The sequence below is a fragment of the Lepidochelys kempii genome, chromosome 8, assembly GCF_965140265.1.
Source record: "Lepidochelys kempii isolate rLepKem1 chromosome 8, rLepKem1.hap2, whole genome shotgun sequence".
NCBI lineage: Eukaryota > Metazoa > Chordata > Testudines > Cheloniidae > Lepidochelys > Lepidochelys kempii.
The window spans coordinates 101,991,510-102,052,457 of NC_133263.1; the positions used below are offsets into that span (position 1 = coordinate 101,991,510).

Below are 60,948 nucleotides of genomic sequence, written 5' to 3' on the forward strand. Positions count from 1 at the left end.
TCTTTAAAACAGCTTCTCTAACCAGCTTTTCTGTTTAGTTGCTTATGAACTCCCCTTCTCAAGATGCATCTCAGCATGGCCACATGTTGACCTTCTTTTGGTGGTGTTATTTGTCATGCTTGATTTAAAGGTGGCTAACTTGCGTCGCAGTGAAGTTACATGGCAGCGCTGGGAAACAGAACCCAGGCATCCTGGGCACCTCCTGCTGGACAGCACTTCCTCATTAATATACAGAGGAACAATATATGACTATTTAAGTTACTTTGTACACTGCCCTCACCTTTCTAACATGATTTCTTTTTTAGCTTCTGACCTGGGTGCTCTGGAAAGTATAAGCAGTAAAATCCTTAGGTACTGCTGGCATGAAGCAAGAAGGTTTTCTGCATACTGAGCCCCTCTCTGCCCTATAGCTCTGTCAATCCAACCCATTCCTGACCTACAACAGCCTTACTATGCCAGCGCTACAAACCTGCTATGTCTTCTACAGCCCTGCCGGCGGAGGACGATCTGAATCTGCACGACCTCTGATCTTTCAGTTCTGGGCTCAGCCACTCAGCTCTGCCAATGCACCTTGATCCTGATATTTTAATCCTGGGCCCAAGGGTGGTTGTTTCTGCTTCAAATCAGTGCACAAACTGACCGGTTAGATACCCTACCCTCTCCTCCCACTCAAAGGGCCCAGGTTGTATGTAACTAGTCCTGCCACTAGTTAGTTAGAATTCGGATCTTGCCAGTCAATTTTATATACACTTCCCTTAAGCAGTAACAGCTGGCTCTCCAAACAGACAGCGTATGTACCCGCTATGAAATAACCAAGATGTAAATCAGGTACAGCTCAACTAAAGTCACTGGGACTAAATGACTGGTACAAATGCGAGCAGATTCCGGCATGATATTTGCAGCTCTTATGCACCTTTCAGCCTCCGTCATGACCCACAATCTAATCAAAGCCTTCAATTATCTGCTGTGACACATGGCGGGCTTTGGGACTGATCTAAAGCCCGTTGAAATCAGTGGAAAGATTCCCATTAGCTTCAGTGGGCTTCAGAGCAAGCCACTTTTCACATGCTGTCCTGCCTCCTCAGACAGGGTAGTTGATAGCATCTGGTGCTATGAATGTAGGAGTCTTTGAGAGCCAGTATGACCATTCTGGAGCATAGGAATTTAATGCTTCTAGAAATACGTTCAAATGCAGGGCACTGGAGCAGAAATGAAAACCGTTAACACCCAAAACCAGCGGTTATGTTATAACGACTAGCACACAAGGTAGTGTCAACTCTCTTCAGCGTGCCAAATCTGCGTTCTCCTCAAGGAAGCGGGAAAGGGGATCTGGAAATACAGAGAAACGTTGTATGAAGTTGCCTTTGGGGCCACACTGTATCTTGTTAGTGACTTGCTATCGCAGAGGTTCTGGGCAGCGATGGGCAAGCCCCGCCTGGGATCAGGAAACGTACATGGAGACTTGAAATGACTCCCCTTTGCTGTACCTCTGGTTTGCAAATCAGCGGTCTGCATTTCCGATTTCATACCTGCCCTCCAAAGCAAAACCGCAGGCTTGTGGAGAGAAACACGGCTTCCCACTGCTCTTCGTATGCGACCAGACACCATGCTATCACTGGCATGGACGTACTATAGGGAGGAGAGCCACATAAGTCCCTATTGTTAATTACATTATTTTGCTAGCACCGAGAGACTCCAACAGGCTCTGTTGTGCTAGGTTCTGTACAAACACATGGTAAGAAACAGCCCCTGCCCTGAAAAGCGTCTAATAGAAAAGACACACAATGGGTGAGAGGGGAAATAGCAGGGGGAAGGGAAATGACTAGCCCAGTGCAGCTCATTGCCACAGCCAGGAGTAGAAACAGGACTCCTGACTCGCTCTCCGCTGTCCTATCCACTAGACAACACTGCCTTCCTGATAAAGAGAGGAGACTGGCTAGATTTGTGCTGCAAATATTACGTGAGGCGCATAATACAATGTGGCTGACTAGATTTTTAGTTTTTTTATAATTTCAGCGGGAAACATTGATGTTTATTTTTAAGCGGTTTTTTTAGATTTTTATTCACAGTTGCGTGAGATTATGGTGGGGGTGGGAGGTGTTGGACAATAATTATTTAATGCCGGTAGGCATTGAGAGTTACAAAGTTAAAGTTTTTCAGCCGTTCAACCACAAATTGTCAACATTGCAGGTCAAATATACACAGTAAATGTCCTTAAATCAAACTGTAATAAGTTCTCAAGTAGCATTTTTCTTTCTTTGCCTCTCTGTACATTTCAGTTCTTATCGCTAGAAATAATTTTGGGGGGTTACTTTTTGGGGTGCACAGTGAAATCGATGTTTACTGATAAAAATCGAATCCTTCCAAATGTAAACACAACCTTTAGGGTTTTCAGTTTTAAGCAGAAACTTTTAAGCCATGCAGTCAGTGTGGACTTCTGCTTATAAACCGACGCGATATGGCCCAGTACTATTGCAAGGTCAGGCTTGACAAAGCCCTGGCTGGGATGATTTAGTTGGGGACTGGTCCTGCTTTGAGCAGGGGGTTGGGACAAGATGATCTCCTGAGGTCCCTGCCAACCCTGATCTTCTATGATTCTACACGCATACCAACGGTGCATAAGAAAGGGAGCCAAAGACTGAAAATACTAATAATAGAAAATACTAACCCAATGCATGGTAACTAACAACAGAGTGTACTGTATAATAGCCACCGTGTTATCGCCCCTTATCTATGTGCTGTCGGGCCTCCAGTCATGTCTCTCACACTAAAGAAATTCAAAAGAACTTGGAACCACTATTGAGGTTTTCGTAAAACAAATTGAACATGCACAAAAATAGCAACTCTAGTAACCTGGCACAGAGCCTGGGCTATTGTTTTACCAGCTATAAATGATCCCAGCTGGCAGTTTCACTCCTGATTTTGTGTGTGCACATACAGGAAAACGCTCATTCTCTGGTCTTGATCTTCATGCCCTAAGACGTCTGAGCTGTTATTGTCTTTATAGGTCAGACTATGTCAAACCGCTGGGGATAGGAACCTGGTATGACTGCTGGTTTTAATTGGATTCTGACGGCTGCAATAGGAATAGCATTGGGAAGTGGCAATTTGCTTGGGAGCTACCATTGTTTTCAGTGTCTGACTACATTACAGCAGTGCCCAGAATAGAGCCGCACTGCCATTGGCTAAGGTGGCCTGACACGTCCCATGATGAGATGCAGTTTTCAGTAGCTTATAACTTGGCCAAACTTTAATTGTTTGGGCTCAGGTTTCCCATGCAAGGTGTCTGCCTCAGCATAGGTGTCAACTTCCCCTCTAGCTGGGGGGTGGGGGGGTGCTCGACCCTCCCCCCGTCCGCCCCAGGCCCTGCCCCCACTCCACCCCTTCCCCCAAGCCCCTGCCCCGCCTCGCCACTTCCCGCCCCACCACCACGCCACTCCTCCCCCCAAGCCTCTGCCCCCACTCCACCCCTGCGCCGCCTCTTCCCGCCCCCTCCCCTGAGTGCCCCCCATCCCCGCTCCTCCCCCTCCCTCCCAGCACCTCCTGCGCCCCACGAAACAGCAGTTTGCAGGAGGCGGTGGGAGGGAGGGGGAGGAGTTGATCAGTGGGGCTGCCGGCAGGTTGGAAGCACGGGCGCTTGGGGGGAGAGGGGAGAGCTTGGTGGGTGCTAAGCACCCACTTAGCTCCAGGGCTGGAGTACCCCAAGGAGTTGGCGCCTATGTGCCTCAGGATGACTTTTTAAATGATGTTTGAAGTTTCAGCTGAATTGGTTCTGCCATTTCTGAGAATGAGATTAGGGCAAAATATAAATTGTTTTGCCCATGTAAAAAAATGTTTTAGAACCATTTCCTTGAGAAACTCTAGTACCTTCATTCTTTGGAGCGGGAACTTAACTTGGGTAGGGAAGGAGAGGGGTGTAGGCCTTGCTGGAGCCCTAGGCATAACTAACAGTGGGAACCAAAGGCTGTGAACCAGAGGAGGCCTGGCCTTGGCAAAGTAACACCACACTAGGTATTGGCTAGCCAAGTAAGCACATTCCCGACCGGAGAGGATGGTACAAGAACACCCAGAGTTCTCAAGTAACTCCATAAACACATTCCTAAGAGATGGTAGAGAAACACACCGCCCCCTTGGAAGATAAGGATGGGGTGACAGGACAATGGAGGAGGACGTTTTGTTCAAACTAGCAGGTACAAGGTGTAGGGTGGTAACTAATCACGTCCGGAGCGTAGTACCGAACTTGTTTGTATCCATGTATAAAAGGAGAAGTCATAGGAGAGGCAGCTTTGGCCAGCCGAGGGGGCAGTGTCCTGGTGCGTGGACTGAGCGGGTACCATTGTCGCGGGCACACGTGTGTTTGTGCACCTAGAGAGCGCTAGCAGCCTGCTTTATCGACAGTTAACCTGGCCGAGCACCTTCGCCCCTGAACCGAGCCAGAGGTCTGTCTTGTGAATAACTTCGGGGTCTGCTGAATGCAAACGCTCGCCCTGTCGGCTGGTGTCGCTGACCTTGGCGGGCCAAGAACTGTAACAATGCTGGAGCAGCAACCACATACCTCAGCGCTTAGCAACAGGGGGTAGAGAGGAGTCAGGGATGTGCTTTTTGCTGTCTCTGTGGAAATCAACCCACATGTGGCCCATTTCTAAGCTTCTGGCCAAATCTCAATTGGCACATGCTCAGTAGAGGTCTGTTAGAGTTTGGCAGCTAAATTCCCTGGCTCCTGCCCCACTCTGCCCCCTCCCAACTCGCCACGTGCATCCCTCCTCTTCTCCCCCCTCCCCGCCACTTGCTGTATGTGTTCCTCCTTTCCTCCACCCCCTCCTCCCTGCTCGGTCCCTCCACCGCCACTCGCCGGGTGTGGCCCTCCGCTTCTCCCCCCTCCTCCCTGCTCGGGCTCTCCACCCCACACAGCCACTTGCTGTCTGCATCCCTCCTCCCCTCTCGAGTGGTGGTGGGGAGAAGGGGAGGGATGTGGTGAGCAGTGGGTGGGGGCTGAGCGGGAAGGAGAGGACGAACCAGTGAGCAGCGGCAGGGACCTCTGGAGAGGGGGGTGGAGTGCTGGAGAGGCGCAGCCAGGCAGCGGCGGGCGGAGATCGCTGAGCTTTTATATGCGCCAGGCAGCTTCCCAGCTTCATCAGTAATCTCCCTGGGGAGTCCTCCTCAGCCACCCGGCAACCTGCATGGTGCATGATAAATAAGCAAAAACTTCTGGCAGAGGCTCACTCCCAGCAGGGAGGGGAAAAGGAGAGGCCACCACGGCCCAGGCGTCTGGTGGCCAGATCAGTGGTGGCTGCCTCCCCAGGCCTATTCTGCCCTCTGCCCATGAGTTCTGCAACCCTAACTGGTAACCCTAACCCTAACCCAATTGTTAGATTGTGTTACACAGGAGGCCAGGCTAGATGATCACAATAATCCCTTCTGGCCTTAGACTCTATGACTGCGAATTGCATTTGGCACCTGGACTAATCCCAGTGATGTCCACGAGACTAGTGTGGAATGGGGTGGGGTTCAACGTGAGTGAAAGTATCGCGACTTCCAGCTGTTGGATCATATTATTTATATCTTTCTCTGCTAGACTGAAGAGCCCGTTATTATATATTTGTTCCCCAAGACTGCAATCAAGTCACAGTCTTTAAGTACCTAGACGGGGAACAATTATTTGATAACGGGCTCTTCAGTCTAGTGGATTGTTTGTTTACTTTGTGTGTATCATTCGCCTTCGACAATAAGAGGACTCAGGTTTGTCTCACACACAGTGCTCCAGCTTTTGATTTCACAACACAGCTATTTTTCTATACTGACTTAACAAATCTGAAAACGTGCCTCTTGCTTTTAGGTTTTAGAGAACACTTCTTTTACCTGGAAATACTTGGCCAATTGACAGTGACTGTGTAACACCTATGTCAGAGACGTCTAAGTCAGGAATAGCGGGGGGAAATTGAGAAAGGGAAACGTAAGGCCAAAGATGAAGAAAAACAACCTGACTGTGAGATGCATTTGGCAGAGGACTAGTCTCCCAGGGAGAAATGATGGAGGCCTCATTGCTTGGAACTTTTCAAACCAGATTGGACACAGGACTCACAGATATACGGTAGGCAGTGGGCTAGAGTGACTCGAAGAGGCCTTTTCCATCTGTGATTCTGTGATAAATCCGTGGCCACCTAGAGCTTCAAGGTTATTGCTGGGCTGCACAATGGGGCAGTTTTGAAATTCCTGGCAATGGTGGGAATAGAACTCAGACGTCTGCTCTGACAGCGCAGGCCCCGTCACTTAAAGGAGCCTTATGACAGGTTTCAGAGTAACAGCCGTGTTAGTCTGTATTCGCAAAAAGAAAAGGAGTACTTGTGGCACCTTAGAGACTAACCAATTTATTTGAGCATGAGCTTTCGTGAGCTGGGGCTTATGACAAACGTGTATGGAGGTTCAGAGCAGCAGCCGTGTTAGTCTGTATCCGCCAAAAGAACAGGAGTACTTGTGGCACCTTAGAGACTAACCAATTTATTTGAGCATGAGCTTCCGTGAGCTACAGCTCACTTCATCGGACGCATAAAGTGGAAAATGCAGTGAGGGTGTTTTATACACACAGACCATGAAAAAATGGGTGTTCCACTGTTCCTCAGACTTTCTTGTTAAACCCTGGATTTGTGCTGGAAATGGCCCACCTTGATTATCATACACATTATAAGGAGAGTGATCACTTTAGATAAGCTATTACCAGCAGGAGAGTGGGGTGAGGGGAGAGAAAACCTTTTAAAGTGATAAACACCCATTTTTTCATGGTCTGTGTGTATAAAACACCCTCACTGCATTTTCCACTTTATGCGTCCGATGAAGTGAGCTGTAGCTCACGAAAGCTTATGCTCAAATAAATTGGTTAGTCTCTAAGGTGCCACAAGTCCTCCTGTTCTTTTATCGATGGAGTTCTGTGTCTTTCCACTAGATAGTGCTTTACAATAATTAGCCCAGTGCACAGATCTAGTGGGCGTTATTTCTGTAATCAGCAGCTATATAGCCTCCACGCCAAACATTTCCTCTGGAAATAATTGCGTTTAGAGCCATGTGCTGTTTGTTCTCATGCCTCATAACGAGGGTTGGTCAATAAACAGGAAGTATTTTTTGCAAAAAATTTGAAAAGAAAGAAAACATTTTCATTTTGTTCAGCGTTGTTCATGGCATTTTTTTTGGTTTTTCAATAACATTAAATGAATTTTTTTCTTTGTGCCCCCCTTTCCCTTTCTCCTGCTCTTTTAACATTCCGCCCTCCCCTGAGGGGAAGATAATAAAGAAAAAAAGAAGAAAAATAACCCCCAAAACACACACCACCCCCTGCCCCCAGGTTTTTGGTAGTCTAAATTTTTCAGTTTTAGCTTCATTTGAAAAAAATGTTGATGAACAAAAATTGTTGTCATTACACAAATTGAATCTATTTCCCCAGGTTAAGTATCCTCACACCTTCTTGTCAACCGTCTAAATGGGCCATCTTGATTATCACCACAAAAGTTTTTTTCTCCTGCTGATAATAGCTCATCTGAATTAATTAGCCTCTTACAGTTTGTATGGCAACTTCCACCTTCTCTGTATGTGTATCTATATATCGTCTTACTACATATTCCATTCTATGCATCCAGTGAAGTGGGCTGTAGCTCACGAAAGCTTATGCTCTAATAAATTTGTCAGTCTCTAAGGTGCCACAAGTCCTCCTTTTCTTTTTGCGGTTACAGACTAACACGGCTGCTACTCTGAAACCAAAAATCGCTGTGTGAGTGACGAGAATTTTTCCACCAGCTCTAATTACGCTTGTGCCCAGAAAGGCCTGTCTTCGTTTTGAACATCTGGATTTCAGCCCTTTACGATCAATCACATGTTGATCTGAACACAGAAATCTAAGGAAAAGAAATCCCGGGAGCCTTGATATTGCTTTACAGTTAGGACCTGTCGGTAGCAATGGTGCCCTTTATGATGGACGTTGTGCCTTGAAGAAGTAGAGCCCGGTTTGGCACTGACACTCCATTTCGTTCCACACCGTTGCTCCGTGAGACCCTGAATCAGTTGACTCTTCCACATGGCCTGGGGGACTTGTCTGTCAATTGTCAGAGGGATTTCATTAATATCGCATCATTTGCGAACCCCAGTATGAGAACCTGGTATTTTCCAATTGGAAAGAATGGGCATAGGGCAGTGCCTTGTTCTTGGCGGTGGTGTTCAATTGTTGTGTATTTTTTAATTAGCAGATCTCTCCATCCTGGAGACCTGCTCTTCTCTTCGATCCCAGGCAAAAGCGTCTCTCAGGGGTCTCAGACTTCTGTCCTTGAAATCTATTCACACCGCCCGTGTAAAGGGCATGGCTGTTCCCAGAGACCATATGACACAATGACATTTCTCGGCTTTATTCAGCTCTTTCTCTTCCTGCCTCCCCTGGGGGTGCCCGGCTGTTAGCCCCCCCGGCCCTACAACACTCTCACGGCTCACTACGTGTGACAGTCCCACTCAGCGAGCAAGAACCTTCGACATTTCAGAGGCACGCAGCCGCTGCTTCCTGATAATGGTTCCTTCTGTACCAGCATACCTTTAAAAATCACTTCCCCCTGGGTTAATCTGAAATCCATTCAGCATTTCTGGCTTCCTCCTCACTGCCTCATTACAATGGGAGGCCCATAGTGATTATGTGAAGCAGAGATGTATGTGCTCAGATTCATCCCCCCCCCCCGCCCTTTAGTACCTGCATCTGCTTGCTTGGTCTATGGCCAAAAAAGTGACTTAAGTTCTTGTGTTTTTGTTAGATTTTTTTTTTTTTAACCAAGCAAACCCTCCTGCCTCTTGCAAAGCTACAGCCAAGCGGCTAGGCCAAAATCCTGGGCCTCTGTTATGGTAATTGCATGGTTGCTGTCTCCACGAAGCAGATGTAGACTGGTTAATAATAAGACTGTTTAACAGCCACAGAGGAGGAGAGTGACTCTTTTGTGAGGCACTTGCCGGGGTTGGAGGACACTTGTAAGGAAACAACTGGAGCTTGTTGAATAGAAGTGCAGGTTATCAGATGGGTTTCGCTTGTGTCCGATGGGTCTGTTTTTTGGGGGCTAGGGGGTGGGTTTTGTTTTCCCTGCTGCTGAATTAGGGAAGTGCCTTGGCTGTAGCAATTGGTGGGAATAACGGCTCCTGTCCCACAGTGGGTGTTTGCCTTTCAGGAAGGGCCTGGTGTGTGTGTGTGTGGGGGGGGGGGGCGGGGGCTGAGAAAAGCAAGGCAGTCTTTTAATATTACTGATGGTGCAGGTTGGAAGTAGGTCCCCTGCTGGGGAGTCTGGCTCCTGCAGCTGAATCCTTGATGGAGCTCAGAAGCTCTGGGGCTGTTAGGAGCTGGGGTTTGGTCCAACCTGTTACAAATGGAGAGAGTGTTGGTGACACTGCGAGCGGGGGTGTGGATTTCAAATCCCCTCCAAAGTGAATGGGTGCTTCTGATTCACAGGGAGAGGGACACAGAGGGCAGGCCAGGGATGGGGAGGGAGTGTGGTCAGATCACATTGCGCTGCAGCTATTCTCTGCTTCCAGGGCTTGGTGGGGACCAAGAGAAGAGGCTGCTCCAACTGAGGCCAGTGGCCAAGCAGGGCCCTGCCCAGCCCCAGAATATGGGGCGTGTAAAAGTGACTTAAAGCCCAAGGGACAGAATACCAAAGAATCAGAGCAAGGGGATTCAAGCAAACCGTTTTGTTTGGTCACCTTCTGAATGAAGGGTATAGGCTGGGACTCCTGTCTCAGCCCGGAGCCAAAGACCTGGTCTCGCGGGAGCATGGCTCTCCTGAGATCTAATCCTGGCTCTGACACCCACACCCTCTGTGGACTTCAGCAAGTCACTTAACCCATGTGTGTTTCCGTTCCTCTAGCTGTACAAGGAGGAGAAGAATACTTAGTTGCCTGCCCATGTCTCTGGGCGGTAGGAAGGATTAACCAATTAGTTTTACAAAATGCTTAGAAGATGAACAATGCTGCATGGTCAAAATCCATCGCTCAGCCGTGGTGGAGTTGCATTCGCTTATGAACGGTGCTGTGTTATTTTCATCCATGCTTTTCCTTCACTCGTCCACAGGGTGTTGCTAATGAGCAATGAAAGGCAATCAGCCCAATCTGAGCCTGAACATGCCGGTTCAAAGTCACCCCAGATGTGTGTGTGATGTCATTGACTGCTGGGGGGTGCTTAGACCTTCCTCTGAAGCATCTAGTCCTGGTGACAATCTATCTATCTATCTATCTATCTAATCAGCCATCGTGATCCTTTCTGTAAGCCAAGGGTTAAACAATCACTCCAGCAGTTTAAGTAATTCTGCCAACAAAAGATTCAGATACATAAATATATTCCTTCTCCAATTCAGGTAGCTCTCCAGGCTTCATTGGGGTCTCCTAGGACTCCAGGGTCAGTAGCCACCCTATTTAATCAGCCCATATGATCAGTCCCATTCGTCCCTCCCAAGTTGCAGAAAGGCCCTTTGAAACCTTTGTCTCTTTAATGAATTATCTGTGTGTTGCCATTGATGATTTAACCAGCCAGCCTATTCTGCACTACAGTTCTCAGGTTAATAATATGCAGTGCTGGCTACAGTTGAGAGCTTTAAAAAAAAACAAACAAAAAAGCTGAAACCCTGAAAAAGCAAAGCACTGTAAATAATTACAACTGTCAATTTCCCTTTGCCAAACCTCCATTGTCCTCAGTGGTTTCATTTGTAGATCTCAGTCACTGAGTGTCCCATTTAAAACGATGTGGTTTATACACACACAATGCACTGGAATGGAAGGGTTCCCAGTGAAATCCACAGCAAAACTCCCATCGGTGTGAATGGGAGCAGGAGCAGATCCAGGCTAGGCACTTCGGCAAAGTCAGCAAGAGTTGGGATGGCTCAGGATTTGGCTTCAAAAAACCTGATCCAAAGCTGATTGAAGTCAATGGGGCTCTTACGATTGACTTCAGTCTTCTTTGGTTCAGGTCTATAAATACTGGTTCAGGAAAACACTCAAATGCCCTTCTGGATTGGGAGCCCTAGTTGAGAAAGTCACTTCTGCTGGGTTCTGTTGAAGGTGGATTTCCCCCAAGAGGTTTGCTACCTGTGTCAGTCTGAATGCTTCCCTTAATAACATCAGATGGGCACCAGCTTGCATATTGCTCCAAAATTGACAATAATAATAAATATGCAAGCAAACACATCCAGCTCACCTCCTCCCAACTCATGGGTTACGGAGTTTTCCAGGAGGATGCAGTTGTTAATAAATCACAGGCATGTCAATATGGCCCACCACTGAGACCGGCGAGGCAACCTAATCTACAAGCGCATTAGGATGTGGGAAAACAATCATCCAAGAAGGAAACACATTATCTGGCCTTGTCACTTTACAAAGTAATTTAAATTAATTTTTCCCTAGAGTGGTTAGGGACCACTGCTGCTTGCCCTTGCCTATTCTCTCTGGCTAATGAAGCTTTACCAGCTACTGCTAGTGAATTTCTATTAAGACCTCATCTTAGAGGTTACGGGGCAAAATCATTTCTGCTCCTGGGAAAGATGTCTATGAATTTGTAATTGTAAGTCCATGTTTGATAGGGATTAGCATCTGAAAGGGATAGTGTGTGTGCGGGGGGTGGGGGGGGGCAGAACATTATTTCAATTAGTAGAAGAAAAGCAACTTAATGTTTGGTTATAGTTTATGCTTTTAATTTTCTTCTATTCAGGCACCTAGGATAATTATTTTCATAGGACATTTCTCTCCGCTGCCACTGCCTTGCAGCCCTCTTAAAGTACACAAGATGAGATGGGGTGTTTTCATTCTTCCGAGTTTCCTCCCACGTGATAGCCATAACTTCACAATTTAGGGGGGAAAGTTGGTTCCTCTCCAACTCTATCTTCTCTGGGCTGACCTGACCTGTCGTTTGTGCGGGTGATAGTAGCTATGATGCTGTTGTTCATAAAGGGGCACTGAACTATGAACTAGTTGCTTTATTCTTATTTATTTAGACAGGAAGCTGCTCTTGTTCTTAAGCCACTGGACATGGGTCTAGGTTCAATTCCTGGGTCGTCCAGAGACTCCCTGGGGGACCTTGTGGAAGTCACTCCATTTCTCTGTTCCTCATCTGAAAAACGGGGCTGAAGACAGTGCTTCCTTCTCGGCAGATGGTAAGATCATTGAGACTAGCCTGTCTCTGATTATGTGGAGATCCAGTGCTTAGCACAATGGGAGCCTGATCTCAGGCCTCTAGGCACTACCGTAATACTAAAACTATAATAATTAAAAGTGATTAATAATAAGATCACCATATTTTTGGAGGTGTAATTTCGTCTCAGCCTGTGAATAGCTTCTACATCAAGGCTAAGTCAGCCACATACAACAAAACTAGCTTTGTGTTGAGCGTCATTGGCCTCTACATAAGACGAGTGCTTAATTTCACATCAGGCAAATGTGATCGCACTTGCCCTCAAATCTGCCAATTTCAAACTACACAACGAAGGCCAAAGCAGATTATCGGCACTCCAACGGGGCTCAGTCCATGGGCCTAACTTGTAGCCCAATTGCTTTCTCTGCTCAGTCGGGTCAGCTATTCCTTGGCAACTGTGCAATCAGCATTCATGTCTGGAGACTCACCGTGACAAAGGCCAGTTATTATTTCAGGATGATCATGAAATCCATTTAGGGTCATGCCTAGTGAAAAGAAGGAAGAAAACTCTTCTGCCACCAATGCTGTCAGCTGAGATGATCATTGTTATGGGGTTTCCAGTCCTTCCAGCTTCCTGGCTTATCAGTGGATGCAGCTGGAGGCTTCAAACACCCTCCCAGCTTGCTGCTGATTTTATGGGGCAAAGATTAGAGATGGTGATCGGATAGTAAATTATACATTCCATTTGATACCGGTGGGCAATAGGGAATATCTAGATAAAATTAATCTTTCCCCTCTTTTTAAGTATCACATATTGGAATACTCACTATCTCCCACCACAGTATTACAGTAACACTTTTCCTTGAATTCCTAGTCATGTAACATCCTTCTGTGCGCTGAACAGAGAGCAGAAGGAAAATAATGAATGAAAGGTCTCAACGACTGCACGCAGGCAGGACTGATGTTACATGACTAGAATCCCTGGAATTATTCAGAGTTTCATAGATTAAGGCAAGACGGGACCACTGGTAGTCTGAGCGTCTCCATCACATCGGCCAGAGAATTTCACCCAGGATGGGGCAGAATAGGATAGGCTGGCTCTTTTGTGAGAGATGAAGTTTTCACTTCCTTGTCCTGGCCAAGTTGCCGTTTGGCTGATCACATTTTGCCTGGCTGAAATTCCCTCTGCAGCTTCTACTGGACTCGGTGTTCTTCGCTTCCACTCCAAATCTGCTGTACAGGGTTGCTGTGTGCTGCCAGGCCGCTGTTGTATTCATCTCAAGAGTGGGACAGAACAAATCATTTGCCTTGAGTCACGCAGTCAATGAATGCAGGACGCTCCTGCGGCTTGTGAAGGATCAGTCAGCAGGGGGTGACTTCCTAAGATTTATTCAAGAAGTGGTTGCAGGTTTCCCCCAGGCAGCGCTGCTCAAGAGCTAGATGCATTTCTGATGGACGAGTCTGTCTGTCTGCAGTGTTGTGGTTGTGTTGGTCCCCGAATATTAGAGAGACAAGGTGGGTGATATCTTTTATTCGATTGGACCAACTTCTGCTGGTGACAGATACAAACTTTCAAGCTACATAGAGCTCTCCTTCTGGTCTGGGAAAGGTACTCCCAGCATCACAGCTAAATACAAGTGGAACAGATTATTTAGCACAGGTAGTGAGCAGCACATATTCCAAGGAACCATTCAGGCCTGTTAACACCTCTGCAGTCACAGGACAAATAAGGGGAGGGGGGGTTAGTGAGTTACAGATTGTTGTAATAAGCCATAAATCCAGGGTCTCTGTTCAGTCCATGATGTTTAGTGTCTTGCAGACCTATGAATTTAAGCTCCCAGTCTCACCTTTTTGAAGGAATTGTGCAGGTTTCCTTTGAGGACGAGGACTGAGAGGTCAGCTATAGAGCGATCGCTTTGTGACAAGTGCTCACCCACAGGTGACAGGGTGTCTTTGTCTTTTATCATTTTTCAGTGTGAGTTCACTGGCGAGCCTAGCGGTTGTCTGGTTTCACCCATGTATTGTTATTGGGGCATTTAGTGCACTGGAGGAGGTACCCCCCATGTTGGGATAGTCATGTGTAGGACCCCTGGCTCTTGAAAGGTGTGTTGGGGTGGAAGTTGATCATTGTAGCAGTAGCGATCTGGGGGGAGGGATAGCTCAGTGGTTTGAGCATTGGCCTGCTAAACCCAGGGCTGTGAGTTCAATCCTTGAGGGTGCCATTTAGGGGATCTGGGGCAAAAATTGGTTATTGGTCCTGTTTTGAGCAGGGGGTTGGACTAGATGACCTCCTGAGGTCCCTTCCAACCCTGATAGTCTATGATATCTCTGCAGGTTTTGCATCTGTTGTTCTGGCAGGGTCAAGTGCCACTCTTGAGTAGGTGTGTCCTGGTCTGTCGGGAGCTTGCTTTTTAGCTTGAAAGTTTGCCTCTCTCATCAACACAAGTTGGTCCACTAAAAGATATTACCTCATCCACTCTGTCTGTATAGCCATTACGCTTGGGAGTAGCCCCACTGGAGAATTCTTGTAAGTACTGCCCCAGGGTTGTATAAGTCTGCGGCTATGGATGATTATTGTGCTGAATCCAGAGTAGTTTTGTTCCATCTCTATTCAGGCCTGGCCCGTTGCAATGGGTGGGAGTTTCGTCTGCTAAGGACTGAATAAGAACTCTAGGCTTTAGTCCTGACCTTGCAAAGTGCTCTGGGTTCCCTGGGAATGAAAGGTGCTGCAATAATATCATCAATGTTTTAGCTACAAATTAGGCAACCCCTGAGGCACTGGTTGTCCAAGGAGGATGCATGAAATATTAGGGCAATGGGGACAGTAATTAATAATCCATATCCTCAGCTGGTGTAAATCAATCCGTGGAGCAATGCTGATTTACACCAGCTGGAGATCTAGCCTAGTATTTTGAATTTCACTTTGTATGGGAACTGCTCTCTGCCTCACTGGAAGCTGTGAAGCAGGATGGGGGCTCACTGTATTGGTTTATCAGCTAGTGCCTTTGATTACGTACTGAGTTGGCAGGAGGCAGGGGAGGGGTCTGGTTTTCCTCTTGCTCGCACTGGCGTGAATCTGGAGTGACGCTGCTGAAGTCGATGGAGTAAGGCTGGTGTGAAAGGGTTGTGAGAGAAGACCCTGGGACTTGGTCTCTAGGCATGCGTTCTAGGCACGAGAACTTAACAGAGTCAAGGCACAAGAACTTAACAGAGTCAAGGCACAACTCAGGCCAGAAAGCGAAGGTGTCGTCAGACGTCACCGGTGTGGTGCTCTGCTCTGTTCAGTGTTGATAACAGTTGGCTGCGTGCGTGGGTTCCCTCTGTGTGCTGCCCAGTCTCTGCGCAGATCGCTGACACAGCAGACCCTGAGAGAACCCCCAATGACCCGGCCAGGTTTATTGTCAAATGAAGCACAGTAAGAGTTTCCCGCAGACCCTACAGGACATACGACGAATATGTGCTCCCTGACAGTGGACCGGCTCAGTCCGTGGCGGGATTCTCCACTGTCCTCTAAGCCAGACAAAGACAACGCTTCAGGGGGGACACTTTTATACACAGGTACAAACAAGTTACACATTACTCCTGACGCACTGAGGTCCACCCCGCTACGTGCTAGGGTGCCGCCTCTCATCTTGTCCATGTTGGTTCGAACAAAACACTGCTATCCATCATATTACCCTCCTGCCCCTGTCTTTAGGGTGGGTCAGCCTGTTCCTTGTTATCTCTGTGGAATGTGCTCGTACTGGACTGTTCTGGTACCATCCTGGCCCATGCTTATATTACTAGGGCTTAGTACCCTTTAGGTATGTGTATACTTTCAGCATCAGGCAGCTTCTGTGAGCAGGGCCTGCCTCTGGCTCACAGCTTAACTTTGCTTTATGTTAGCAAAGTCCTGACCACGACTTTAGTTCAGGTTTTAGGTCTCATACCGGGCCTCTGATACAAGGGTTTATGTTGCAGGGCCTCATCTTACCACATTCCCATACTTTTTGTCTTTTTATGGGGAGGCTGTTTACCCATCGTCCTGGAAACACATAATGCATGGACTAAAGATAACCCAGTGGGCTAAACAATGTTATGTGGTTACCTTATTTTACCATCCGTACATTCATGCCCCGTCTGTCCCTTAGTCTGCACATTCCCTCGTACGACTGAGACGGTTTTTATTATCCAATTATATTTAGTCCCTCATGGTGGGCCTGGAAATGTTAGGCCCGAGACCTCGCCTGAGGAAGGTAGTTTTATAATTGAGTCTTAGGGGCCCTCCCAGATAATTAATATATGTAAGTAATATGGATATGGGATATATATTTGTAGTGTAAATGGGCATATATGTATAGTATGTATGTCTACATATAACAGCACTTTATATCCAAGCATAACAATCCTTTTCCAATCTGGTGGTGCAGTTTGGCCCTTGTGGTACTGCAGATAGCAACCCACTTTTATGAGGGCAGTTACAGTTACCATCTGTATCATTATTAGCAGTAGGCGGAGTGTTTTGAAATACTGGGCTAGGGATTGTGATAAGGTGTCCCGCAGTGCTATGTATATGAGAAGTAAAACAGAAATTTGGAGCAGCGAAACCACCACTGAGGCCTATATATATATTGTAAATAGTTGTATTGTAAATATATTGCAAATAGTTACTACCCAGTACTGTCCATCCATGTTATAGATTACCCTTACTGCTGGTTGTCACCCTCTGGTAAGCTTCACTGGGCAGGAAACAGACGTGGCGAGCTTCTCTGTTCCATTGGTTGAACTGCTCTGTGATTTAGTTGACCTAGATCCAGTTGTTTCTTATGGCTGCTGTCTTCCAGATAACCTACTGAATGGACAGTAACCAATTTATCAAATATTGCTGTGTCAGGATTCAATATTGGCAACCAGACACTGAACAAGATTGTTTTGAATAACGTGCCTTAGTTAGGATGCAGTGTCAGTAACCCAAATTATGACTGTTTACCCAATTTGTAGTTACTGTGTAACTTAATTTCTTAACCAGTTTGTTTTTTCCTTGCCTTCATGTTGTTTTCTGCCATTTCTTTGTTGATTTTTACCTGTGTGTTGGTTAAACAGTTTAGTAATGTTATGCACATTATAAATGATATAGAGCAATAATACAGAAATGCAACAATAACACAACACTACAACAATAATACAGTAATACCAGGGCCGCCCGGGGATGGGGGCAATTTGCCCCAGGCCCCGGGCCCCACAGGGGCCCCCAGGAGAGTTCTCAGGGGTCCTCGGGAGAATTTTCGGCGGTGTTTTGGCGGCGGGTCCTTCAGTGCCGCTGAACACACCTGGAGTGAAGGACCCGCTGCTGCTTCTTCTGCTCGGGGTCTTCGGCAGCAATTCGGCAGCGGGGGTCCTTCCGTTCCGTGTCTTTGGAGAAGTGCCCCGAAGACCCGGAGCGGAAGGACTCCCGCCGCCGAAGACCCCAGGCTCCCAGAATCCTCTGGGGGCCCCTGAGTAATAAAGCAATAATAGCGGCTTTTACACAGTAGCCAAATTCAAATGAACTGACTGATTTCCAGCTGATGGCCAACTTGCTTGTTCATATATGGTAGATTGAAGTGTATTTGACCAGTCTCTTATTTATAAAGCACTTCATTTTTCTTTTCTTGATACTTGGGGGGTTTCTTCACTGTATACTGATATAAGCTGGTGTTTTTGTGGTGTGATATCTTCTGGTGTCTTTGGTGTGGTATGTTCTGGTGTCTTTGGTCTGTGGGATGTAACCTTAAGCAGCTAGTTAGTTAACATAATGAAGTTTTTTGTTTGTTTGACATCTCTTCTTGTTTTCAGTCATCCAAATTTAATACACTGATGAACGTAGTTTGTTTACGATGTGATGGGGACCAAGTCTTTTATAACACAAGCTATACTTTTGCAATTGTTGTATAGACATTGATTTTCATTTGCAGTGCATTACTAATATTTTATACTAAATAAAATGCTTAACCACTAAAATAGATGCTCACAGTCTTCTGTGAGAAGGTGTATTGCTTTCCCTTGCTGAGCACTCTGTTTTAGCAAAAGAGTTAATAACAGATTTTTTACCAAGCTTTTTAGATTTAATTTACTTGTGATACCAATTCCACTTTTGTTAACTGTTTAGAAGCACAAACTTTAACAACCACTACTTCCCTTTAACATACTATAAAAGAAAATAAAAATTAAACCAAAATAAATTTTAAATACAGGTCTATGCAAATACTTTGAGGGTACTGTACTTTTAGGATGCTTGAGAGACAATGGTGGAAACCTGTTGAAAAGGTGGAAACCTGTTGAAATTATTTGGTTAGCTGTGTGCATAAATTGTTATTTTAAAACATTTTTGTTATGACAGTCTTATAACTATATTCAAAAGTGCAAACAAGTTTATAAAAAGCCCAAACAAGAAATTGACATTTTGTTAATATTACCTTAATCTTAAAGTTGAGATTTTCCCACCTTTTTATTTCTTTGAATAAAAAGAAAAAAACAAAACTGTGATTAATAAAAGAGTATTCTTTTGGTTTGCGATAGCATTATTTGTTGAGACAGAAATATATGTACTTATATTTATAACTGAGACCTTGTTGAACTTTGAAAAAAACCCGGTATTAATAATATTACGATGGTTATACTCCAACCATAATATTAAAATAGTGTGGTACCAAATGGATGGTGGGAGTGCCCTTTTTTGCTGCAGGTGACTGTTTTTGGGCAACTCCATGCGTTAACGCATCAATTCTAGATGTTAACCTGCTTCATTTCGGTTTTTTTCTTTGAAATTCTTTTTTATTCATTCCCCTGCAATCGAGTCGCACTCCTGTCTCCTAATGTGCTCTGTGAACTGTTCCATTTTTTCCTTCATCGGATTTACCAATTCAGTGACAGTATTGTGTGCTACTCTTTCCTTCTGTGCACTTACTTCTCCCATTCTGACAGGCACCAGTCTAGGTCTCAGTTTAAGTTTAACCGGAACTTGGCTTTTATTATAAGGTGGTGGGTGCAATGCAGTGGACTCCGTTTCCTCTTTTAATTTTGGTAGGGCTGCCTTTTTCCATTTCTGTCCCCATTCTTCAGGCACAGGGGAGCTACCTGAAGCCTACTGTTGATCACAGATCTCTATAACAGGGGACGGCCCATCTCTTTTTTGTAGGTGTTAGGATATAGATATTCAGGCCTGTCTGTAAAGGCCTATACTCTAAGAATTTAGGTGTATTCTTATCACTTGGCTAGTGATAGAGGTATAAAAGAAAGAATCAAAACCACTGTCTGCCAGTGTAAGGGCCTTCTCTTACTGTGACAGTTTGTGGCCCTGTGCTTAGGCTCAGGCCTTTGGCTAAGCAGCAGAGGCAGCCATAAGCTGGGAAGCGACCGGTCCCCTCCTCACATTCCAAACTAGTCACATTGAAAGAAGGTGCTATTCGGCTGGCATCCTGTCTGGCAAGAACTCACTTATCAATAGCTGGGATGTGAAATCCTCACTTCTGTGTTGTCTTGTCATTGTAGTTCCCACTTTGCTATTGTTTGTCTGTATAATCTCTGTCTGGTTCTGTGATTGTTCCTGTCTGCTGTATAATTAATTTTGCTGGGTGTAAACTAATTAAGGTGGTGGGATATAATTGGTTACATAATCATGTTATAATATGTTAGGATTGGTTAGTTAAATTTCAGGAAAATGATTGGTTAAGGTATAGCTAAGCAGAACTCAAGTTTTACTATATAATCTGTAGTCAGTGAGGAAGTGACTGGGGGTGGGTGGGGGTGGGCATGGGCATGTGGGCGTGGGAAATGGGAGCAGGGAATGGGGGTAAGAAAATTGGAATCATGTTTTGCTAAAGGGGGAAATGGGAACAGGGAATGGGGGTAAGAAAATTGGAATCATGTTTTGCTAAAGGGGGAAATGGGAACAGGGAACGGGAGTAAGGAAGTTGGAATCATGTTTTGCTAAGGGTAGGAATGGGAACAGGGACACAGGTGTAAGGCTCTGTGGTGTCAGAGCTGGGAAGGAGGACACTAAGGAAGGAAACTGGAATCAAGCTTGCTGGAAGTTCACCCCAATAAACATCGAATTGTTTGCACCTTTGGACTTCGGGTATTGTTGCTCTGTGTTCCTGCGAGAAGGACCAGGGCAATAAGTGGGTGAAGGAATAAGCCCCCTAACAGTAGGTTTCTTACAGCTGGTTTTATTCTGTTCCTGTGCTTGCTGTCTGTGGGCTACTTGCCACCCCACAAGGAGAGTGAGAGCAGGCCAGGGCTTTGTAGCATCCTCTGGATTCTTTTAATACTTTCTTTGTTTCTGTTACTTGCCCCGCCAATTTTGTGGCATGTTGGTCTTAACCATTTAACAGCCATGGTTATAGTTTGCAATATTCTACATTGCAAGGCTGCAGTTTCTGCCCTAGCCTTACAAATTTCATTCCATGTTTCTTCTCCACTATATTTTTTAAATTCATATGGACCTCTTTTGCTAGCAACGCAGGGGGTCCACGAGTTATCAAACTCTGTGGGGAGTGAAAGGGAGGGGATAAGGGGGTTCCGTAGCTCGTGGCTTTCTGTCATGTTAGATTGTGATTCCTACAGCGGACAGCTCACTTACTCACCAGATCAGCGGTCGGGGTCACCAATGTTGTCAGATGTCACCGGTGTGGTGCTCTGCTCTGTTCAATGTTGATAACAGTTGGCTATGTCCGTGTGTTCCCTCTGTGTGCTGCCCCAGCTCTGTGCAGATCGCTGGCACAGCAGGCCCCGAGAGAATCCCCAATGACCACAGACTCTGATAAGGTACGAAGGCACCCAGCCAGGTTTATTGTCAAACGAAGCACAGTACTAGTTTCCTGCAGACACTACAGGACATACGACAAATATGTGCCCCCTGACAATGGACCAGCTCAGTCCGTGGCGGGATTCTCCACTGCCCTCTAGGACAGACAAAGACACCGCCCCAGGGGTACACTTTTATACACAGGTGTTATACCAATAAAATAAAAACCAGCAGGATCTTATTAAAGGGGATAAGGCAAAATGCCACATTTATTGTGACACAATTTGATTTATGACCAGTAACTAATATCTACGACCTATGTATACACACACACGCATGCACGTCAAATGTTCTGTAGCTGCTGGATAGTTACCAGTCCTGAATGTAGCTTGAGTTCATGGCTTGGGTTTGTAACTTGTGGCGGCTAACTGGCCAGGAAAGCCGGGCACAAGGAAGGGCTGGGTCTCTGTCGGGCACGCACCGATGCCCTTCCATGTTGGCAGCAGAATGTTACCCTCCAAAATCTTCCATCTCATCCATCCTTTTTTGTAGGCTTTAGTTTGAATTCAGAGTCTATAGGTCTTGCTGTGTCAGGCTGCCTCTGGATTTGGTGTGATTGGTCACCCATCAATTGCAGACATGACTTTCAGCCTAGGACCTGGCTTTAATGTTTCTTCAGTTGTACTTTTGTTCTTTTCTTTTTAGGGTGGCCTCTTCTTGCTTTGTCAGGGCTGTTGTCTGCATCTGCTGCCGTTGGTGTTTACACTTTATTTCATCAGGACAGGCTGGGGCTGGAGGTTGATTCTACCATTCATACTTACCTCATTCACACATCTAAACCAAACTAATAAGATTACAGCAGGGTTTTGCAAAAATGAAGGTTGCAGCAAGCTTTTACAAAATGGAGTGAGCATTTTAAAATTGAGTTGGGGACAAGTTAAAATGGAGTTTGAGTTACAATATGGACAAGGGTAAGGAATGGCAAACAGTGAACAGAAGTTACAATATAGACAAGTATAATGAATGACAAACAGTGAGCAGAAGTTACAGTGTTGAAACAGTGTACGTTTCAGCGATTTAAGCAGCAATTGGATTGAAATGAAACTCAATTAGCCAGTTATTGGGGTAACCGGTTTTATGAATGAATGTTGTTTCATTCATAAAACTTTGCTTATGAAGTTATATTAATAAAGTGAACAATTAAAAACAATTTCATCGATCCGTTCTACACAGGTACAAACAGGTTACACATGACTCCGATGTACAGAGGTGCAACCCCTCTACGTGTTAGGGTGCTGCCTCTCATCTTGCACATGTTGGTTCAAACAAAACAACTCTCTCCACCACAGAATCATAGAACATCAGGGTTGGAAGAGACGTCAGGAGGTCATCTAGTCCAACCCCCTGCTCAAACCAGGATCAAGCCCAACTAAATCATCCCAGCCAAGCTTTGTCAAGCCGGGCCTTAAAAACCTCTAAGGATGGAGATTCCACCACCTCCCTAGGTAACCCGTTCCAGTGCCTCACCACCCTCCTAGTGAAATAGTTTTTCCTAATATCCAACCTAGACCTCCCCCACTGCAACTTGACACCATTGATCCTTGTTCTGACATCTGCCACCACTGAGAACAGTCGAGATCCATCCTCTTTGGAACCCCCTTTTAGGTAGTTGAAGACTGCCATCAAATCCCCACTCATTCTTCTCTTCTGCAGACTAAATCACCCCAGTTCCCTCAGCCTCTCCTCGTAAAAGTCATGTGCCCCAGCCCTCTAATCATTTTCATTGCCCTCCGCTGGACTCTCTCCAATTTGTCCACATCCCTTCTGTAGTATTACCCTCCTGCCCCCGTCTTTAGGATGGGTCAGCCTGTTCCTTGTTTTCTCTGTGAAATGTGCTCGTACCGAACTGTTCTGGTACCATCCTGGCACGTGTTTATATTACTAGTGCTTAGTACCTTTTAGGTATATGTACATTTGCAACATCAGCCTTCTTCTTGCCAGCTTCTGTGAGCAGGGCCTGCCTCTGGCTCACAGTTTAACTTTGCTTTATGTTAGCAAAGTCTTGACCATTACTTTAGTTCAGGCCTTAGGCGTCATACCAGGCCTCGGATACGAAGACTTATGTTTCAGGACCTCATCTTACTACAGAAGGCATCAGAAAAATAACAGGGTGAGCTGCTTGGGACACTGGCTGAGCCTACGGGGCTTCAATTGTTTGGGACAGGCCAGTTCCTGAGGGGGTGTGGTTGCAGAAGGAGGGTAGCGGTAGCAGGGGGGTGGAATGCAGCAGGTTCTTCTCCAGCCGATCCTTCCACCTCTGTCCCCCCTCACGCTTTTCTCAGCTGGCCCCACTGTGGCTGGGATGGGAGGAGTGGAACTGGGGCAGAGACGAAAGCTACTATGTCACCTTTAGAAGGAGAGGGAAGGCCCAATTAGCTGGCCCTTTGCCCAGGGAGGAGCACACTGAGTCCCCCCCATCCCAGGCAGCTCTGAGTCCCGTGCACACAGAGCCCTGGGCTGGGTTGCAGGTGGGGCACCCCTTCAGCCATGGGGTTTATAGGTCACAACATTGATTTGGGCTGTTTTCTGCCCTACAGAGGCCTGGCACTCCATGAGTGCCGTTGTGCCCTCATCTCGTTATCCTCTGAGCATTGCCATGATGTACATTGCCACTTCTAGTGAATTGCTGTGGGTAACATGGCGTTAGCATCCCCTAGAAAGTGCTACGCTGGGCATTGTGCTCTGCCGGGGCTGGGCACCCTGTGGATCTGCTGTGGTGGGTACTGGCTCCCTCTGGGCCCTGCTTTGCTAGGCAGTGCAATATCTTGGGGCAAGGCATCGTTGTGATTGATTGGCACCATCACTCCATTCCCGAGCAGCACCAAGCTGGGCATAGCCACCCTATGGATCTGCGGGGAGGGGGGGGGGGGGGCTGGCCCGCTGTAGCCACTCCTCTGCTACGCATTGCAATCCCTCGGGCTAGGCACTGGGATAAGTGACAGGCGTCATCATTCCAACGTTGGCCTTTAGCCATCACCATGCTAAACACCGACACTCACCGGCCATCGGGGTGGGAGGGATAGCTCAGTGGTTTGAGCATTGGCCTGCTAAACCCAGAGTTGTGAGTTCAATCCTTGAGGAGGCCATTTAGGGATCTGGGGCAACTATGGGGGATTAGTCCTGCTTTGAGCAGGGGGTTGGACTAGATGACCTCCTGAGGTCCCTTCCAACCCTGATATTGTATGCTTCTATGATTCTATCACCATCCCAAGTGGACGAGTAGCAGCCTCAGTCACATGTCGGTCTGGCCGGGTCAGTTCTGAGTAGCCCAGAGGAGGTATCTGCAGGCCTCCAACTGCAGGGGAATGAACAAACAAACACAAACACTTGCCCTGTCCTGACATCTAGTGTGTGTTAGCAAATAGTCTTCACCCCCCACCCGCCGCTGTTTATCCAGGCAATCTGTAGCCATGCCCTCTTTTCAAAGCTTTCCTCTGCTTGGATGACTCCAGGCCTGCTTCCAAAAGAAAGGCCTCTTGTGTAGAAATGTGTCTAATTAGCACCAGCCCTCAGGCGGCTCATGAAGTGAGAAGCAAAATGCAAGAGGAGCCTCTTTCTTCCCTCTCTTTTGTGTGTGTGTGTGCTGTGGGGAAGCGAATCTCTCCCAGTGAGAGGCTGCTTGTCTAACTGCACAAGGAGGCAGGATTTCAGCTGGGCAGAAACAGAATTTTCTTTCAAACATCCACTTTTATTCCCTGTGTAAACAGAATACCTCGAAAATTGGAGACGCTGTCAGATCCAGGCAGTCCCACAATAATAATGCCTAGCTCTTATATAGCAGTTTTCATCCGTAGATCTCAAAGCCTTTTATAAAGGACGTCAGTGTCATTATCCCCATTTTACACAGGGGGAAACTGAGTCATAAAAGGGGACGTAACTTGATTGCTGGGTGATCATTAGACTGCGGCAGAGTGGGGAATAAAATCCAGGTTTCACTAGTGCTCTATGCCTCTGGTTCTCAACCTTTCCAGACGACTGCGCCCCTTTCAGGAGTCTGATTTGTCTTGTGCACCTTCAAGTTTCACCTCACTTAATAACTATTTGCTTATAAAATCGGACAAAAATACAGAAATGTCACAGCATATAATTACTGAAAAATTGCTGACTTTCTCATTTTTAGCATATAATTATAAAACAAATCAATTGGAATATAAATATTGTCCTTACATTTCAGTGTATAGTTTATAAAACAGTATAAACAAGTCATTGTCTGTAAGAAATTTTAGTTTGTATTGACTTCACTAGTGCTTTTTATGTAGCCTGTTGTAAAACTAGGCAAATAGCTAGATGAGTTAATGTACCCCCTGGAAGACCTCTGCACACCCCCAGGGGGTACATGTACCCCTGATTGAGAACCACTGCTCTGCGCAGATGGGTACACTGCACAAAACAGAGGCTTTTGTCTCATCAAGGATACAGTTCTAGGCTGTCTCTGAAGAGGAACCATGGGATTTTTAAACACTTGAGAGTCAGTGCTGTAGAATCATAGAATAATAGAATATCGGGGTTGGAAGGGACCTCAAGAGGTCATCTAGTCCAACCCCCTGCTCAAAGCAGGACCAATCCCCAACTAAATCATCTAAAGAGAAAGCGGTCAAGAAATTTGGTGGTAGGGCTGGGGGCGGGGTCAGAATATTTAATGTCATGAAACACTGCAAAATAAATGAACAAGTTTTGTTTTGTTTGCAAGTTTTTTGTAACATTTTTCAACAAAATTTGAAATGAAACAAAATGTACATTTCTTTTAGGGGGAACCCCCCCACACACCCACACATTTAAAGGTTTTTGTGTCCCTCCCGCCATGTTTATCCCTTTTAGTTTTATTCCTCTCTTCCCTCTCTTCCGGGGTTGAAAAAGTAAAATTGGGAGAATAAGGGGTGGGAGAACCCATAAAATGAAAACCTTAAAAATGCCCCCCAAAATTAAATGATTTTCCTTTTGAAACTTTTAATTGGAAATAGTTCTCTTTTTTTAACCGAAATGAAAATTCACTGTGAAAAATTTAATTTTGGTTAAAAAGCCATTTTTCGTCAAAGTAAGTCTGATGAAAAATGTTCATGCAGATTAGTGGAAATTCTAAAATGCCAGCAGCTGATTGTTCACAATACTTGACAAAGGGACAATGAATAATCTAAATTCACTGGGAGGTTGCAAAATGGACTCACAAGCTCTGGTTTGGGACCTGAGAGGCCTGGATTCTGGAACCAGTCTACCACTGACTCACTGTGTGAAGTCACATCCCCTATCTGTGCCTCAGTTTCCCACCTGTAAAGTGGGCATACCAAAACTTCACTCTCAGCTGTTGTGACATTTAATATGCTATTCCCAGCAGGACAGTGGGGTGGGAGGAGGTATTGTTTCATGATCTCTGTGTGTATATAATGTCTGCTGCAGTTTCCACGGTATGCATCCGATGAAGTGAGCTGTAGCTCACGAAAGCTCATGCTCAAATAAATTGGTTAGTCTCTAAGGTGCCACAAGTACTCCTTTTCTTTTTGCGAATACAGACTAACACGGCTGTTACTCTGAAACCAGAGAAAATAAGATTTCCCCAAATCTCTGAACTGTATTCAGTGAAAACTGGCAGTTTCTCTTATCTGCTGGATCAGAGGCCATGGGTTGCCGTGGAAAGAATTATGAAATCATAAATCAAACTGCAAAGCAAGATTTAATCTGTTGAAATTTATTACATCTTCTCTGGTACGTTTCCTGCTATTTTAGCCATTTTCCACTTCCTGTCCACAGACGGACTGATTGAAAATAGTATCGGGGGTAGCTGTGTTAGTCTGTATCCACAAAAACAACAAGGAGTCCGGTGGCACCTTAAAGACTGACAGATTTATTTGAGCATAAGCTTTCCCAGACTTCAAAGAGAAACAGCAGAGCTCAAATTCATTTGCAAATTTAACACCATTAATTTGGGCTTGATCTGGGAGTGGCTGGCTCATTACAGAAGCAGTTTTGCCTCTCCTGGAATTGACACCTCTTCATCTATTGTTGGGAGTGGACTACATCCATCCTTGTCCAATTGGCCCTGTCAGCACTGGTTCTCCACTTGTGAGGTAACTCCCTTCTCTTCACATGTCAGTATATTTATGTCTGCATCTGTAACTTTCACTCCATGCATCTGAAGAAGTGGGGTTTTTACCCACGAAAGCTTATGCTCAAATAAATCTGTTAGTCTTTAAGGTGCCACCGGACTCCTTGTTGTGATTGAACAAAGACATGCTATACGTCACATCTCTGACATCCTTACCTTAAATAAAATCTCCACAAGCCCTTCCTCACAGAACCATAGGTTGTAAAGCCTGAAGGAAACTTGCTGAGCAGCTGGTCCGATGTGCTGCACCAGAGCATAAGAGTTGCTGGACTAGATTAAACCAGGATCCTCATCCCAGATCCTGTCTCTGACAGTGGCCAGCATGGGCTGCTTCAGAGAAAGGTACAAGGGACAGTGAGGGGATAACCTGCCCTCAGGGAAAGTTTCCTCATATCACCTGACAATGGTTGGCTTATGCCCTGAAGCAGGAGGTTTTATATCCCTTCCAGAACCATTGTAACTCTGGTAGTTCTCATTACCCAGTCAAATGCAGGCCGTAGAATTTCACCCAGCAATTCTTGCATTGAGTCCAATGGCTTGTGGTTGAACTACCATGCGCCTTTTAGAAATCAAGGCCCGTTTTATTTTAAAGACTGTGAATGATGGAGGATTTACAATGGCCCTTGTACTGGTTGACTTGACAGGGAGCTTGGTCTTACTTGCGACACTGCTCGGGTGCTGCAAAATTGCAAGTCACCTTTGTAGAGCCATGAAACAAAATGGTTTTTAAAATGTCCAATGTAACATAAACTAAACTGTACAGAGAATACCCAGCTTTTCCATAACTCTCCAGCTAAAAGCTGAGGGGAAAGGATGTCCCAGTGGTTAGGGCACTAGCAAAAGACTTGGAAGACCTGGATTCAATTCCCTGCTCTGCTATTGACTTTCCATGTGACCTCGGCCAAGTCACTTAGTTTCTCTGTGCCTCAGTTTCCCATATCTACAATGGGGATAACAGCGCTGCCCTTTCTTACAGGGGTGTTGCATGGATGAATACATTAATGACGGGTAGGTGCTCAGATACTATGCTGTCAGTGGCTACATAAGCCAGGCAGAGGATTGCTGGGAAAACGGGTTTGATCCATCTCCTGCTGAAGTCAGTGGGAATCTTTCTACTGACTTTAATGGATGTTGGCTGGGCCCCACCTGATCTCTGCATGCTGACACTCTGTAGCTAAGGAATCAAATACATGTAGATGCTTAAAGTGCTCTATAATTCTTTTTAAACTACACTTGGTGCTTGGGAAAGAGGCCAGACTGACAGCCAGGGAGACAGAATGCATCCGATGAAGTGAGCTGTAGCTCACGAAAGCTTATGCTCAAATAAATTGGTTAGTCTCTAAGGTGCCACAAGTCCTCCTTTTCTTTTTGCGAATACAGACTAACACGGCTGTTACTCTGAAATCTCTCTGGGTCTGATCCAAAGCCCATTGAAGTCAAGGGGAACCTTTCCACTGATTTCAGTGGGCTCTGGAATAAGCCCTTTATCTGCTGAACTGCTACAGCGTGAGGGGCAGTAGGGCATGTCCTGCCAATGAGCCTCAGTCCTGACCTGGAGAGAGGCCCTCTAAAGGTGAAAGGGGAGTTCAGTCTATATCGCTATTCATCCCTTCGCTTCCTTAGCAGAACGCTCACCAAGGGGGGGGCCGGTTAATATCAGTGTCAGTGGATATTTCTGAAATATGGATTCCTGTTCACAGGGGACCGACTGAGCCCAGCATCAATCCATTTCCCACAGGCCATTGGAGAGTCATGAGCTGGGAACTGCCATTGGAGAGTCATGAGCTGTAGATTTTGCTCGCTACCAATCTGGGCCTCTGGCCTGTCATCTGATCCTCATGAGTAGAGCCTGATGTGCATGTAGAATCCCTCTGAAGTCAGTGCAACTCCAGGTGATACAAGAGTCTGTCCGCGTGGATCTGATTGCAGGGTTTGGGCCCTGGGCTGGATCAGCGCCAGTAATCTAGAGGCAAAACGGTGCATGCTTGTTCACCAGGCCCCTGAGTTGTGTAATCTTCACAGCAAACTATGCAAAATGTCACAAAACACAGACAAAAAATCTAATGGGCTAGGCAGTTCTTTTACATGCTCGGGGAAGCAGAGCTATAAAACGCATCTGTTGTCAGACAAAGCTGCAGTTACAAGTCAGTGGGAAGGCAATGCTAAAAAAACAAAGCACATGGTAAAAATGAGAAATCTGATGTGCCTAAGAGTCAATATATTGACAAACCTGTAATATCCGAAGCTCGGCAATAGCTAAAACCTTTCCAATGGCTATCAGAGAACAGAGCAGATGCATTAAAACATCAAAATAAGCAGATAATTTGTTCGGTAGACTCTGAAGCAAGGAAAGCATACAAATGTTTACCTAAAACACTTGTAAACGGAGGAACCAGTGGTGATAAAGTGCTGTTTGGTCTTAAGAAGCAAATAGAATTCTATTTCCATTTTTCTATGCAAGTGGATAAAATTGCTTGGGGCAAATCGGACCTTTTTCATGAGCACTGAGATAGGACGTTCACAAATCAATATTTTGATAGCCTGTGGCTTAAGCGGACGCCAGCCACCGCAGAGATACAGACTTCTACATGTTTCAGAGTAACAGCCATGTTAGTCTGTATTCGCAAAAAGAAAAGGAGTACTTGTGGCGCCTTAGAGACTAACCAATTTATTTGAGCATGAGCTTTCGTGAGCTACAGTGAGCTGTAGCTCACGAAAGCTCATGCTCAAATAAATTGGTTAGTCTCTAAGGTGCCACAAGTACTCCTAGACTTCTACATGGAGCCAGTAGGATGGGATATCTTACTGCTGGTTCTTCCAGGGCCTTTGGTCTTGTGATAAATGCCTCCACTTTGGACATTTATTACAGTGAATTCTACTTAGAGGTGAACTGGTGAGTGAAACTGGAAAACAACTAGGCTTGGAAGGATTCGATTTTTATCAGTAAATGTTGGTACATGTTGATTTCACCGAACACACATGAACAGGTGAAAAATAGTTCCATCAATGATCATCAAAATTTATAGATAGGCAAAGTAATAAAAATGCTGCTCGGGAACGCAGAGTCAAAATCCAGTGAGTAGACTTTAGAAGGAGCCCTGTTACAGATAGACTAGGGAATGAACAGCAAAAACAGGTACGACTTGTTGATTTAAGGATATTCACTTTGTGTATTTTGCCAAGCACTGCTGACAATTTCTGTTGTCACGGTTTATAAAGAGTTAACTTTTTGAACCTCATCATCTATGGTCATTAAATAAGTGCCTTCCTCCCCCCACACCCCCATAATTTTGCACAACTGGGAAAATTTACGTCACTAAAAAAACCTAAAAAAATGCTTAAAAATAGATATTGATATCCATCAAAATTATATATTAAAAAAACTGGAATTCTGACAAGCCTAAAAATAACAAACCGAGACCAGCAATATGTTTTGAATGTAACTGAGGTAAAGCTCATAAAGGAGTCAAAACTAACTTTCATTTTTACGTCTTCACAACCCAAGTACTTGCCCATTATTTATTATTTCTCTTACAGTAGCACTAGAAGGGCTGACTGGCTAAGCCCCACTATGCACTGCTAGGTACTCTGCAGACACACAGTGAGTCTTAAGAGTTTGAAATTTAAATGGACAAGATGGATAAAGGCTGGGAGAAACAAAATATTGGTATTCCCATTTTGCAGATGGGGACCTGAGGCACAAAGAGATGAAGGGACTCACCCAAGGTCACCCAGGGTGGCTGTGGCAGAGTCAGGAATTGAGGTTAGCTCTTCCGAGTGTGTGGTAAACTCAGACAAAACTTTCGGAAGGCTGGGTTTTGAGGGGACACTATCTGCTGTGTTGCCACATCTCGTGATTTTATCATGAGCCTCATGATAGTTGGTGAAAAGAAAAGGAGGACTTGTGGCACCTTAGAGACTAACCAATTTATTTGAGCATGAGCTTTCGTGAGCTGTACGAAAGCTCATGCTCAAATAAATTGGTTAGTCTCTAAGGTGCCACAAGTCCTCCTTTTCTTTTTGCGAATACAGACTAACACGGCTGTTACTCTGAAACATGATAGTTGGTGTTTTCCTTAAAGCCCCAGTTCCTGGAGTCAGATGGTTCTAGGGAAATCTCAGCTTTTACTTTTAAAAAGGAAAGTTTCTAGTCCTTATGGGGGCATAAAAGTTGAAAATGTCAGAGCTCAAGTAAAAAAACACATATTTATTATTTTTAGAATCTTACAAGTTTTCGGACAATCTCATGATTGGGGGAGGGGGTGACATGAGTTTTGAATGATTAGGGTCGTCAATAATGCATCTGGCTCATAGACAACTATTTTTAAATCACAAATTTCTTTTCCTATGTTATTAATAACATCTTAGATAACGGAAAATTAAAGAATCTAATTTACTTTGTACTGCTTGTTTACTTTGGGTTTATTATTTTCCTTTTTCTCAGCCAAGACAATGACACCAGACAGGACAATTTCAGTTTTGTTTATAGTCAGTTTCACCTTGTTATTACATATTGTTTATCTTCCAGCAGCACCCAGAATGTGCTTCTGTGCCTGTAAGATAGTCCCTGCCCCAAAGAGCTTGCAATTTAAGCAGCAGATCAGTGCTGAGATGTCTGGATCACAGGCACAATAGGAGAATGTTTATTTGTTTTTGTTTTTTAAGTAGAGTTCATTGGAACTTCAATCTGTGTAAGTATATTTTTGCAGGTCTAAAGCTTCCATGGTTATCACTACAACTACAATACCACCTGCTGAAGTGAAGAAACAGACTGACAGAGCCAGAAGAGTACCCAGAAGTCACCTACTACAGGACAGGCCCAACGAAGAAAATAACAGAACGCCACTAGCCGTCACCTTCAGCCCCCAACTAAAACCTCTCCAACGCATCATCAAGGATCCACAACCTATCCTGAAGGACGACCCATCACTCTCACAGATCTTGGGAGACAGGCCAGTCCTTGCTTACAGACAGCCCCCCAACCTGAAGCAAATACTTGCCAGCAACCACACACCACACAACAGAACCACTAACCCAGGAACCTATCCTTGCAACAAAGCCCGTTGCCAACTGTGTCCACATATCTATACAGGGGACACCATCCTAGGGCCTAATCACATCAGCCACACTATCAGAGGCTCGTTCACCTGCACATCTACCAATGTGATCTATGCCATCATGTGCCAGCAATGCCCCTCTGCCATGTACATTGGTCAAACTGGACAGTCTCTACCTAAAAGAATAAATGGACACAAATCAGACGTCAAGAATTATAACATTCAAAAACCAGTCAGAGAACACTTCAATCTCTTTGGTCATTTGATTACAGACCTAAACGTGGCAATTCTTCAACAAAAAAAGTTCAAAAACAGACTCCCAGGAGAGACTGCTGAATTGGAATTCATTTGCAAACTGGATACAATTCACTTAGGCTTGAATAGAGACTGGGAGTGGATGTGTCATTACACAAAATAAAACTATTTCCCCATGGTTATCACTATGTTGCACACCATGGTCACTTGGAACTGAGATAGAACTCAGATCCTACATTACCACAAGCTCCTACCACTCCAGCTAAAAAAGAGTCACCCAAAGCTGTACAGGTTCTATGACCTACTGTTCTGATTCCATCCTCCCTAGGGCAACGGCATAGCCCACTAGCCAGTAGAGTATATTATTTTCTGTGCAACTGTTTCTACCAGTCAGAGTTTGAAGGCTTAGTTTTACAAATGCTAGATTTTGGGGGCTTTCATTTGATTTGGTTCTCTGGTTTTGGTGCTGTTGCATTTTCTGGTATCATGCAAACGTGCTGCACCAGGGTGCTCCTTTCAAGAAAGAATGTGTTGATCTTAGTATCGGTTCCCCACAATCCCCATTGTAAGTAAATAAACAAACACGGGTCATTGTCTCCCCTGAAATTCCTTTAGGCTCTACAATAACTGCCAATTATTCAAACCGCATGTCTGCCAACTCCCAAACAATCTTAGACGTTACTTATTCACCTGGCTCAAAGAGGAAGCAGGTATGCAAATCCATCTGTACCTCCTCCATTTAAAAGCCACTGATTAATGTCACTGACAATTTACCAGGCTCATTTCCATCGGAGTCAGCAGTGTTTAAGTGTGCTCTGGGTCTTCAGATTTCACATTCGGCTCTCTCAAAAGCTTCTGAGAGGGAGCAGGGCTCATTGTTCCTCTCACAAAGCAAAGAACCCTCCACACTGAGCAACAAAACAACTGCTCTCCAGTCATGCAGGCTCTCCAGGTTGCTGCCCTGTGCCTTTTAATGGCTCTGGAGCCAGTGAATTGCCAGCAAGGTGAGTGTGATTTCCTACTTTTCGGAGTGGAACTGGTTGAGTCTTGAAAGTTTCTGGTTCTGAGTGAAACAGCTGATCCATGAAGGGGTTAGTCTTTAAGTCAGCTAAGGAGCAACGACAGAGAACTTTCTTTTTAGCCAGGTGAAGGAGATGGGACTGCAGTGCCCTTTAGGAGATGCTCCGTCTGCGTCACAAATGAATTGCTGAGAGTTTGAAAACAAAGCATTTCATCTGAAGCTTTGTCTTCACTGCAAAAAAACAACAACAACAAAACAAAACAAAACAAAAAAAACAAGGCATGTTCGCTGTCTTGCTGTGAAATCTAGTGGAGACAAGAAAGACACAGGTAGTGTTTTACCCTGTGTAGCTCACTGAGCACAATATTATACACCTCCAATCCGGTGTTTAACTCCATTGAGGTAATCGACCTGTGCCTTACCTCCACTAAGATCTGACACAGAGATTGCTCTTTTGATATAAAGACCCAGGGTTTTTTTGCAGTGAAGACATAGTGCTAGGTTTTTAGTTACTCTAGGACAGTGGCTCTCGACCTTTCCAGATGACTGTACCCCTTTCCGGAGTCTGATTTGTCTTGTGTACCCTCAAGTTTCACCTCACTTAAAAACTGCTTGCTTACAAAATCAGACATAAACATACAAAGTGTCCCAGCACACTGTTACTGAAACATTGCTGACTTTCTCATTTTTACTATATAATTATAAAATAAATCCACTGGAAGATAAATATTGTACTTACATTTCAATGTATAGTGTATATAGAGCAGTGTAAACAAGTCAGTATCTGTATGAGATTTTAGTTTGTACTGGCTTTGCTAATGCTTTATATGTAGCCTGTTGTAAAACTTGGGGGAGATTTTTTGGCAAGCGTGATCAAAATTGCAGATTCACAACATGAGAATTAGGGAGATCTCATTGCATGAGCAATGGTTCTCAACCAGGGGTACACATACCCCTCAGGGTACAAAGGGGTCTTCCAGGGGGCACCTCAACTCATCTAGGTATCTGTAAAAAGAACAGGAGTATTTGTGGCACCTTACAGACTAATCCATTTATTTGAGCATAAGCTTAGCCCACTTCATCAGATGCGTAGAATGGAACATATAGTAAGAAGATCTCTCTCTCTATATATATATATATAGAGAGAGAGAGAGAACATGAAAAAGTGGAGTAAGAGGCTAATTAATTAAGATGAGCTATTATACAAAAGTTTTTTTCGCCTGCTGATAATAGCTCATCTTAATTAGCCTCTTACACTTTGTATGGCAACTTCCACCTTCTCTGTATGTGTATATATATATATATATCTTCTTACTATATATTTCATTCTATTCATCCAATGAAGTGGGCTGTAGCCCACGAAAGCTTATGCTCTAATAAATTTGTTAGTCTCTAAGGTGCCACAAGTCCTCCTGTTCTTTTTACAAATATCTAGATGAGTTGGTGTGCCCCCTGGAAGACCTCTGTATACCCTCAGGGGTATGTGTACCCCTGATTGAAAACCATTGCTCATGCAATGAGATCTCCCTAATTCTCATGTTGTGAATCTGCAATTTTGATCATGCTTGCCAAAAAATCTCCCCCAAATCGATGGCTTCACCCACTTTTCAGAAGACTTAATGTCACAGAGGCCTCCTGCTACTGTGACATCATTTGGTTTTATTAAATACAACAGGACATTTAATAGTATTATAAAGTGTTCTGATGAATAATTAAAGCTAATCTTGTCTTTTCAATGTTCTTGAACCCCTGCCCTGCACCACACCCCCCCGCACTTTGTGTTGCTCCATCCTTTATTGTTTTGTTTGTTTACTTGCTTGTTCTCAGAATTTAACTGCCATGGATCTCCCAGTTATTAGGGTCCAATCCTGCACCACTCAGTCAAAGTGAGTGTTGCCATTGACTTAAATGGAAGCAGGACTGGTCCTTTTAATGACGCTTTTCTGGATTTAGGGACCTATATGACGTTTCAGATATGGCCAAAGCTCACAAACAGCCACATTTTCAAAGCACCCCAGAAAGATGCACCCTTTCCCCAGAATCCATCCAATGTGTATGTGCCCATATAGGCTGATTTGTGCAAAGCAGGTAACAGCATGTGCAAGGGCTATGTGCATTGGCAGCCCCCCCGCACCTTCAGGGCCGAGAATCGCTCCATCCCCTCGGGAATGGCACAATCAGCCAGGCCAAGACCTGCCCCGGCCGGGGTCCCTCAAGACGCACTTGCCTGGAGGGGCCCAGCCAAGCCCTCCACACTGTTCCCCCGCCGGCTGAGACTGGCCAGGCTTCTGCACCAGTCCCAGGCAGCTCCGCTCTGGGGAGACAGGTGGGGCCCCACAGGTGGTGGGAAGCAGACACTGCCCAGAGCCGGAGGGGTCCAGCCAGGGGGCTGAGAGGAGCCGGCGGGTGCGGCCAAGGGGTGGAGAGGAGCCCTCAGCCAGCTGGCAGGCAGGCCGAGAGGAGCAAGTGGTGGGCGGGGGAGTCAGTGGGGTCTTGGGACACAGGGCAACCGGAGCAGGCCGGGGCCCCTTCTGAGCATGGGCCCAGCTCCATGGAGCCTCTGGAGCCATTGTAAACCCGGCACTGAGAATGGCCACTCACCAACCACCAGTCACCCCTTCCCTCTTGTCTCCACTTACTCTCCAGTCTCTGCCTTGTCCATGTGCTGCTGGTACCTTCATGGCCCTGCACTGACCTTTGCGCCATCTCCTTTGATGCAAAGGATGCTGGGGCATGTAGGGAACTAAAGGTGCCCATTACAGAAGTCAAAGCAGAAACATGGAAAACTTTCTGAACTGACACAGAAAGGGGACATGGTGCCCTTGTGGGGAGAGGGGAGTAGTGTGTGAATTTGGATAGGGTAAGGGGCACATCTCATCCTAGTCAATGCTGGTCAGTGCTGATTCAAAACCATAGAGGGCCCATTTTCCTGATCAGGTTTGGATGCTGCTGAAATCTTGTGAAAACAGCTCTTGGAGCAAGATCTTGGCCCAACATGGTGGAAACCTCTTGGGAAGAGATGAACGGATGAAATTTCAGTCTTTGGGGCTGAAATGTCATGAAAACAACTTGCCTGAACCCAAGTTCGCCCTTGAGCTGCTAACACGGGCCCAAGCCTCATCTGGATCTGGATGTGAACATCACTTCCCTGGGTCACGTCCAGCACCGCTAATGCTCACCCACCGACCAGGAAAAAACCAACACAGTAATAAAAAGAATCCAACAGCAGAGGGATGAATCAGAGAAGGAAATGAAGCAGTCCAGGCTTCAGGATTATTTGGGATGATGACACATTCCTAGGACTAAACTCTGTCCACAGCTAGACCTGCCCAACCCCATGGGTGGCACTGGGAGCAAGGAGTTAAGCCCTCTTGTTTATGACCTATGGGGAAATGCCAGCAGTGGGGCCAAATCCTACTCTATTTACACACCTCTGTGAAAGTCAGCGAGGCTGCTCTTGTGTTTCTGGATCCCGGCTTCGGCAAATCTTTGAACACATGAGTAATCCCATTGCATCAGTGGGACCAGTCTTCTGTTGAAAGTTAGGCAAGTGTTTACTTTCCTTAGAGGTGATTTTGGGCATCAATCTTTTAGCATACAGAACAAACTGTCCTCAACCTACAGCCTTGTGCTAAGTTAGGGCTGGACGCTTTTGCCTCTTGTACTGCTGGGATTGTTCTGTTTCGTTGCTAAGTTTACAGTACTGCCAGTCCTGGGCATTCAAAAATCCTAAATCAGATCCTCCCATAATCATGAGCTTGGCTAAAAAAAACATGAGATTTTAAAAAGAATCATACATTTGAGGGTCTTTATATTTGCCTTCTATTTACTGAACATTTAGGGTTGCACTTGCCTCATAATTTTCTCCACAGACATGAGGTCTAGAAACTTACTATTTTTAAAACAAGAACAGAGAGTCTCCTATAATCACACGATTCCAGGAGCTGGGGCTTAAAGAACACACCAAATATGACAAGACTCATGGTACAATCAAGAGAATTGACAACACTGAGTCTAGTTCATAGCCAACTGCAGATGACTCTGCTTTATAAATATGGGTGTATGCAAAGCACGTTTACAGCCACTAAAAAATAGACATTAGTTTTGTCATTATGTGGGCCAGATGCTTGGCTGGAGTAAATTGTCAGAGTCCTACTGGAGTCTAAGGAGCTACATATATTTACACCAGCTGAGGACCTAGACCATGGCATCTTTGCTCACACTTCCTGGGCCAGATCCTGAGCTGGGGTATATGTGTGTAGTTCCATCTCTGTGTTTTGTTTACAGCTCTTTCTTTGTAAGAGTTCCCCAGCACCACCGTGGGCCATGGGAACTCGCGGAAATATTCACCTCCCGGTTTTATAGCAAATGCGCAGGGACACAGGTGTTTCAACTCCAGAGGCAGGCAGTGTCCTTTCCTTCTTCTCCCAGCCCTGCCACATACCCATATGCAAATCATGTGCGTTATTAAAAGCCTTAAGGAGCCAGGGGTGATTAATGCACTCAGTGATCTTGTAACCTGGGAAACCTATTTGTGCTTGTGCAATATCGCTAATGACACTGTGTCCCTCCTGCTAAGGAGGGGATTTTACACCTGGGCACATAAGCAGATGACAAACCGTGAATCACCGCAGCTGACACACAGGCCTTGCTCATTTGCTGCCTTTACACATGGAGCTGTGAAAGGCGGATCCAGATTTCAGTCTGAATCCAAACTTTCCCAGAGATTGTGGGATAGTTTCAGGGCTGGAGTTTTGGCCTGATCTTATGTCTCTTCCTATGGAAAGCCCTTTCAAACAACTGGAAGGGCTGTTGGACAGGGCTTTGTTAGGCTTGAGATGTGCATTTATTTTTTTTTCTGTCAAGAAGATCAGCAAAGAAATAAATAGCTCCCAAGGGGTTGTAATTCTGCCTTGGTGCAGTTCAAATGCAGACTCAAGGAGCCAAGTTTTTCAACCGAGTCTTTTCAGTTGTGCCTGCAATGTTGCCCACGCGAATCCCTGCTTTTGCATGTACACATTGCAGCTGTGGGTGCTGATCAGATGATGAGATGTGTAATCGCAGGGCTTCAACAAGCAACGGTGGGGGATTTTGCATGCTTCCAAATTCTGGGGGCCCACAGACCCTGCTCCTACAGTGTGTTTTTCCCTCCTGCTGAGGAGGGGTCTGTATAGAAGATAAAAAAAGGACAGATCTAAGAGTGGTACTTGAAGTAGTAGTGGTCTGAGTTGAGGGTGCTGGGTTCGGCCCCCGCTGGGGACTCTCGGCTGCAAATTTAGAAGCTGTCTTAGGAGCCATGCCTCCTAAATAACATGCATCAGATGCGTGCATCAGATGCTGTCGGAAACAGCAACAACTGAATGCTCAGTCGTGACACGTACTTGATTGTCTCTGGATTTCTGCTGTCTATGGCTTTGCATTTTTGCCCTTATTGCAGGCTTGTGTTGGCATATTCCTTCCAGTGACGCTGGAGGGAATCCCATCTCGATCTGGCAGCCCGTGCTACACCACCTCGTTTCTCGGCGGGGCTGTGGCTAGCCCAGCCTTCAGAATAAATGAGATGCCCAGGAGGGAAAACTTATCTGCTGGCAAGAGAAATTGGCCCACTGGCTGGGCTTCCGGCAGAGTCAAGTGCTGGGCGGAAGCCCACGGAAGCATTTCCACTAGGTTTGCAAAGTGGAAAAGACAAGACAGCCTTAGCAGGGTCTGTCTCAGCAGAAGGATGACTTTGGTGGGACATCAGGGGTGTGTGAAGGAGACTTTTGGTTTGGGGAGGGGCGTTGGGCTGCCAGGAAAGGCTTTTGGGGTGAGGGAGAACAAGCAGGGTGGGAACAGGCAGCAGGCCTGGAAAGGATGAGCCTGGACTTCCACTTACCCACCACCAGGCAGTCAAGTTCCTCTGAGCAGCAACCCTCTCAAGTGATCAAAGTCTGTAAAGAAGGGGGACAAAACAATGAAACCAGACTAAGAAAACACTGAGCTGGGTCCTACATACAGGGCCATTTCGGGGAGCAGGTACTCGAGCAAGGAGTAAAACCACAAAAAGAACCAGGCCCTGAGCCATGGAGGGAGGATAGTTAGGGATTTGGGAGGCCTGGGTTCAATTCCCCTGTGTCACTTAGTCTCTCTGTGCCTCGGTTTCCCTCTGCACAATGCGGATAACAGCACTGACCTACCCCACAGGGCACTGTGAAGATAAGGACCCTGAAGACTGTGAAGTGCCCAGATATAATGGTAATGGGGGGGCATGTAAATAGTTGAGAGATATCTAGATCCCTGGATCCAAACACCATCCAGTGTAGGATTGGATGCTTTGCAGCTGCGGCCCTTGGCTGAGTGCTACCAGGAAATGGTAGTTGTTTGATGGTAGTTGTGTGGCACGCCACACAGTTTGGGACCTCTGATCTATTTGGCATGAGTTACACTCATTATATGCACATATTGGATGCCAGTAAATACCCATTTACACCTGATGTGTAACTTACCACCACCAGGCACCTCACTCCTGAATTTGGCCCATTGCCTATATGCTAGGTAGGGTAGGATTTTACTGTTGTTCTAACCAGCTTGCCTTTCAATTTCCTGTTGAAAGACAAAGTCCTGATCATCTGGGATCTTGGTTAGCTTCTGAGTGCCCCCTTCCTTGCCCCCCAGAGGATATTCCCAGCCTCCTTGCCCAAATACATGTCAACAGGAGTTATTAATGCAAATGCTGACCTCACTCTACGGTGTCCCTACCTAGGCACTGATTATTGAAATGGATTAGCAAATAAACAGAGAGACCATTGTCTGAGCGAGCCCTTTAGGGACCATTGTTGAAACTTCGGCTGTGCTGCTAATCTAAGGTAAACATTTTACCAGCCAGCCCCGTTCTTGAAAAACATTGTTAAAGTTCATCTGGGCCAGGACCCATCCGGCAGCATTCTTTGTGTCTTTCCCTTTTACATAAACTTCTTTCCTCCTGGGAGTGAAGCCATTTTTAGTTTCCTTCCCAATGCTTAAAAGCAGTCACTTTCCTTCATAGAATCATAGAATCGTAGGACTGGAAGGGACCTCGAGAGGTCATCTAGTCCAGTCCCCTGCACTCATGGCAGGACTAAGTATTACCTAGACCATCCCTGACAGGTGCTTGTCTAACCTGCTCTTAAAAATCCCCAATGATAGAGATTCCACAACCTCCCTAGGCAATTTATTCCAGTGCTTAACCACTCTGACAGTTAGGAAGTTTTTTCTAATGTCCAACCTAAACCGCCCTCGCTGCTGTTCAGCACTGGTCCTGTGCCCTGGTTCTATCAAGAAGATGGCTGCATTGCTCCAAGGGGTGATGTGATCCTTAAATACACACAGGGCTAGATCCAACCCAGCTGGTGCAGCAATGCCCTGGCCATCCAAGGGGAGATTCAAGGCTTGTGGCTTCGATAAGGGCTGGGGAAAGCTGCTTTCAAACTGCCAGAGATCTATCAGAGCTCCGCCACTTGGAACAGCCTTTGAGTGGGGGGACTGACTCTTTGGTTGCTCTGGCCATGACTCGTTTTCAGCGAGCGATGCTCACATTTTGGCCCCTTCCCCTTAAGCAGAGCTGCATCTGCTTTGTCCTGACATAACACACTCCTGGGGCAAAGCTGCCATGCGCAGGAATCTGCAGCAGGGTTGATATCTGTGTGACCCGCCAGTGAATCTGACCCCTGGTTGGCATGCTGGGATCCTTTGGGGTGAAAAGAGTGGGGTGGGGGCAGCCCTTCAAAATGCCATTTTTCATAAGTTGTTTGCAGTGTTGCAGTAGCCATGTTGGTCCCAGGATAAGCGAGAGACAAGGTGGGTGAAGTATTTATTTGGAACCAAATTCTGTTGGTGAAAGAGACAAGCTTTTGAGCTCCACGCAGCTCTCCGTTAGGGCTCTTCTTCAGGACCTGAAGAAATGCTCTGTGGAGCTCGAAAGCCTGTCTCTCTCACCCACAGAAGTTGCCCCAATAAAAGGGCTTACCTCACCCACCTTGTCTCTCTTTTACTTAAAAATAATGAATCATAATTGCCCCAGATTGAATAAGGGAGTGGGCGGGTGAGGTTCTGTGGTCTGCGATGTGCAGGAGGTCAGAGTATATGATCATGATGGTCCCTTCTGGCCCTAATGTCTATGAGTCTATAATGAGTCATGCATGGACCAGGGTACAGTTTCTCCTTCCAAGTAGGTTGCCACAGTAACCAGGGTTTCTTTGCTAGAGAGAAGGTCCAGAGATGTAGGGATGTTTTTGGGATGGGTGATATGGCAGGGGACACAACAAGATTTGATTCTCTCCACTTCATTCACCCTAATGCAGCATTAACACAGCCAGACTAGTTCCCTTCCTGTTGACCTTTCAGATGTTTGAAACCCATTCTGTCCAAGTCAGAGGCAGAAATTCCAGAGACCTTCCTGGGAAGGGGCAGACAGCTCAAAGATTAGCTCGGAAGCAGAAAGTCCCATTATTATTATTATTGTATTCAAGGAATACCGTGAGGGCCCATTTGTATAGCAAGTCTCGGTTCTGACCCGAAAGAGTTTGCAATCTAAATAGACAAGCCAGGCAAAGTAAAGGATTATTATCCCCCTTGTGCAGATGGGGAGCTGAAGCCCAGATCCGCAAAGGTGTTCTGACTACCTAACTCCCATTGATTTCAATAGGAGTTAGGCACCGGAATACTTGGAGCATCTGGGCTTAAGTGACACACATGAAGTCTGTTGCAGAGCTAGGAACTAAAGCCAGATCTCCTGAGTCCCAAGACTTAACCCCAAGTTCATCCTTGCTATTAACATGGAAGCCTTTAATGCTCTCTTCCCCCGCTTCCCACCACAGAGCCAGCTAGTGAGTAGCTCTACGGCTTAGCAGAGTTGGGAAACCTCTGTGTGGCTTGGCAAAGGAGTCGGGGGAATTAGAACCGCATGCGCTTTTGTTCTGACTTATCGAGTTGTCATGGGCGTTGTTTCCCTGCATTCTCCTGAATGCATCACCCCAGCTTGCAACTGGTTCCCTCTGCTGCTGACTGGCCCCCCTCCAGCCCTGTCCCTCCCCCAAAACTTGGAAGGTGATCACACTCCAAACGAGCAGCCGCCAGCCAGCGGGGTGTCACACCGAACATGCTGGTACCTCCTTTGCCAGGTTTGTTATGCTAATGGACCCACCATAATCCGCTTTGCAACATCATAATAATTAGTGACGGATTACAGGCTCAGGAAAACATGGCACTCCTCAGTGTGAGCGGATGGATGGAGGCTTTCGGTTCGGGAAAGAGGGGTTGGGTGGAGCAGCGTGTGCTTGCGAAGATAAAGGTGCAGGTACAGAACTGGGTTGAGGCATTTAATCACAGCCTTGGTTTGTGGGCAACATGGAGTCACATTTCCCCCCAGGGCAGCTCAGCGAGCGATTGGTCATCAAGGCGCACCCCAGTGCATAGAAATGGTGCACAGACCGCACCATCCTATCAGGGCGATGTACATCCTTGGGAGCATATGGAGGGAACAGTCCCTGCATTCCCGCAAATCCAGGGACTTGGATTATCCCTAGTCCCTGCACAGAGTGCTCTCTGCAGCCCGTTCCCTGCACATCCACATAATAGCCAGAGAGACCATCCTGCCGACTACACAGAGATTCTGAAAAAGCCCCATAGATATAGTAAATTGAGGACTGTGTTGGACTTTCAAGTTGTCACCTTAAGGGGGAAAGGGGTTCTGCTCATGTTCATAAGAACATAAGAATGGGCCATCTAGCCCACTATCCTGTCGTCCGACAGTGGCCAGTGCCAGGTGCCCCAGAAGGAATGAACAGAACAGGGAATCATCAAGTGATCCATCCCCTGTTGCCCATTCCCAGCTTCTGGCAAACAAAGGCTAGGGACACCATTGCCTGTTCGCAAGCTAGAGGGCTCTGTAGGGAAGTGTGTTCTCAGAGCCAATCTGGAAAAAGCCATCTTAAAGCAAAGTAGGGTGAGCTGTACCTGGCTGCCTTAGGAAGCAGCCTGTTTTTTCTCTCTCTGGTTTTGGGTTCTTGTGTGTTATCTTGAGTTCTGAGAGGCAGAAGGGTCCACTAGTTAAGGCGCTACTCTGGAGACATGGGTTCAGTACCCTGCTCTGTATACAACTGGTACAGACTTCCTCTGTGGCCTTGGGCAAATCACTTAGACTCTCTATGATTCTTTTCTCTATCTGTAAAATGGAGATCATTGTAGCCTACATCAGGTAAGCCATCTATCAAAGGGTCTTAGATGGTTCCCATTATAACAGCTTCTGAGCACCTCAAACTCTTTAATGTGTTTATTGACACAGCACCACTCTGAGGCAGGGTTGTGATGTTATCCCCACTTTACAGATGGGGAACTCAGGCACAGAACAAAAAAGGGCTGATTTTTAAAAGCATTTAGGCACCTCCAAAAACCCAACTGTAAGGGACTTTCCCAAGCCAACAGCAGAACAAAGGCTTAAACACACGACTTGACAAGTCTTAGGTTAGCACCTAGTCACTGGCTCACCCTTTCTCTCAGGTGCCAATTTGTTTTTCCTGTCAGATGCAGAACATTGCCTAGTTAGTCACATTATGCGCTCTCTCTCTCTCTCTCTCTGTTTCTCAGGGAGACTTTATATTCATTTTTTTCTTGTTTTTCTCTCTCTGAAACAAATGGCATTTTGAATGAGGGCTATATTGCTACTATTACTTATTTATACTGTGGTTATGTCGAAAGGCCCCAACCTAGGAATGGGACCTCTGCGCTGGGTGCTGTACAAATGGATAATGAAAAGACTGTCCTTTCCCCAAATACATGGGGCTTATTTTAGTTCTACAAGGGGAAATATAACATTAGAGATGGGTCTGAGATGCAAAATTTAGATCCAGATTTTTAACCACTCATCACTGGGAGAGCCTTTGGACTCAAGGCTTTGGTTTGGGCCCCTCTCCAATGGAAATGAGGGACAGGGGGAGAGGAAAGGGTTGACTCATCTGATGGGGCCCTGGTACAACTCTCAAGTACAAAAGGAGGGGCTGCTACTTTGGCACACTGTGCTCAGTGCCAAAGTCCATCCCACAGTGCAAGGCTAAAGTCCTGTCCCCATTAGTCTGCATGAGGCATGGGATGGTATTGATGTGGTGGGGGATGGACGGGCTGTTGGTGGTGATGGCATGCGGATTTTTAATGACAATCCTGTTTCTTTGCCTGTTTGGGTCTGCAAGGCTCAGACCACAGAGCAACCAGCTCCCCGGATCCTTACTAAAGCAGAGTGGTCTTGAGGTCAAGACCCAGCTTATGGCTGAAGAACTCTGGGTTCACTTTCCCAGCGCTACCCCATGCTGTCAATCACAATCGCTGACTCAGCCTCACAAGGCACTTTTGACTCAATCCTGCAAGGTCCTTAAACTTGTGCTTACATGGACTTCAATGGGTTTTCCAGGTGCTTAAATTCAAGCATGGGTTTAGTGCTTGGCTGGCTTGGGACCAGAAAGCTCAGCATGATTGAGCCCTGAGATCCTATATTAATGGAAAAGCAACAAGGAATCCAGTGGCACCTTAAAGGCTAACAGATTTAACTGGGCACAAGCTTTTAGTGTTTAAGGTGCCATCGGACTCCTTGTTGTTTTTGTGGATACAGACTAACACGGCTACCCCCTGATACTTGACACTATATTAATAGAGGCAGTTGAAGAACCTAAACAGAACAGGTGAAGCTAAAAATATCTCTAACGTTTGTCTCCACCCTTTCTCTGCAGCCCGGGGAAATCTCCAGCCATGGATGCAAGGGGTTATTGCAGTGGCTGTTTTCCTAGTCCTGGTGGCAATTGCTTTTGTGGTCAATAAGTTTTGGTGTCAGGAAAAAGAGTAAGTGCGAGTTTTCCTCGTTCCATTTGATTTGGGCTTCATTGTTGCCAGAGCAACTCCAAAAGCAGGGCGTTTCGAGTTTTATCTGCGTGGGGCACAATGTGATCACTGCACAAAGCGGATAAAAACAGGGAATCTTTTCTGATCCTCTTAATGGTATCGGTTTACAGGGACCGTGGACAACACCGCACAAGGCGATGGTCGTACTGTGTAACTCCACAGCCTTGTGGTGGCACTTTCACTTCCTGTCCCTGACAGGATCCAGAAATGGTGCTTAAAATGCCAAAGCCTTGTTACCGAGACATTAAAGTGGCAAATGAACAAGTTCCAAACTCAGGAAGCGAAAGGGCTGAAGTTCCAGACCCTGAGCTCATCGAAATGTTCATCGCTCCAGTCCCTTCAGTCGGGTGGCATTTAGAATAGACACTGCTCCTTGGCCCAGCTGTTACTCGGTATCAGGGAAGGCCAGCTGAAATGATGCATGTTTCACCACTTACATGGTGCCACCAAGGGATACGGGGCAGTTCAAAGGACGACTGACTAGCCAGTCTCAGAGGGCCATGTTTGATTGACTTAAAGAGTGGTACCAAAAATTATAGCTGCTGAAAATCTGGCCTATGGAGATCAGTGATGTTATGTTCATTGACATATTTTGGGGATCTGGCCAGAGAGGAAGGATGGTCAGTAAGACTTGGGAGGTCTGGGTTGAAGTCTCTGCTCTGCTACAGACTTCCTGTATGGCCCTGGGCAAGTTAGTTAAGCCCAGATTCTCAAAGTATTTACACGCCTAACTCCCAGTGATTTCAATGGGAGTTAAATACCCAACTACCTTTGAGATCTGGGCCTCAGGGTTTGTTTCCCTGGACGTTTACTTTGCGGCAGGGGTGTAAATCTCCCCTGCACTAGCCAACCTCATCCATGTGGACCCTGCTGATGCACACTAAGAGTTCCTTAGTGCGCTTTGATCTAGTCCAGTTTCAAAGAGGAGTAGATCAAAGCACATTAATGGACTGTTAGTGCAGGTCAGCAGGGTCCACACAGACAGAGTGTGGCAGGCTAATGTGGATTCTAGCTGCTCATGAACCCATCAGTGCAGTAGGGAGATTTGCCATTCCCTACCTCCCAGGGGTGTTGTGAGGATGAAGATATTAAAGACCAGTGGTTGCTCAGATAATACGTTGATGGAGGCCATATGTGTACTTCTGATGAATGGTTTAATATATTAAGATTTAACTTGCTAAACACAGACCACAGATAGACAGGTTGTGCGATGCTGCTGAGGTCACCACCCTCGAGATGGGTTGACTTGCTTGGTTTCATGTCAAACCCAAGCATTCCAGGGTTGAAAGTTTGACTCAAGCCAGGACCATTCTGGGCTCGTGAGGCTGGGGGGAGGGGAGAAATGAAGCAGAGAGAAAAATTCTAATGAAAAACTATGGTGAAATGGGGAGCAAGGAGAGAGAGCAGGCTAAGTGAAAGCTAAACAGAAAGGGGTAGAAAAGGGTTAGAGAAGAAGAACGAGAAAAGCTGAATGAAGAGAGAAATACAGTAGACAATATGGGCCTGGTTCTCAGTTACTCTGTTTCTGTATTTGGGGAAGAGTTGAAAGATACCCTGGGAGGTTTCACCATCCTCTGAAGCATGGGTTACTTGCTGGTTGAACTAGAATACATGGTGAATTCTCTGTAACTTGTGGTCTTTAAATCATGAGTTGCGGAGTTCACTAACTCAACCAGAGGGTCTATTACAGGAGTAGGTGGGTGTGGTTTTGTGGCCTGTGATGTGCAGGAGGTCAGACTAGATGATCACGATGGTCCCTTCTGACCTTGAAGTCTGAGTCTGTGAAAGAGGGGATTAAGGTCTCTGGCTTTAAACCGCCGTTGGGATCCTGCAGGGGTCTGTCTGGCTCCAGTGTAAGCTAGAGCTGCCTCAGGGCTGCTCTAACTTCAATGCTGCTTTCCTGTGCCCCCGTGGGCCCTGAGAGGCAGAAAATAGCTGTAGCACAGTGTGACCTGGCCACATCCCTGATCCACTCCCTACTCCTCAGTAGGGCAGACCTACACAAAGTAGGAAGCCCCTAGTGCAGGGGCATTTTCAAGGGTCCATTTCTGGCACTTTACATCCCCTTTACACTGCCAGAGTGGCATAAATGGGTCTTAGGATAGCTGAGGATCAGGTCCCATACCCTCCTAGCTTCTGGGCATGCCCTTCTCTCCTTAACACAGAGCACAGGCTACCCTTGGGCTAAAGTACATGCTTTGATTTTTACATCAAATTGGATGCTCCCTAATGGTGTCTAGTAAGAGTCAGGAAAGAGGCCCCGTTGCACAGCTGTTTGGTGATGGAGCCAGCACTACTCGTGTCACATCTGACCCCCTCTCCCCAGGAGCCTAGTTTTGTCTCTGGCTCAAACATTGCTCCTCGGTGTCCTGTCTCGTGTTAGAATCTGCCGGCTAGGGCTGGGAAGGCTAGAAGCCCATTTTGCCTCTCAACCAGGAAAGACGCTGTGGAGGCGTAGCAACCTGGCAGCATTTCCAGCCCTGGTTCTGTCACTGTGGCTGCAGTTAGCAGCTTAATCCCTGCCTGTTTCTGCCTTTACATTTCTTGTGCAAGCCCCAGACCTCACCCGCCAGCAAGGACGGAAGGGAATTGGAGACATGCACCTTCAACGGAGCGGAGTCAGAGCAGTAGATCCAAACCTCCCTCAGGGGAGGGCACAGTGCTGGATCTGGCTCCAGGTCTAAACTTCTTTGGCTCACATCTAGCTGTATGATAGGCTGACCCAGAACAGCCTGTCCAATTGGCACCATCAGCTTGGGACACGGACACACACAAACACACCTTCTCAGAGGCAGACTCCAAGACACCATTTGAGGCAGAGTCTCTTCTACTGTTGAAATAAAAAGAACATTGCAAAGTATTTTGCAACAGCCCATTCAGAGACTGACTGGAAAAACCAGTTAGCAGCAGAAAACAATTCAAAGGTCTGACAAATTAGTCTCACCCAATGCTGCAGACCTGGCACTGATGTTACTGTGCAGCAGGAAGGGCCAACTGCAGGGATGTAGGATTTGCTATCTAGGCAGAAGGAGCAGTTAAAGAATGACTGACCCACCAGAAATCCCAGAGGGCAAAATCCTGCAACCCTTAGTGATTATGTTCAGGCAAAGTCCCTGAGCAGGGACTTTTTGAGCTGTAGTTATTAACATTCTGGCTGCAGAAAGTAGACAAAGCTCGTGAACAATTCAGTACATGTATAACCTACTGGTAAGTGTGTATGTTACAGATCCTTCTTTGTACCCAGTCCGCAGAGGCAATGAGTCTGTTATCACCCTAGTAAGGTCAAGCTGTGGGAGCTTTTTGGCTCTGGAGGTCGCTGGGTCAATCGCTGGTCTATCAGCCATAGAATCATAGACATGTAGGGCTGGAAGGGACCTTGAGAAGTCAGCAAGTCCAGCCCCCTGAGCTCTGGCAGGACCGTGTAAACCCAGACCCTCTGTGGCAGGTGTTTGGCCAATATCTTTTTAAAAACTTCCAGTGATGGGGACTCCACAACCTCCCTTGGAAGCCCGTTCCCGAGCTTAACTCCTCTGAGAGAGTTTTCCCCAAGATCTAACCTAAATCTCCCTGGCTGCTGATTAAGCCCATTACTTCTTGCCCTGCCTTCAGTGGACATGGAGAACAATGGATCACACGGCCTCTTTATAACAGCCCTTAACATATCACAAGCCTGTTATCAGGTCCCCCATCCCTCCAAATCTTTTCTCAAGACTAAACAGGCCCAGGGTTTTGAAGCTTTCCACATAGGTCAGGTTATCTAAACCGTTTATCATTTTTGTGGCTCTCCTGTGGACTCTCTCCAAGTCGTCCACATCTTTCCTCAAGCGCGGTGCCCAGAATTGGACACAGTCCTCCAGCTGGGGCCTCACCGGTGCTGAGGAGAGTGGGACAATGACCTCGTGTGTCTTATGTACGACACTCCTGTTAGCACACCCCCGAATCATATTCGCCTGCTTTGCAGCTGCATCCCATTGCTGGACCATGTTGAATTTGTGACCCACTGTAACCCCCAGATCTTTTTCCGCAGTGCTACCACCAGCGAGTTATTCCCCATTTTGTAATTGTGCCCGTGATTTTTCCTTCCTCGGTGACGCCCTTTGCACTTGTCTCTACTGAATTTCAACTTGTTGAATTCAGACTGATTCTCCAATTTGTCAAGGTCGTTTTGAATTTTAAATCTGTCCTCCAAAGTGCTTCCCACCTCTTCCAGCCTGGCGTCATCTGCACATTTTAGAAAGCATTCTCTCCACTCCATTATCCACGTCATGAATGCAAATACTGAATAGCACTGGACCCCCGCAGGCCCCACTGAATCCGCCCTCCCAATTTGACAGCAAACCATTGATAACTACTCTCTGAGTAAGGTCTTTCAACCAGTTGTGCATCCACCTTACAGTAATTTCATCTAGATCGCATTTCCCTAGTTTACTTATGAGAATGTCTTGCCGCACTGTGTCAAAAGCCATACTAAAATCAAGATATATCACATCTACTGCTTCCCCCCATCCATTAGGTCAGTAACCCTATCGAAGAAGGAAATTAAGCTGGTATGGCATGATTTGTTCTTGACAAATCCGTGGTGACTAGTTCTTATAACCCTATTATCCTCCAGGTGCTTACAAACCAGGTATTGAAGTGAGGCTGATTGTCCTTTAATTTCCCAGGTCTTCCTTGTTCCCCTTTGTAAAGATAGGCCATGAAACCACCTCCTGAGCCCTCTCATCTCCCTCGTTAGGAGGAGCCCTTCGTTCCAACTGTCCCACCTCCACCTCTGCAGCAAGTAGCCTGGTGCCCTCAAGAGTAAGATCACTTGTCCCACAATGCTCGCTAGTGGCAGCTGCTGCAGCAGGTCCTGGAGGATCGATGACCAGGGAGTGGTCAGCACTGTGATCTGCAGTGGAGAGCTGAATGTGTAAGATTCAAGGAACTGAGCTGGATACAGCCCGGGTGATTGGCAAGGGGACTGGGGCATGAGGCGAGAGGCTGGTGGAGAACCATCTAGTCCTAGGAAGGATTTGAGGGTCACGCAGGGTAACTCGAGTCAGGGGTAGCAGAAGCTTCCTAAAAGTGGAGGGCCACTGGTGCCCAAACTGTGGCCCCGCCCCAAGCACCACCCCTTCCCCCTAAAGCCCCGCCCTCGTGCCGCCTTCCCCCAAGACCTCCCCCCCGCTCATTTTTCTCTGCCCTCTTCCCCCCATCGCTTGCCCTTATGGCCGGTAAAAAGTGGGAAGGCCAGGGACCCCTGGCCTCCCCTGTTCCACACCCCTGCCTAGAGTAGCTGCTGTGGACTAGTTTTGAAGCCTGGAGAAATAACTCTCTACTTACCTCTGTCAAGATCCCCAGCAGCCATCTGGGATCATCAAACCACTTTATTCTCCGGCATCTTTGCAATTCTGGGGTGCAGCTGGCAGAGGAAGAAGTGAAATGCCATGAGTTGGTGTTGTTGTCCCAGCCTGACGAGAAACACATAGTACTAAACAACTTGTGAGAAAACCTCTCATCCTGAAATCTTCACCCTGGTTTAGCTGACCAGTTCCTGGCTGTATCACAGACTCTGTGCTTTTGGGAAAATTACTTAGGCCAAGGTCATGAGTTAGATGCTGAAATACCTCTGAGGAGCTGGGCCTTAATTATGCTCGGTACCTCAGTTTCCCCCTCTGGAAAAGAAGGATGAGGACCCGGGGGTGCTGAGAAGTTACTGTTTGTGAAGTGCTTTCAGGGTTGGGAATAGAGCCCTGGGGCGGCATCTCAGCTGGTGTACCTGATCAGACCTCCGCTGACTTCAGGGGGCTATCAGTTTACACCAGCTGATGTGCCTGACTCCTGGTCTGCAACACTGTCCCTGGGTCATGTTGCCCGATGGTGGCAAGGAGGCAGTGTGGTCCGGTGGCTAGCTCCCTAGCATGGAGCTCAGGGTTCTAGTCCTCATATTGTCTCTTTTTCTGCCACAGTTGTCCCCCCTGTCTATGACGGAGAGAATAATCCTGACCTCCTTTGTAAAGTGCTTTGAGATCTGTGGTGAAAAATGATGATGATTATCAGGAGCTTGGACAAGCATTCATAGTCTGGTGTGTGGATATTAAGCGAACCGCATCTCAGGTCCGTTTGAGGTTCACTCGTTTGCTTGTGAGGGGAGCACGAAAGGATTCATTGGTTGAAAACAACATTGCCAACCCCACATGTTCAAACACCAGGAGTCAGGCTCCCCAAAAATCATGAGATTGGCTTAATCAGGAGGTGATGTAAACATAGATGTGGTGGTCTTTCTATTGGCCTTCTGCTTTTTGGACCTTTAGGGTGCACTATGGGGTCGCATATGGAAGCTTTCTCCACAGCCATGAGGGATAGACTCTCAGTTTTTCTTTAAGAATGAAGGCTGAAGTCATCACAGAGTCATGTGACTCCAGGAGCTGGGGCTTTAAGAAAGCCAATAATTATCATGCGACTCATGAGAGTTGGCAACACTGTGAAAATCAAAAAAACAGCTTGGTGGGACTCCATTACAGGAGGACGCACACTTGAGACAAAAAGCAAGGGAGGAACCATAAGAAAAAGAACTTCACTGATCACCTTATAGATAGATTTCATGCACAGATTGTTAAGGCCAGAAGGCGCACATTGTGACCGTCCAGTGTGAGAGTTCTCCAACAACTTGTGATCTCCTTATGCTTAACAATCGGTCCTACCTTGTATTTAGTTTGGATGCTCTGGTTACCTTCTCCAGACCTGAGGAAGAGCTCTGTGCAGCTCAAAAGCATGTTCCAAAGATATTGCCACACCCCCCTTTTCTCTCTCTCAACGGCTTGATAAGTGGTATGAAAGCTTCGGGTTACTGTTCAAATGATACCTGAGCTTTACAGAGTGTGAAATCATTTGAGCTGAAACTCTGTTGCTCACTTGTGTGTCAGCCAAAGAGGCAGAAATACAATGCAGCCAATGGTCCTTCCATGGTTCTATCTTAAATTCTTTCAAATGTGCTTCTTTTGTTAGGGAAAATATGGAGTCGGTGGTCACCATAGGAGACAAGAAGGAAGAGGATGTCGTATCCAACGGGACTGAGGGGAGGTATTCGATCACCGCGGCTGATTTTAGGTGAGCCAGGCGTTCAAGAACTTTCGAGTTCATCCGAAGTGGATCCCTTCTGTGCTATGCCAGGAGCGGGGCAGAAATGGTTTGATGTCACACTTGGGCCATTCAGCATCTGGGTTCGGGTCACCAAAATAATCTCCAGTGTAAAGTAGGGCAGCTCCTCCTCTCATGCCCAGACCTGCCCCTAGTCCTACCTCTGCCCCCAGGACACCTCCTATGCCGAGTCTTGGGAGGAGCGGACAGCACAGGGCTGCTTATGGTGGCTCTGCGCAGGCCTACTGAGATTAAAATTTAGGGCCCTGGTACATCATGTTTGCTGGGGCCCCACCCCTATTACAGCCCAGTTACAAACGATTAGAGGGGGGGCCTGAGCTCAGGGCCACAGTACAATTGTCCCCCCTTTTCCTCCCTGCTCTTGTCAGTTTTGGCTGTACTGTACGCTTGCACTGGAAGAATTTTTCCTCTGGTCCTTTTCCTCTCTACATGTGTGTAGGGGCCCACATCTGCCTTCATAAAACAGGGAGATTGCCAGGTGACAAACATTACAAGGTCAGAACAAGTCTCCCCTTTTCCCCTAATAACAGTTTATGAAAACAAAAGTGGATTTTTAAAATCAAACGGATGTGTTCACCCTTAATGCTGCCAGGTTCTTCAGCCCACTTGGATCAGCAAACCGGTCAGTTTCACTTTTGTTTCTGGCCAGGCTAGGCTTTCTAGGGCTGGCTTACAGGTTAGCAAAGATAGGGCCTGATCCTGCAGGGCTCATGCACCTGCATAACTTTATGTGCTATGAGGAGTCCCAAGGAAGCGTAAAGTTAAGCAGGGGCATACGTCTTTGCAGGATCGGGGCCTCCCGTACACTCATTTTGGCAATTCCCACCTCTGACAAACCATAATTGATGGCAGCAGCAGCGTAGACATTAGTGCAGGCCGAGCTGAGGCATTTTCACTAGATCGTAAAATTCTCTTATGGATTTGCCCTGGTTAGTCTGAAAGCCCTGGTTCCACCATCCAGAATTCCAGAAGCTGCTACTTGAGCATTAGCTGTTAGCATTACAGGCCCTATGACACATAGTTAATGTACGGTAACGTCCCAGGGAAATGTTTGAATTTCATGGCGTCTGCACGGCTGCCGAGTCTCCCCCGTCCCTCTCCCCAAACTGCTGTGATTCTTCCAACAGCGAGGAGGTGGAAGCTGTCAGCCCTGTCCCAGACAGTGGGGTTAGGGGCAGGCTGGCGGGAAGGCAGTGTCTCCCCAACGGACAGGATCCCAGGATGCCACTGCTGCTTCCGGTCTGGCTGATGGGGCGAGGTGGGGGGTCAGCGCTAATAATGCCTCTGCTCCTTGCCAGCCAGTGCTGGGGTGTCTCCCCTGGTCCTAGGGGTGCTTCTCCAGGGCTAAGCCAAGGCTCCTAATCAGTGCATTGTCAGTGCTGCCTCCCTCTCCCTGGTGGCTGGACAGGAATAAGCAGCAGTGGCCAGAATCTCTGGCCATGAATGAGACACTGCCCACTAGCCCACGCCACCCTACTCCCCACATTTCCTGTGATAGGACCTGCTGCCTCCTCCCCGCCCCCCTCTGGGATGGGCCTGCTAATCCTCTATGAGTAGCCACCACCTCCCGCTGCTGGAAAAATTGCAGCATGGATTTATCTCATGATTTCCATGAAAGCAAAAGTTACACACGTTCGAGCAGTTTTGACTTCATCCAGTAGAGGACAATGGTTCACATATACACAAACCAGTTCACAACAATACCACACGGGCCATTCCTCTAGCTCCATTCAAACTAAGTAATATTGAATTAAAAGCCTAACCATAAATCCTTCCTTTACTGTCATGGTAAGTGTGGTGTACTGAAAACTTGGTTAAAATTGTAGGCTGTCACTTTAAATTTCAGGGGGGTTTCTTGTGGGTTAGGGCGCTGTATAGGGAAGCATGCATTCTGAGTCTAGCAGCAGTCAGTCTGCAGCCATCCAGCCTCGAGTAAGGTGGGGTGAGTTGTTCTGGTCTGTTTTAGGAGCAGCCTGTTTTCTCTCTCTCTGGTTTTGGGTTCTTGTGTGTTATTGTTTGGAATTCTAAGCAATGAAGTCATGTTACATTGCAACCTTCCAGCAAGAGTATTTATGTTTTTATTTACTTCTCTGTGTGTATGCTGTGAATGTAACAGTAACTGATGGCTTTCCTGTAACATTTCAGGTCCAAAGAAACCCAGCATGCCTACGAAAATATCATTGAGTACGAGGGGAAAGTCATCACTACTCTGATGTAAGAGCCGCCTTCAAGGATCGCTCATTTCGTGCCATCCTTTTTCGCTCCTCTCCAATTCTAACTTGGCATCCCTGTGCGGTGGTCAGCTCGATAGCCTGGAGTCATTGCACCTGGATTCACCCACGCCCCGGAAGATGAAGTTTGCTCCCAGCATCACCCAAACCTGGGCAGGGTGGGAAGGACAACAGCCACGGCTGCCTCTTACTCCCCATTCCCTGTTGGTGTGCAGGGAATGGGAGAGGCCATCCCCTCCAATGGCTCAGAACCAGATACAATGCAGAGGGAGAATAAAGGTCTGGTTCAGATTTCCCTCCATTCCCTCCCCCCCGCCAACTGAAGCAAGAGAGAAGCAGGAACCAGCCTGTTACTCCCAGAATCACAAGCCGTTCCAGGCTAGGCTGTAAGATTGCAATGCTGCCCTGTTTGTACAGAAGCCCCTTCCTTCTCTTTGCCTAAAATAATGTCACCTATGACATCTCTTCTTCTTAGTCCTAGCCCGGTGTAATAGCATTTCTGTTAATCACCTGTGCAGTGTAACAGCCTTTCTTTATAGCCAAAGAAGCTCAAATATTCTACACACGTTCCCTCAAGAGCTAGTTATTTATTGATCGCCAAAGCTGGGCATCCTTTTGAGGGTGAGGTATCCCCTTTTCCTTTTTATTCCTCTTTGTGAACAAAAGCCAATTGGTTGAATTTGCCGGATCCAAAATCTCCTCTTGTGAACATCTTTTCCTGGTAGCAATAAAGAGAATTATTCTTTAATGTCACGGTGGCACCCAATGAGTTACAAGGCACAAAGCATCTTCATAGATGCCCAAAAGAATTTCGTAAACAGGAAAGAACTTCATGCGGGGTGAAAAATGACATTCCTGGCAACATGCAGAAGGCAGGGCCAGCCTGAGATTGCCACAGGAAGGCTAGGATCAGACCTTCAGTCCTGGTGTCTCTCACACATTCCTGGCTAGCCTACAGGCTCAGCCTCAGTGGGAGTTTTGAGCGAGCGAGGAATATAGGATTGGGATCTATCTAAGGCAGAGCATTGATGGAAGAGAGAGAGAAGGATGGTTTTTGTGGCTGAGGCGCTGGATTGAGACACAGGAAATCGAGGTGCAGTTCCCGGCTCTGCCCCAGAATCCTTGTGTGACCTTGGTCAAGTCACTAGGCCCAGATCCTCAGTGGTAGTTAGGCACCGAAATCATAAAACCATAGGACTGGATGGGACCTCGAGAGGTCATCTAGTCCAGTCCCCTGCACTCATGGCAGGACTAAGTATTACTTAGACCATCCCTGACAGGTGCTTGTCTAACCTGCTCTTAAAAATCTCCAATGATGGAGATTCCACAACCTCCCTGGGCAATTTATTCCAGTGCTTTACCGCCCCGACAGTTAGGAAGTTTTTCCTAATGTCCAACCTAAACTGCCCTTGCTGCAATTTAAGCCCATTGCGTCTTGTCCTATCCTCAGAGGTTAAGGAGAACATTTTTTCTCCCTCCTCCTTGTAACAACCTTCTATGTACTTGAAAACTGTTGAAAATCATGTCCCCCCTCAGGCTTGCAACCCCTCAACGTACCTTTGAGAATCTGGGTCTTAGTTTCTCTGGCCAAGATATTTTAGGCTCCTGACGTCCATTGAGTTCAATGTAAGTTAGGAGCCAAAATGCCTTTGGGGGATCTGGGCCTCCATTCCCCATCGGTAAAATGGGGATAACACGTCGTTCTTTCTCCCACTGTTTGTCTGTCTTGTCTGTTCAGACTGTATGCTCTGTGGGGCAGGGACTGCATCTTGCTATGTGTGTGGACAGCACTGAGCATCATGTGGCCCTGATCTCCGTTGGAGCCTCTAGGGGCTGCTGGTATACTGTTGATAATAATGGGCTGCAAAGGGAATCACATGCCCTAGCCTTTTCTGGAGGATTTCAGCTCTGGAGGATTTCTGGAGGATTTCTGGATGAGGTCACCCAGATTGTGGTTTAAAGCAAGAACTAAACTGGAGGAGGTTCAATGTGCATCAGCCTGAACCACCCTCCACAGGGGAAATATTGAAATAATCTATTGATGCATATCAGTTCGGTGGGTTTTCCAGCATTTAAGGACCATGGGCCTCACTGTTATTTCTGTTCTGATGGTCGCTGCTCTCTAGAATGGGCCAGAAATTGCTTGTGCAGAGATGAGGGAAAGAGAATAATAAAGTAAGGTAACAAAACAAGAGATGTCAGGGCCTGTTTGGTTGGAAACCTGGCGGAGAGACGGTTCTGAAATGGGGAAGGGAGATGGCTTTTTATGGAGCAATAATACTTAGATGAAAAAGCTATAGATCTTAAAGTGCTTCAGAAAAGAGTTAAATAGCATTACCCTCGTTTTACAGATGGGGAAACTGAGGCACCGCATGCAAATGGCTTGTGGCAAGGCCAGCCAGTGGCAGATCCATGGGGTCTCCTCAGCCCCAGTCTAGTGCCCTATCCTCTGCCCCACATCAAACTGGTTCCCTTATTGCTAATGTGAATATTCCTAAGGCTGGACCCAGGTCCCCTCCAGGTGACCGGAAAGACTCCCATCGACTCCAGCGGGAGTTGGATCAGGTCCCTGAGAGTGCCTGGTGTTGGCACTTTCCTTGTTAGCTGCAGGTTAGAATGATTTCTTCCTGCTGGGCTGTTAATTAACCAGAACGCTTCTCATTCCTACGTGAGAGACGTGGGTTGTTTTGCTGAAGCTGAGATACTCTCTGGGGAGATTAGCTGCAGATGAGAGGCTCCGAACACCCTCTGCCAAGCATGCTTGGCTAATACAATATGCCAGCCCCACCCACTTAAGAACCTGAGCACACAAACATCTAGCCCAGGAGTAGCCCCTCTCAGGGTTGCAAGTGTTTGCAGGGCTGGGCCATTAACACTTAAAATCCTTTAGGGACAAAGCCTTTATAGCCTTCACCACTGCCTGGTTACCTCTCTCTGCTGGAGAAGAATGCTTTCAGTTCAGGTGGGGAATGGGGCTGGACTCAGCTGCAGGGAATTATGCCATTAAGGAAGGACTATAAGAGGGGATTTTGGGGGGCTCTGGGTTTGACTAGCTCTGGGGTTGGGGATAGGAGGGAAAGGTGATTTGGTTTGGAGTAACCGATCGTTCAGTAATAGTGGTACCTAGCCAGGATCCTACCGTGCTGCACAAACAGAACAAGGAGAGTCCCTACCTCAAACTTCTGTTAATCTAATGATAAGACAAGAGCCTACAGCCAGGTTAGCCTCATCTAGTTTAGTTTATGCTCATTCTGCTCCAGCTTCATGAAATCCTCTCCCTTAATGCACTGAGCTTAGGCTTGGAGAAGTTTTTTAAACTGCCCAGGGCTCTTTGCCTCTGCTTACACGGTCTCTCCTGCCACCCTCAAAATATTTCTTTCCCACCTCAGACCAATTGTGATATTCCTTGCTCTGGTTTAAGAGGGGAAACCTCTGGAGTGCTTGTAAATCAAACGGACTTCCTCACCCGTGCCCCCTCTGTTGTTGAATCACTGAGATGTTCCCAAAAGCTTCAGTCAAGATCGCAGCCTCTTGGCGCTAGGAGCTGTATACACATGTGTGAAAAGGCAGGGCTTTCCTGGAAGAACTTCATGGGTGTTCCGCTGGCTGCGCAGATTTGCCAAGCAAGCTTTGAAACATTTGTATTGGATCAAATTTCAAGTATAGGAGCACTAATGCACATGTAGCTATGGGGGGAAGCTGGATGGGTGTGTAAAATTCTCTTGCCTTTTGGCTGTGTCTATTTAAGTGAAGAAGGGCTCTAGATCTGTGGTGTTCAGAGCCAGATCCAAATTGCTCTGCAGTCTAGGGCTCTGTGATTCTGAAATTTTGGCTGGGGCCCACTTCCCACAGCATCAGAGCAGTTCTCAGAAGAACAAAAACAGCTACATGGCCCCACGCCATTATTTCAAGAGCGATTTGAAGTTTTTGTTCGGTGAGCAGCCGATTCAATCTACCTGGAGGCTGAGTCAGAAAAGGAACAAAGCATGTTGTTTCTAGATCACACCTCCTTTTCTAGACAGCAGAGTTTTCTGGCTAGGGCAAAGGACTAGGACGGGAGCACACTGAGGTTCTACTCCCGGCTCCGATGCTGACTTGGGCCAGTCACTTTATCTCTTTGTGCTTCCATTTGCCTATCTGTAAAACAGGGATCATACCTTCTTTAGGGGGGTGTTGACAGAATGAATTACTAAGGGACAAGCAGTAGTCTCATTTACGCCATTATTAATACAGAGTGACTCCACTGAATGTTTGTAAAGGGCTAAACAGAGCTGTAGCGAGACCAAATATTTTTTGTTATTCACCAATTCTAGAGGATGTGTATCGTCCAGCAGTGGAGAGGTAACAGGCTTTCCCCCACCCTGACAGCACCTCTGATGCCAAGATAAGTGAAGAAGCAAGAGATACACAGAAAGGGAAAGCTTTAGTGTGTGTTATCCCTGTGGCCTATGACAGCAGGAAACTTGAAATCTCCTTGTTTTCTCTCCCTGTATACTGTCTGCTTACATCGAAACCAGAACCTAATGTTACTGGAATTAGGAAATGTTTTCACCCAGGTGATGCTGCTGATGTCTTCAGTAGGTGGCAGCCAGGAAATCCAGGGGCCCAAATAGAATATAAACACATGGCCTAGCTAGTGTCAAGAGAACAGTACTACTTCTGATAATATATAAAGTGCCCTTTATCTGAATGTTATGTTCATGGGATGCAAACAGAGAAGTCAACAACTTAAAAATACTCTTGCTGAAGGTCGCAGCATAACAGAACTTTATTTCTGGGAAATCAGAGCCAGAACACACTATAACCCTAAACCAGAGAGAGAGAATACAGGCTGCTCTCAAAAACAGAGAGAATTTAGGCTGCTCTCCAAAACAGAGAGAAAGAATACAGGCTGCTCCCCAAAACAGAGAGGCATGACTTCTCCCACCTTACTCTAGTCTCGCTGCTGTGAAGTCTAGATTGCAAGCTTCTCTAGAGAGCCCCCTAGCCTGCAAGCAGGAGCAGGAAGCCCGCCACCCTGTGCGTTTAAAGTGACAGCTTGCAATTTCAATACCATTTTCAATACACCACACTGAAGATCTTAAAGCATGTACTAGTATAACAAAGAAAAGATTTTTTAAAAATCCAAGAGCTTTGGAAAAGTGAACCCTACTGCCTTAGGACCTAAGCCAGCTTCTGATTATTGGGGGTCAGGAAGCAACTTTCCCAGAGGGCAGTTTTGTATCCCATAACTGTCTATTGCAGGGTGTTTTGCACCTTCTTTGGATGCAGCTGGAACTGGCTGCTGTCAGAGACAGTCTACTGAGCTAGATGGACCCTGGGCTGATCCAGTCTGGCAATTTCTCTGTTTAAGATTTAAGGGTCCCAGTACTGCAGTGAGGCAGGTGAGCTCCCCACTTTACAGGTGACAAGAGTCATGCACAAAAATTAAGTGCCATGCCTAACATCACATAATGAATTCGTGGTAGGAACGGAGATGGAAATGCAGACTCCTGATTCCCAGTCCCGGGCTCTTACCCCTAGTCTGAACTGCTCTCCCAAGCATTCCTAGCCTAGGGATGCTCACAGATTGCAGCGTAAGCACTGAATGCTAGGTAGACTTCAGAAACCAGATCCTGGAGTTTATTGACAATTCCTTGCTCAATGGACTGTACCTCAGATTAGTCATTTAGACTCATAGACTTTAAGGGACCATTATGATCGTCTAGTCTGACCTCCTGCACAACGCAGGCCACGGAATCTCACCCACCCATTCCTGCAATAAACCTCTCACCTATGTCTGAGCTATTGAAGTCCTCAAATCATGGTTTAAAGACTTCAAGGTGCAGAGAATCCTCCAGCAAGTGACCTGTGCCCCACGTTGCAGGGGAAGGTGAAAAATCCCCAGGGCCTCTGCCAATCTGCCCTGGAGGAAAATTCCTTCCCAACCCCAAATACGGGGATCAGTTAAACCCTGAGCACATGGGCAAGACTCACCAGCCAGACACCCAGGAAAGAATTCTCTGTAGTAACTCAGATCCCATCCCATTGAACATCCCATCACAGGCCATTAGGCCTATTTACCACTAATAGTCAAAGATCAATTAATTGCCCAAATCAGGTTAGCATTTACACTGCGTAGGCATTTTAGCTCACGTTAATGGGCCGCGGGGAGGAGGGGTTGTGGGGAAGGAGGGGTCCTCTTCCTTTTACTTCTTGGTTTCAAAATAACTTATAAACACCACGTCTGTAATGAGTAACCATAACACTGGTTCATCTTTGCACACATGGGCCAAGCACCAGT

General features: G+C 46.5%; 1 protein-coding gene and 3 long non-coding RNA genes across 4 annotated transcripts; 2 read left to right on the plus strand and 2 right to left on the minus strand.

Moving 5' to 3' along the window:
* The first annotated feature begins 8,965 nt into the window (after positions 1-8,965).
* LOC140916606 (uncharacterized) lies at positions 8,966-12,186 on the plus strand. The gene is made up of 3 exons (XR_012160562.1): positions 8,966-8,991; positions 10,082-10,219; positions 11,994-12,186. It is a non-coding gene; the product is annotated as an uncharacterized lncRNA (long non-coding RNA).
* A 4,349-nt stretch (positions 12,187-16,535) lies between these two features.
* On the minus strand, positions 16,536-20,849 carry LOC140916607 (uncharacterized). Its single transcript, XR_012160563.1, has 3 exons — positions 20,734-20,849; positions 18,565-18,602; positions 16,536-17,193 (listed from the first exon to the last, which is right to left on the minus strand). It is a non-coding gene; the product is annotated as an uncharacterized lncRNA (long non-coding RNA).
* A 12,273-nt stretch (positions 20,850-33,122) lies between these two features.
* PDZK1IP1 (PDZK1 interacting protein 1) lies at positions 33,123-55,413 on the plus strand. Its single transcript, XM_073357796.1, has 4 exons — positions 33,123-33,370; positions 45,123-45,231; positions 52,282-52,383; positions 54,580-55,413. Exons 1-4 carry the CDS (start codon positions 33,304-33,306, stop codon positions 54,650-54,652), a joined length of 351 nt encoding a protein of 116 aa, XP_073213897.1. The 5' UTR covers positions 33,123-33,303; the 3' UTR covers positions 54,653-55,413.
* On the minus strand, positions 36,769-53,613 carry LOC140916314 (uncharacterized). The gene is made up of 3 exons (XR_012160496.1): positions 50,617-53,613; positions 39,263-39,317; positions 36,769-38,553 (listed from the first exon to the last, which is right to left on the minus strand). It is a non-coding gene; the product is annotated as an uncharacterized lncRNA (long non-coding RNA).
* Positions 55,414-60,948: the final 5,535 nt, after the last annotated feature.

What these genes read in the sequence shown, in the direction of transcription:
- PDZK1IP1 (XM_073357796.1), top strand. Translation starts at nt 33,304, where the DNA reads ATGCAGGCTCTCCAGGTTGCTGCCCTGTGCCTTTTAATGGCTCTGGAG. An exon ending in GCCAGTGAATTGCCAGCAAG is followed by an intron (nt 33,371 to 45,122) that starts GTGAGTGTGATT and finishes CTTTCTCTGCAG; the next exon opens with CCCGGGGAAATCTCCAGCCA. An exon ending in ATCACCGCGGCTGATTTTAG is followed by an intron (nt 52,384 to 54,579) that starts GTGAGCCAGGCG and finishes GTAACATTTCAG; the next exon opens with GTCCAAAGAAACCCAGCATG.